The sequence below is a fragment of the Aotus nancymaae genome, unplaced genomic scaffold (genome assembly GCF_030222135.1).
Source record: "Aotus nancymaae isolate 86718 unplaced genomic scaffold, 86718_ANA_hifiasm-v0.15.2.pri h1tg000008l, whole genome shotgun sequence".
NCBI lineage: Eukaryota > Metazoa > Chordata > Mammalia > Primates > Aotidae > Aotus > Aotus nancymaae.
In genome coordinates this window covers 39,229,953-39,302,041 of record NW_026988419.1, presented here as the reverse complement: position 1 = coordinate 39,302,041, position 72,089 = coordinate 39,229,953, and the positions used below count along the sequence as shown (strand labels likewise).

Below are 72,089 nucleotides of genomic sequence, written 5' to 3'. Positions count from 1 at the left end.
AATAAGACAAAAATATTTGTGTGTGTTTAGAAACAAGAAAATTGAGTACTTTTTTTACTGAAAATTAAAATTAAAGTTAAAATTGTCATTAATTTATATAATTAAAAGTAATAAAATAAAGGAAAACTTTCATATGTAAATTTTACAGAAAGAGCAAGATACGTTTTAGTGAGAAAGTTTGTAAAGAAGACATAAAAATGTGATTTTTCTTAAAAGAAAAGTAATTTTTATCTAGTTTGAAAGTTATTTAAATATTTCAAAATGAAGGACTAAAGAAAAAGTAATATAGATAAAGTTGAATGGATATAGAAAGTAAAAAAAAACAAAAGGGTAATATAAGCTAGGCACAGTGGCTAATGCCTGTAATTCTAGCATTTTAGAGGCCAAGGTAAGAAGATTGCTTGAGTCCAGGACAAGAACAGCCTGAGCAACGTAGTAAGACCCTGTCTCTATAAATAACTAATTAATAAATAAATACAAATATTGTATGATTAAACTAAGATTAAATTAATTTATTATAAGGGCTTTTAAAATCGAGCCTTGGTATCAAAAGTATACTAGTACAAAATCAAAATTAGATTTTCTATTTTAAATAAGACATATGTGGTGTGAATAAGAGATAGTAAAAGATTTACTTCACCTTCTGAGTAAATTGCAAAAAATAAAATATAAAATATAAAAAAAAGAGAGGAGAGAAAGAGAAACAGATGTTGGGTGCCTGCTGTCTATTAGGTCTTTTGATTATTTGGAAAACTGAGTCTCCTCTCTCTCAAACAGTATAGGTTTTTACTTTTTAAAGTATTTTAACACTTTGACTAAATGAATCATTACATTTAACAGTGATTTGAGATTCCGTTTTGATCAAATATTTTAAACCTTTCACATACTTGACAGACGTCCCAAAATCAAATTTCAAAATGAAAATTGAGTCTTTTTGACTTCAAAGTAAACTTTGGGATGTTCCGGGGGCTCCTAAAACAAATAAAAGAGAGATAACACATTTGTCTGATAGGTTAAAATATACTAAATTATATCTGAAACATTGTAAAATAAAAAAAAACCTTTCTGAGATATTTGTATGAATATGCTTTTAATTTGTGGTTCAAAATTGTATGAGGTTTCTAAAAATTTTGATATGTCTTGGTATATATTATGTGTCATAATTATAGTTATGCTAAATTTTTGTAGGCCACAGAAATAACCAAATTTTCTTTTCAATTGCATTGTTAACCATGGTCATTTTAAGTATAATTAATTGCTTAATTCTGATGCTTTTTTTGAAACCTCTTTACAAGCAATTATAAACCTAACATGCTGCATCTTCAAGAAGTTTCAAGGAAAGGATGGAAATGACTCTGATAAGCACAGGTTTCTGATAACCTCAATATCATACCTCTGGACTGAATAAGAATTTCTAGAAATCTATTAAAGTGAATGACTGGTTTATAAAACTGCTAGTCCAAGTAGTTCAATAAGTAGTTAAATGCCAAGGAAATACTTTATGAGATTTTCATGCTTGATCAGCCAGTACTAAAATTATTCAGATATGCATTTTCAATGACCTCCATAATCCAAGTCAAATTACCTAGGATAACCCATTTAATAGACAGTGCTATGCAGCTTAATTGGATGAAGAAATAATATTTAAGAGAATATGAATCCAACATTATTTGTGGATTTTGGGAATCCCAAATGGCCACCTGTTCCTTCCTGAATTCTTAAAATAGTCTTTAAAGCTTCTGTTATTAAAATTTCTTCATTCCATGACTCATGATGGAAAAGAAAAAATAATCTCAATTATTAAAAAAAAAGTGGTGTGAAGACTGTTCTAAAGTTACTAAAATGGTTTATAACCAATATTTGGTTTGTCAAACTCATAATTCTGAAAAGAAAAGAAAAACTTCTGGTAGATTTATGCTGTCTGATGGGCCATTTAAACATTTACAGAGGAATTTCATTCAATTGCCATTGCCAATGCATATTTTCAGGTTGTACAGAAGCTTTCTGTACACAAAGGGTGATGCTAAAATAAATGAAAGTTATTAGAAAGTGTCCCTGCCTCATGGTGCATTTCTGGAGAAATCTCAATTTGTAGAGGTACTTGTTTCACTGAACAACTTGTAAAACAGTTAAGTTATTATTGCTGCAATAACATTAGACAAAGCTATCTGCATCAACTGGATTCCAGTGGTTGAAGGTATGACAGATCGATGACAGTCAACTCTATTTCCAGTGAAAAACATAAATTCACCTTTTGAAATAATCACTGCAGTGCATATGCTGGCAATAATGGAACTTAAGATATCTCCTGTGCTCCTAAACTGGTACGACTCAATGCTACAAGGCTTTAATGTATTATGCCAAATTGTGTTTTCACCAAGTGAAGAAAGATTTTCTTGATTCATTAACTGAGGACAGTAAAACTCTTCATGATCTAGAACTCGAAGACTTAGTCTTCTGGAAATGTCTTCAGAAAAATACTTACCCCTGCCACTCACACTTCAGCAAAACTTTGGTACTTCAAACCTTGGATCCACATCTCAGACTCAAAAGAGCCTCTCCAGGCTTTTGAAACTGTACACCTGTTGGAGACCTTAAGCTAAAGCTGACCAGGGAAATTCCTCCTCCATCCTAGATATGGACAGCTTTATCAAGATGATAGATCAAGACTTTCCTATTAACATTCACCTCTCTTAATTTCTCATTACTTATGCTTGGTGGGATAATCCCATAATTGTAATTTCACAATCAGTAGTTACTGTGATTAACTTAATGTAGTGCTCCATCTGTCATGCCAAACCCATATCGTTACATTTTCTGTGGGATCTTTTAGTTTACCCAGTGGATAACTTTAGCAATATCCCTAAAGTAATCATTGTTCAAATTGTAAAAGTGGTCAGATTTATAGAGCAACTTGTTCTCACTCCTGTTTGAATTTAACCCTGTAATGGAATACAAGAAGCAGGATCAAAAAGAATATATTAAAAAAGGTTTTCACCAAAAGCACATACAGAATTTCTTGTGAGTTGTTTTATATGCCAGGGTACTCTAGTGTTCTTTAAGCCTGTAATAACTCCACATTAGACACTTGGCTAGAAACTGCTAATTTTAATGTTCTGAATAATGTATAAACAGTAGAACCCAAAAAGAAGCCTTGTGTGTACCCACAGGGCATACTTTTTTTTTTTTTTTTTGGAGATGGAGCCTTGCTCTGTCAACCAGGCAGGAGTGCAGTGGCTCAATCTCCGCTCACTGCAACCTCTGCCTCTCAGGTTCAAGCGATTCTGCCTCAGCCTCCTGAGTAGCTGGGACTACAGGTGTACACCACCACACTCGGCTAATCTATATATTTTTAGTAGAGACGAGTTTTTACCATCTTGGCCAGGCTAGTCTTGAACTCCTGACCTTGTGATTTGCATTTATGGAGGATTTTGTATTCTAACTTATAGATGGGAAATCTTATGTGTTGATGGGTAGAAGACGAAGCACTAGTGTGGGCTAGGGATTTTAATAGTGGCTTTGTTGTTCCATTATCAATCAAAAACAGAAAATTAGTCCCCTCCTCTTCACCTACATAATACGTTAAGAAGAACATTTCCAAGAGGTCTTCACCCATTTGGATTGGCATTATTTCCTAGGTCACTTTTTTCAATGACTTGGAGTAAATGTAAATGAGACAATGATTAGAAATGTATACCTAATAATAGGCTCTCTAGTAGTTTCTACTGCAAAGGCTATGTTTGCACAATGAATTTCTTTAAATTATCTTGCTCAAGTTATACGAAATAATACAATTGCTTGAGGTTACTAACTAGCTGAAAAAGAGTCTTTGCAGTTGTTGACACTTCTGGTTCACCACAGATGATAACACTGGGTATGATAAGTGTAATAGAAAATTAGTTCCTGAGAATTAATGAACAGGTGGTTTGGTTAAAATGTATAGACTTTTAATCTGGCTCACTCTTCAGTGTACTTTAGTTGGTCTGGTTCATGGGGACCTTGGCTAAAGAGCATATTTAAAATGCTTGGTATTATTCTCCTAACATAATAGTATTCTGTTTTCTCTCAGAAGTTTTGAATGTTTTCATGAAGCCATCTTTAAAATACTGAATAGTCTCTCTGACTGATGAAACAAAAACTTAAGGAAATGAGTAATTACAAGGACACTGTAACCTATGAATGATGTCTTGAGACTGGAAATACAAAATGATGATAATTGAGTAGCACAAATGCCCTAAGTTTTGATTACATCATCATGTGAGACTCTAACCAAATGAGGGGAACTGGTAAACGAAACAATGGCAGGCCATTGTTTTAGAGTTAGGTACTGCCCTAGGCCCCCAACACATGAGACCAAACCAAATGGAATCATAAATGATAAGTGCCTATCATCAAGCTGAAACTTTAAGGATGCAGATATCCCAAACAGATCAGATTATTTTTTCCCTCTGGAAAACAGAAGATTATAACATGATAAAGAAGTCTCCTTTATTTTAAGTCTTAGCAGAAAAAAAAAATTCTGAAATAACCTGATGTTAGCCAATCAGCAATCAGGTTTTTCTTAATTGTTCTATTTTCTTGTTCCCACCTTTCAAAACCCACTGTTCTGCTGTGTTCCAGTAAGATTTGAGACCAGGTGAGTCCATTTACAATGTTAGCAGAGTGATATCAATGTGTAGAGTTTTGGTCAACCTCAAAACTGAGACCAAAGGGATACTGTTGTTAAACTAAGTTTGCCCTAAAGCTGCCTTCTTTCATATTTTGAGTTTAGCCTAAAGATTTCTCTATACATAATGAACTCTGACCCAATTTGATGTGTAAATAGACTGTAACCTACTGATATGGTTTGGTTGTGACCACACCTAAATCTAATCTTGAATTACCAAGAGTCACAGGAGGGATCTGTTGGGAGGTAACTGAATCATGGGGGCAAGTCTTTCCTGTGCTGTTCTCATAGTGAATAAGTGAATAAGAGAGTGAATAAGTATCACAGATCTGGCGGTTTTAAAAACAGGAGTTTCATTACACAAGCTCTCTCTTTGCCTGCCGCTATCCACATAAGATGTTACTTGCTCCACCTGGCCTTCCGCCATTATTGTGAGGTCTCCCTAGCTTTGTGGAACTGTAAGTACTTTAAACCTCATTCTTTTGTGAATTGCCCAGTCTTAGCTATGTCTTTATCAGCAGTGAGAAAATGGACTAATACACCTATTCGTGTATTATAGCAAGTAGCTGAGTCTCAACCAATTACAGCAGTAAAACTTTAGTCAACAACAGGCAGCCAACTGTTCAAAACAGTTTCAAATAAGGCAAATGCCCAGAAGTAACCAAGCCAACTGTTTGTATACTTCACTGCCCTTTTTTTGTACATTACTTTCCTTTTCTGTCTATAAATCTTATCCAACCATGTGGCAATCCTGGAGTCATTCTGAATCTATTCAGGTTGTAGGGTCTGTCTAATTCACAAATTGTTCTTTGCTCAATTAAACTCTGTTAAATTTAAATAATCTAAAATTTATATTTTAATATAACTAATACATGGTATATATTTAAGAGCTAATATAAAATATTATTGAGGGAAATCTTACACCATCTTTAAGAATTTTATTACTACTCATAAGAAGGAAAATATTTGGCCGGGCATGGTGGTTCACACCTTTAATCCCCGCACTTTGGGAGGTCGAAGCGGGTAGATCACAAGATCAGGCTATCACAGTGAAACCCCATCTCTAATAAAAATAGAAAAAATTAGCTAGACATGGTGGCATGCACCTGTAGTCCTAGGTACTCAGGAGGCTGAGGCAGGAGAATCTCTTGAACTCAGGAGGCAGAGGTTGCAGTGAGCAAAGATCAAGCCACTGAACTCCAGCCTGAGGACAGAGAGAGACTCATTATAAAAAAAGAAGAAGAAAAGTGTTTAATGGCCAGAAAATGTTTCACAGGTCTTAAAATAATTTTACTGTAAATTTAATTAGGTATTTTTGTTTTATGCTTTAACAGTGATTGCAACATCTGCTTTATAGATGCATTACCTTTTTAATTATTGGTTTAATATTTACTAGACTGTAAGCTATGTAGTAAGAATTATTTCTTCTTTATGTTTTATTTCAGATGGCCTGATGTATTTTATATATATTTAATCCCATTTTACTTTGAAGAAGTTAAGACACAACAGATTTTGCAATTTTCTCAAATTTCTATAGCTTGGTGAATGACAAAGTCAAGATTAGAACAAAAGCAGTTTGAATCCATTTTTTTTTTTTTTTGAGACAGAGTCTTACTCTGTTGCCAGGCTGGAGTGCAGTGGCAAAATCTCTGCTCACTGTAACCTCCACCTCCTGGGTTCAAGGGATTCTTCCCCACCTCAGCCTCCCAAGTAGCTGGGACCACAGGCGCGTGCCACCATGCCCGGCTAATTTTTGTATTTTTAGTAGAGACGGGGTTTCACCATGGCCAGGATGATCTCTATCTCTCGACCTCATGATTCACCCGCCTTGGCCTCCCAAAGTGCTGGGATTACAGGCCTGAGCCACGGCGCCTGGCCCAGCAGTTTGAATTCTTAATCAAAATGCATACTGTCTCAGTGAGGTCAGGAATTATATGTGTTTTTCTTACTTTCTATATATCTTTTGTCTAAGACAGTGCCTAAAGTATTAGCCATTGATGATTAAATGACTGATGCTCTTTAAAGTGATCCAAAATATAGTTCAGATACCAAGAAATAGTCATAAGCTATTGTTTTGTTAATAGCTTTGTTAATGCCAATCTTAATACATATTTACCCTTTTAATCAAAACTAATGCATTGAAATTTAATTTCTTAAATAGCTTTTAGACATATAAAGCAGCAGAGTTTTTTGTTTGCTGAGTTAAATCCAAATTTGTCCCTGGGAAATAAAAAGAGACACAGAAGAATTTCAAGTTCAGTCTCACATTTAGCAGAGCAGTGCATATCTAGGTGTTAGAGTGAAGATATGTGGTGGAAAGGGGTCTGTTTTAAGGCCAGCTGTACCTTTGAAAGGAAATGTTAGATTTTGAAAATGTAAGCAGCATTATCAAGAGAACTCAAACAAAACTGCATTTTTTCAGATAAGCTTGTTTTCTTTCTTTAACTTTTTTTTTGTTACAAATGAGCATCTTCCTTGTATTTCTTTGGTTTTTGCAGCTACAGTAATTGACTAGGCACAATGACCTAGTCAAGAGCACTGATGTCAATTTTGGGAAGTCCAAGTTCCCCATGATTCACTAATTCATAATTTAGAGGTGAGATTTTGGGGAAATTGACTTAAAAACTATGGACCAAAGTTTATTCAGATTGTTAATCTGCCCCCAACTGAAATTGTTCCCTTCTCTGAACAAGTTTCTCCTGGATAATCACAAGTAAATAATAAATATATAAACATATATCTCTTTAAGGAGCAAACTAATAAGGAAGTTCATCTGTGGACCAAAATTTCCATTGCTAAGAATTATAATGTTCTCTTAAAAAAGCCAACAAACAAAAAACTGAATTAGACTCATACTTTCTCTATGTTTAGATACCATTTTCTATGCTATCTAACTCTTTACACCAATTACACTTATAGAGACTTTATTCAAAATTACCTAATATTTTATGTTCCCTGTAGAGCAGGCTATTTTGGGAGAAATAAGAAAGCTCAATATCAGACAGTATTTCAGTTGAGTCTAACTACTGTCAGCTTTCAGTAAAGCCTCTGGAAGTGTTTTTCTATCAGTCCTAGTAGTTGGCTATGGAATTGTTGATAGGATTTGAATAATGTCAGAAAATGTCACCATTTCCCACAAATTATTTTTCAAAACTGCTTCTGTGACTCCGGAAATCCATACAATATACTTGGACACATAACTAGCATACATATCTAGTGATTAGTCATTAAATGTTAAGTGAATAAATCAGGCTTATATTATATAAGAGGTGATGCATTAATGTAGTATTGGTTATTAACCCCTAATTTATGAGACTTTAACAGATACCTCTGTAAATATGTTACAGACCAGACTATTATGTTCTTCCTCCTGGGAAGAGGCAAATAGAGTAAAAAGACTGAAACACTGGAGTAATGGAGGTCTAACAGGTCTTTTCAAACCTAAAATATGTGTAGTAAGAGTTCATTGGCATTTAGAACAAAATATGACACCTTGGCATACTGAGTATTTTAAGCTGAAGGAAGGTGAGAAATCACAATGTAAGAAGGCCTCTGTCTGAATTTCCCCCTCCCTTTTCTCCTAAAGAGATGGATATCTTGCCCTATATCACAATGGAAAGAATGTCACATGGAACACCCAGAATAATCCAAATTAATGGGCTTCACATTTTCTCCATTTTATTATCCTAAACTGAATCATAACCTTCTGTTTTTCAATCATATTTCTTCATGATTGTCCATAAAAATACAGTTTATCCTAGGTTTTTGGGTCTTCGTTTCTGAAGTCTCCCATGCATGTCACATAAAATTTATATTAAATACATTTTTATGCTCCCATTAATCTGTCTTTGTTATGGAATGTCAGCCATGAAACTTGTTATAGAAGAAGAAATTGCTCTTTTTTTTCTCCTACAGGTTAAAATGTTCTAAAGTAAAGGAAAAAGTTTAAAAGCAAATAGGTCAATACCAAGATACATTTAGGTACTTCACAATTTGAATTTAGAATGAAATTTACCACTGACAAATGTTTCAAGATCAATTTTTAAAAAAAAATTTCCAAAAAAATCAAACTCAGTGCAAAGTGATAGGAAAATTCATAGGTAGAAGTCATTTAGTAGATTCCAAAAACAGAGAATTTTAGCAGAACCATTCAATCCAAGGCCCTGCACATATTCTATCTAAACAAAATCTGCTCTGGCATTTATCTTCCTGGGAATTGTCACCTTAAGGTAAGAAATCTGCCTACACTGAGTCCATAGTTAATGAACATTTTGTACACTTCTTAAGGTTGTATGATGCGCTCTCTCCAAAGTCACACATGGAAGATTTTAGAGGTAATCTACTGGCCTTACCACTTCACAATATTGGAAATGGCAATAAAAACCAAAATAAAATCATTAGTTATCTATTGCTTTGCAACAAATTAGCTCCAAACTTAGCAGCTGAAAACAATAAATATGTATTATATTACAGTTTCTGTAAGTCAGGAGCTCTTACATGGCATGGATTAGCTGGGTGCTTCTTAAGAACTCTTATGAAGAGCTCTTATGAAACTATGGTCAAGCTGTCAGCTGGGGTTATTGTCTTATCTGAAAGCTCAACTGGATAGGCTTCATATCCACACTCATTAATATGACATTTGCAGACCTCAAGTCCTAATTGTCCGTTGTCTGTAAACATTTGGTTTTTGCCCAATGGATCTCTTTAAAACACTGTACATAACATGCAGTTTGTTTCCCCAAGAGTGAGTGTAAGGCCGGTTGCGCCAGTGGCTCGGACACACCCCCTCCCCTCGCGGGGAGTTCGGACACGCCCCCTCCCTCGCGGGGAGTTCGGACACGCCTCCTCCCTCGCGGGGACCTCAGACACGCCTCCTCCCCTTGCCGGGAGCTCTGACACGCCTCCTCCCCTTGCCGGGAGCTCTGACACGCCTCCTCCCCTTGCCGGGAGCTTGGACACACCTCCTCCCCCCACCCCTGGAGCCCGGGAAAAAAAGCCCCATCAGGACCTCAGGACCTACCTGACACTATTTTGTCCTATCCAGGCCCCACTCTGTGCCTGCCATTTTGTCTTCTGCAGGCTCTGCCCCGTGCCTGCCATTTTGTCTCCCTGCCTACTATTTTGTCCTATCTGGGCCCCACTCCCTGCCTACTATTTTGTCCTATCTGGGCCCCACTCCCCTTCATTTTGTCCCACTTACCTTGGGCATGACCAATCAGATGCCTCCACTCCCTATAAAACCCCTTGCCTGAGAGAAGTCAGCGCGACTTCTCTGGCCCCTCCTGTCCGGACCGCAGAACCTCACCCGGGAGCCTGAATAAATTCCTTCGCATTGGATTATGTTCGTGCTGGCCTCAGTTTCTTCATTTTAAACACAGCAAGAAACCAAGAACAAACCTTACAGTGAGGAATTCAAGAAACAGAGGAAGAAAGCCTCCAAGGCAGAAGCCACAATCTTTTTTTATAACCTAATAAGGTAATTAACATCTCATAACTTCTGCCATTGTTTATTCATTAAAAATTAGTTACTAAACCCAAATCAAACCCATGCTCCTGAGGAGGGGATAATACAAGAGGCATAAAAACAAGGTGTAAATAATTAAGGACTGTCTTGCAGTCAGCCTACCATACTCACAAGTAACACAGTATGAAATACTGGGCTATTATTTAAATCATACCTTGGTTATGTGGGCTTTTATGCTTTAAACACTTAAAAAGATGAATACTATATATGGATTTTGAAAACTACTTTTGGAGTGTATATCTTCACCTTTATTTCTGCTCATTTCTAGGCTTCCTTGAAAAAGTTTTCATGTGTAAAGAGCCTGGCATACTGCGATCAGAGCATTTTATCATGACTTTCCAAAAGAAATTACTTCTAAATTATGCAAATTGTCTTAATCAACTGGATAAATATGAGCATGAACAAAACGCAAAATGTTGTTGAAAATTCATTGACATGCATGTCATCATATTCATCATTCTCATTGTTAGTAAATGGCCTGTGAAAGTCCTAGGAAAATATGAGTGTTCCCTTTCAGTTTCTGTTCTTTGTTATTTATCTGTGCTTTGTTGTTTTATCATTGTTGTTGTCAGTGAATTTGACAACAATGTGCATAAAGCTATGAAAAAATAAGTGAGTGTAATTTGGTTTGTTGACTGATAATTGTATTATATAGTTTTGCAGTTTTACTGAAAAGAGATTGACCTAATTTTCTGTTTCTTACTACTAAAATTAGAAGCAACATATGTATATACATAGACGAAAAGGAAAATAAAAGACAAACACTCTGAAAGAGTAATATTCAGAAAAAGCTACTTTTACAATCAGGAAAAAATATAGTGAAAAGACAAAAACAGGGAAAATATTATTTTGGTCTTATAAACTGTATAAAAATAATTATTGAAACTGAAAAAGAGGCTATGCTTAGTTTTATTCATTTTTATCCCTAAATCAACAAGAGTGTGAAGTTCTTGAGAGCAGTATTCAAAAACGTTATTTGTGGAATGCACTCCCTCTCATCTTAGTGTTTTATACAAAAATATGCCTTCAAATGATAATTAATTCTAACATGTATTTTTAAATGCCCTCTCTTATGCATCTAAATATATTTCTGAGAGAAATTGGAAGGTAATTTCATCTCTACTTCTGGCTAAATTTACCCAGCGCTTAGAGTTCTTTTACTGAAACCTCTGAATGTCTGTTTTCATTCACTTTTAAGGGTTTGATTATTATCTACATACTACTCTATGAAAAACTATATGTATTATAACTTTTTTGAAAAGAAAGCTGATTTCTGGTACTTTTATTTTAAATAATAATTTTATACAAAAGCCTTTTACTTATATGAAAATATTTTATACTAAAATCCCAAAATGTTAATAAATGTATACTTCTCACAAAATAAAATATCCAAATATTTGGTCATTTTTCATGGAGACTATTTCACAACTTGTTCTTATCTTTCTATAATTCCTATCTAATTACTTCATACCATAAGGGTAAGGTTAATATGTTCTGAATAGCCACAGGGAAACAGATCCCAATCAAGACTTTGATGTTTTAAAAGTTTGCATACATTCTTGCTTCTGAAAGAGGATTCTAACTGCATAGAGAATTCTAATCGCTGTAGCCTGATATAATATAATATGACAAAAATATTCCTACATATGGTAGCCATGACAGAAATGAATAAATACAAAATTAAGAGGCAAAACTTGGAACAAAGAGAGGGTAAGAATGAGGCTAGAAAGGATTTATTAATTACTCTGTGGTTTCTATATGGCTGGCTTTAAAATCATGTTCCTTCTACCAGGGTCGTGCACTTACATAACAAAATCATTTCTCCTTTTGGCAAAGCTTTGAAATGGGTGTCTCATGAAGTAGCCATCATGTGACACTATCATATCTTATGTATTACACAGACTGACAGTATATTCAGGAATAGGGCCTTTGTTCAGCAAATTTTGCTCAGATCTCAGCACTGTGTGAATTACCTGTGCATCTGAAAATTATTAACATTGTTTCCTACTTCTTGGGAGTGTGTTCTTTATATGGTTTTTGACAAAGTATTTGCCCTTAGAATAGTCTTTTCTTTCCTAGTTTGAGAGTTACATTGAGTATTTTAATTACTAAAATATTAAAGCAAATAACAAAGCTGATGCGATTTTAAGTCAACTTTGTATATAAATTATATCCATGCACATAGTTATATTCTCTCTCTGAAACTGTACCGGATAATGCAATCATTTATAAAGTGAAAAAATGGCAATGCAAGGTGAAAATAATAGTGGTAAAGTTATAGAGCAGAATTTATGAAATACTGCATGCTTGAAAGGGTTCATGAGTACATGTTTTCTGTGAACAATCAATTTGGATTTTAAAATTAAAAAATGAATCTGAAGAGGCATGATAAAAACTGTTACTGACTCATTTGCCCAGAAATTTGCAATTATTCAACAGGATTTATCCAGTGCTTCCTATTTTGCTGGGTTATGCTAAGCTGGCTCGAGAAAAAAGAAAGTGTTCTTAAGCTTTTGAGATAAAGAGCCAATCAATATTGTTTTTCTCTTAGAACAATTCCCAACTTTATAGACAAGTAACGTGGGACTTTTAGCAACTAGAGGTTATCTTTTCTAAGACCTCTGTAGCAGAGAAATGGAACCTGGGATAGTAACAAATTTCACAGTGGTTTCGAGATTCTGGCATTAGTTTCTTTGAGCTAGGCCACTGGCCCATAGTTTCCCTGCTGGAACCAATGGGATTATGGAAAGGGTCATGCTTAATCATTGCAGCATGTTCTTGCCCAACTCTTATGTGCCCACTAACCACTCAGCTAAGAAACTAGGAATTAAACTACCCAAATATTCAATCTGCAAAGCAATGACTTATTACCAGGGATGCAGCCGATCAAGTAGAGGGTAGCAGCCCTAACCACCTGTAGCATCCCATGAACAAGGACCGTATTGATCTCAACACGGCACTGACATTTTTGACATCTTCTCTGATGGTGTAGATGGCTGGCTGAAGTTGTGATGGGAATGACTGTTCAGAATTTATGTTCAGACTTTTCTTGGGCCTTTAAATCCAGTAGTGTGTTTGAAGAAGAATGCAAAGATTTGAATGGGGTCTCATAGCATTATTTGAATATGAAAGATGTGATTGTGGCACCATGTATTTATAGCCTTTCCACTCTCCCTGACTCAGAAATGGCCTTCATTCCACTTACCACTAAGGGCAAGGCAGGTTTGCTACATCAGAACCAGGGACTCACATTTGACTGATGTTTTTACATTTAGGCCTAACCCACTTTAAGTGGGGAAATGTTTTGGATCAACTATTGCTTTATATTGCTTTGCTAACACCAAGCAAAATGCTGAAGACTGCTAATGAGCATTTTTAAATCAAGTTTCTTAATTCAATATATTAAAAACTAAATATTTCTAAATTTCTCATGATTGCACTTGCTTGAGGCTGGTACAGCTTTGTTGTTTTGAAGTATGCCTGACCTGAATTCTAAGTAATGACTCCACAAGACAGATTGCTTAATCTGGCAAATTTTCATCTTTATTTGGAGTTAATTTTTTATATGGATGATATAAGAATTAAATGAGATAATGTATGTAAAGTGCTTAGCACAATGACCTGCATTTAGTAAATGGTCATTATGTTTTGTTTGATCATAAATGATAATTGAAAGAGAGTATTTAGGAAATATCTCTGGACATATTCACTTTTAGAATAAATAATATAAATTTTGATATGTGTGTGCAGAAAAAGCCTACACCTGGTACTTTCACTCTAAGACGTTCTCTTGGCAAGCTGAAGAAAGTAGTTACCAGTTTTTGCTATGGAAAGCTGGCAAGCCTGAGAGTGTATTTGGTCAAATGTGGTGCCTGATTGTCTGTGCCCTCTGTGAGTGAAGGCACACAGAAGAGCATTTTTCACTTCTCCAAACTTCAGAAAGCTCTGACTGGGCTGTCGAAACGGTCTTTAATAAAAAGGAAAGTGGCAGGATTGTGTACAAGTAGCCTAATAGAGCATTTTATCTTACAGCACTGAAAATGTTTCACAGTAAATCCTTTCTCATCATGTAACAACAAACCTATGTAGCTCCCTGTAGTTCAGCAAAAAGAAGCTAAATAACAGGCTTCTTTTTGAAAGTATAGGTTGTATCTGGTAGGGTTTTCAGCCTATAGGAAGCTCACCTTTGATCTAACAAAACAGACTTGCTTGGAAATATTTTGAGATTTTCTCATGCAATTATCTGAAGAAATTATTTCTTATTAATGTCATGTATCTTGGGACAAAATGACTTTATAGGCTGTTAAACCTTTACTCTGCACAATATGCATAATTGGCATATGCTTTTTAAACGTTTTATTCCTAGAGCTAAGATTTACAAAACTACAATCTTGGTTAGAAGCAAACTTGTTTTGTTTTAAGACCATGGGCAGTACAGCTATTTGGGGTACATTAATTGTAAATATTTAATAGTAAAATATAAATTATGAGATAATAGAAAAATATACATATAAAAGTGCAAAGCTAAGATTAGGAGGTAAAAATTATTATTTTCTCATTGAAAAACAAGAAATGCAAAGGAGTCTACACTCTAGGAGAAAAAAAGGCTTATCAGCTTCTCTTTTATTTCCTCCTACTTTATGTTTCTATCCATATCTAAAGGCATTAAAAATAAGGTGAAAGAATTCACTTTTAGAATAACCTAGCTGCTAGTACCAATAATATTAAACTAAAGCTGGGAGCAGTGACTCATGCCTGTAATCCCAATGCTTTGCGGAGGGCAAGGCAGTAGGAGTGCTTGAGCCCAGGAATTTGAGGCTACAGGGAGCTATGACCATACCACCTCCAACCTGGGTGAAAGAGCGAGAACTTGTCTCTGAAAAAGTTAATTAAAAATATATTAAGCTGCTATATTCCCTTTAATTATGCACTTCATGTAAGATACTATTTTTCAATTGAAAACTGGAAGTCCTATATAAAAAAAAAATTACCTGTCAAGGATGTCAGGCACACCTATCACAGTCAGAATTTGGTTAGATAGCCAGCAGCCAGTTATACATTCAGCAGCTACTGTTGTGCCTGCAACTCTCATTTTTATTGGTATTATCATGTATCTGATATGATGTCCTTACCTTTTTCTCTGGCTGTATTTCCACTTCTTTTCACAAAATCTTCTCAAGTCTCTCTAGTTATCAATCCTTTCTTCCTATCATTCTTAAATAGTTACCTATACTAATTGTCACAATTTGACAACTTGGTGTTCACTATTTAATCTGATGCAGTGTTAATTCAGTTTCACTAATTAGCACATTAGTATTGTAGTCACTGAGATTTTCCAGAATTTCACATTTGATAATGAACTACTCCCATCCTTGAAAATTATTTTTGCCATGCTTCTCAATTTCTTCATATCTGATTCCATTGGCCATTTATACTCTATTTTTTTTTGTCTTAAATGAGTATCAGAGTTCTAAATTCAGGGTTGCTGTCTGACATAAATTTCAGGGGAAGACACATTGAATAAATCCTTTAAAGCTGAAAGACCTGGGACTACCCAGAATGTTGTTGGTTAGTTGTTAATTCCTGGGTTTGCCTGTTGATTAAACATTGTGCTGATTAGAGGTAGTCAGCCATGCACATGAGGTGCCTGTTTTGAGATTATGGCATTGAGGTGCTTCTGCTGAGTATTTGATGTGCCTGTCTTGGAATTAGGTTGCTTAGTCATGTCTGCACTAATGTCAGCAGGTTGTAGCAGGGTTTTGTCATGCTAAGTCATTCTTCTCAGGTAATGTTGTCTATTCCTATGAGTTTAATAAGACACCGTTTTGAATCTATTGTATCTATGAATGACAGATTATCAGTTTCTATGAAGTACAGATCAGAAGTTCTTACTTCCACCAATAAACTTCTATCAGAAATTCCCAGAAGATAAAAAGACACTAACATATCCCAAATTAAGCTAATATTGTATGCTTTCAACTCACTTTTTTGAAGTCATAATGGCTAAATCACACAATCATTTCTTTAAAAAATTACTTTTATTGAGTCATATTTTACATACGTTATAAAGGCCTATTTTATATCTATCAGTTTGGACAAGATACACAATTTGGCCTAACTGCTACCACACATAGAGTATGCAATATTTTTATCACTAAAATATTTTTCTAGCCACCTGCACATACAGCCCTACTCTCCTCAGATCCCATGCAAACATTGATCTTCTTTTTCACTATGTATTAGATTCCTTTATTTAAAACTTCATACAAATGGAATCATAAACTATGTGCTGTTTTGCACCCATCATCTTTTGAAATCTATGTTGTGGTAGCTATCAGTAGTTCTTCCATTTAGTGTTGAGTAATTTTATTGTACAGATACACTAAAATATGTTTATTCATTCACCTATTAAATGGAAAAATAGCAAATAATAAATAAAGGTGTTGTGAAGGTTCCTGTATGAGTCTTAGTGTAGATACCTATATGTTTTCATTTCTTTTGGATCAATGCCTAGGAGTGAATTGGTGAATCGATTTCTGCTCAAAGGTATGTTTAACTTTATAAAAACTGACAAAGTGTTTTCCAAAGAGGTCTTATCACTTAACTTGCTGCTAGCTATTTGTGAGAATCTCAATTACTCCACATCTTAACTTGTACATGATGTTATCAATCTTTTAAATTTTAGCTTTTCTAGTTGGTACATAATAGCATCTTACTGTGGCTTTAATTTGTATTTCACAGATGACTAACAATGGTGAATTTATTTTAATTGCTATATGTTCACACATCATTCTTGTGGATAGTCTTTTCAATATTGTTTGCCCAATTTTGTCATTCTATTATTAAGATATAAAATTGCAATATGTTCAGATATAATTATCTTTTCATAGATTATTTTTTAAACTTACTGAACTTTATCATTTTAAAAATTATGGTCTGTGTTTTTATGTCGAGTCTAAACACACCGTGTTTAGGCTACTTTTTTTTCTTAATTTATGTTGTTTTTAACTTTTAGTACAATGTTGAAGAGGTATGGTAAGGAAGGACAGATCTGCCTTGCCTCTGATTTTAGGGGGAGAGCATTCTGTCTTTTGTCATTAATTATGTTTACTATAGGTATTTTGAAGTTTTTTTTTTTTTTTTGTCTTGAGGAAGTTACCCTCCATTTTCAGTTTACTGAGAGTTTTATCATGAATCAGTGTAGGATTTGATCACATGATTTATCTCCATCAATTGATATTATCATATGTTTTCTTCTGTAGCATGTTCATGATGATTGGGTTATGACCCTTTAACCAGATTTCATAATCACTTGGTCTACTCTATAATTCTCTTTATATATTATTGGACTCATTTACTAATATTTTGTTAAGGATATTTGCATCTATGTTAATGAGAGATAGTGGTCTGTTGTTTTTCTTTCTTACCATGATTTAATCTGATTTTAGTATTAGAGTAATGCCATCCCTTTAAAATGAATTAGGAAGTATTTCCTGTATTTTCAAAACTGTTTCTTTCTTTGGAGGATGTTAAGTAGTTATCAAAACATATAGAACTTCACAGCCTAAAGACTGAACTTTAAAATATGCAACTTAAAAAAAATTAGTGTACATGAGGATCACAGAAAAGAAGGCAGACTCTGACAAGAGATTCTAATTGTATTAAGAATGTATAAAATAGTTTCATGGAGTTTAGGGAGGGGCAAAATGTGAAAAATTAAGTAACTTTAGATATGAAGGGAGTCTGTTATGACTAAAATCAAAAGAAATTATACATAAGTAATGTGTACTTAGGTTTTCTCACAAGGTTTTGTGATAAATCTGACACTTCTATAAATGTATACTGGAATTGAATAATTAATTAAATGTATAATGAATTTCAGACCTTGGTATTTCACTGTTGGTGTGGAAATTCAAAGATCATAAAAGTGAAGGGGCTAGAATGATCATAAATGTGAAGAGGCAATAGAGTAAGAACAGGTGTTAAGAACTCATGTTTAACTTAATATAGATACACATGGCTACATACATTGTGTATGTATATTATATATATAGCCATATCTATCTATATATTAATGTATGTGTGTGTGTGTGTGTGTGTATATATATATATACACACAAGCTACTATATATGTATCTGTTTTTTTTTTTTTTTTTTTGAGACGGAGTTTTGCTCTTGTTACCCAGGCTGGAGTGCAATGGCGCGATCTCGGCTCACCACAACCTCCGCCTCCTGGGTTCAGGCAATTCTCCTGCCTCAGCCTCCTGAGTAGCTGGGATTACAGGCACACGCCACCACGCCCCGCTAATTTTTGTATTTTTAGTAGAGACGGGGTTTCACCATGTTGACCAGGATGGTCTCGATCTCTTGACCTCGTGATCCACCCGCCTCGGCCTCCCAAAGTGCTGGGATTACAGGCGTGAGCCACCGTGCCCGGCCTGCTTTTTTTTTTTTTTTTTTTTTTGGCAAATAAAGGAGGTAGAAAAATGTTTATTAGCATGTTCAAGGTAGTCAAGATTTTAACAAACATATTAATCCTCACAACAACCCTGTGAGGTAGGTAAGTCGTTGTTTCATGATAAACTAGTATTCCAAATAAAGTGCAATTCCGGAAAGAATAAATCTGCATTAGAAATAATTTTGTTTATAACACCATTTATGTTTACTCTAATATTTGTGTTTTTGTATACTTCAATTCATGCAATCAGGTGTCCCCAGAAAGGTTTACTCTAAATTAAATCCTATTCAGTTATACTTGGGAAACTAGTTAAATAAATCTTGGGGTAAAATTCTTTCTGTAAATCAGTTTGATATATAAAAAAGAATTTTCATAGTATTTGCTAAAGTGAGGCATTCTCAATGTTTCACCCATATTCATTCATTCTTGGGTAAGTTTTCTGAACATGGCACCAAGCGTTTTAGCAATTCAGTGGATGGCAGTGATCTGTGCCGTCATGTAGAAGTTTCCAAATATATTGCAACTAATCTCAAAATGTAAACACTAAAATAAGTGGTGATAAATTTCAAAAAGTATTTTCCCTTGAAAATCTTTATTTTTCCTGTAAGTTGTAAAAAGAGTGATCTTAAGGTCTTTATAAAGAAACATAATGTACTCATAACTATAAAATCCTAATGATTTGTATTGCAAATCAAAGCTTCATGCTATCAATCACTACGTATAAGGAAGCCAGCAGATATCACTCCAAAAATTTAAGTATTCTTTTCTCTGTGTCAATATATAACTTCACTAGGAAAAGAAATACTTTCAGGCACCCATTTCCTCTTAAATATATATTTAAAGTGCATTTCTATTGTTAGTCCAACACTAGTGAACATCCAGTTGCCTAATACCATTTACAGTTGTTTTATCTGCAAAATATATTAGAACATTTCAAATTACATTTAAGATAAACATTTAGGATAATTATATAATCTGTTTGTAATAACTTGAATTAATCTTGGAAACTTAGCTATCACTTAAAATCCACTGGTGGTTTTATAATACTTTAGGAAGTAGTTAAAGTAATTTGCCATTATAAAGAAACAGGTTAAGCTCAAAAAAAATTCTCATACTTTTTAAAAAGATTGCTGCAGGGATATTGGGCAAATCAAATTAATAAACTAAGCCATCCATAAATTGTACATTCAAATCCATACTAGAACAAATAGTGCACTTTGGATTATAGTGAGGTAGGGCAAAGAAATATAGTTAGCTATATTTCGAACTATTAAATTATATAAACTGAAATACTGACTTTTGCCTAGGTTTTACTTGGATATCCAAGAAGAAAAATTTCAAATTCAGATGACAAAATATTTCTTGAATTCAAGGACAGAATTGTAAAAATCTTTGAGGTACATATAAATAAAAAATACAAAGGCCACAAGATATATTTTATTTCAACATAAAATATGCTCATATAAAAATAACTCAGGAAATATAAAATAAAGAAATACAAACATTTTTTCATAGATCCTCTATATAAAACATTTACCTGGGGTTAAACACTGAAAATACACCTCTGAAACTGTATAGTTGAACTGTTTCCTTGGATACCAAGAACACACAAAATAAGCCCTTCATCTGGGGGAGCATGGGCAGGAGGGAAAACAACTTTTAGCATCAGTCTATATTTATTTCTCTGTTGCTAGAATATAAACCAATGATGACAAGAGAAGAAACTCTGGGGGTTTATTTAACAAAATTAAATTCACATTTCTGAGCCCATCATAGTGCATCCAATGTCCATCAATCTGGAAAGCTGCAGAATAATGATGTTCCTCTGTTAAATAATGTGGCACCTTCTAATAAATACTTGTGATCAGACAAATCCAAGTAATAGGGTACATATGCCAGATCTTCAGATTTCCAATGCTGCATATTTAAGACAACAAAAGGGGGTGCCCCATGGCAGAAAATTCCTTGGGAAAATTCTCTTAAGCCACCACACCCATGCCCTTCACACAATTCAATCTTGGAACAGAATAACTCATCCACAGCCAGTCTTATCAAGTTTCCATGTGGAATTTCTTGAGGAGGATTTATATTAATTGTGTGCTGCTGATCTTCCTGCACTCGAGTTGGGCATCGCCAGTTGGAACAGTAACTCTCTTGAAAGGTAGACATGAGATTTTCAAGATTTTTTGTAAAATTATAATGCTCATTCCCAAACAAATCAATTATTAATGAAGCTTTATGAACTTCAGATTTGTATTACTGTTTTTCCATCTTGTCCCAAATCCAAAGTAGCTTCACAGTTGTAAAACTATAGGTGTCCATTAAATAAAGAAAACAGTCTACAAACTCTCTACCAAAATGAAGAGAGAGTTCTCTGGGGAAATTTTCATTTTCATTAAGAATGACATATAATAACATCAAGAATCCATCTATGGTGCAGGTATTTTTCAGTCTTATTTCAACATAGAGTGGTGTACAGGATACTGCTTTGCGGCCAGCTTTTATAGTAAAAACACCCCCCCCGCAAGGAAGAACAAGGAGCCACGGCAGCTCCAGCGCCCAGGCCCAATCCCAGTGGACTCACGGAGCCAGGACAGCGGGACACGTCGCTTCTTATTACGGAGGAAGATTAGGCATGACCTCCAACCCCCTCCCCTAAACCCCCATTTCCAGCCACCTGACAGTGCTTCTGCCATATCTCTGTTTTTTCTGTCAGCTGAAGTGTCCTAAAAAATGACACTCCAGTGGCAAGAAGAGCACCTAAAATGCATATCTTCCTTTCTAATACCAATTTCCAATAAAAGGAACCAGGGCTTTTTGGAGAAATGAATGCTTTTAGAACTATGACATGAAATATATTAGATGAACCTGAAATATCTCATAGTACTAGGAAATACAGACTTGCTTAAAAACAAGAATAACAAGATAAACCAAATGTGCAAAAACAAACAAAAATTCCATATGGGATAGATATGTCAAAGGGACACATAGTAACCAACTAAATGAGTTTTTCCAATACCCAAATCTGTGATAATTGGAGAAATACCATAAATATGGTACTGCCAGACTATAACTCAAAGTATAAAATAAATATTAATGAATGCATATATACATAAATAAATAATAAAATTAATAAGTGGACTAGAGGAGGCAAATCTTTCATGCAGAAGAATCCAAAATAAATTATGGAATTTTCTTCATGCTGAAGAAGGCCAGCACAGCTCTGCACCTCTTAAGTGTGGGATACACCTAGTGATGTTCCCCTAAAGAGTAGAGTATGGAAAGGGAAAGAAACAAGAGTAACCTGAAACTGGAAAAATCTGAGAAACATTATTTAACTCAGATATTCAAGACTAACATTAACAGTCATGTTAATGTTGAATCCTGTTGAATAAAATATGTATCCTTGAAATTATGTGACAAAACGGCATTTTAATGCTGTCTTTCCTCCCCCAAATGTATAATTCCAGTTTATTCATTAAAAATTAAGTAAATTCCAATAAAAAAAATTCCTACAATATACCTGACCAATACACCTTAAAACAAATGCACCGTAAACAAGGAAAGTCTGGGAAATGGACTCAGCCAACAGTAACATAAAATCACATGACAACTAAATATAACGTGCTAATCTGGGTGAGATTGTGGAACATAAAAAGGACAAAACTAAGGTAATGTGAATAGACTATGAACTTTAGTAAATAATATTATATCAATATTGCTTCATCACATGACAAATATCCTATATTAATATAATATGTAATAATAGAGGACACTGATTATAGGGGTATATGCAAGTACTGTCTGCAATATCTTCTAAATTTTTTGTTTAATAACAAAAAATAACATGAGATTTCTTGACTGTTTTTAAGACAAATTGAATCAACATGAATCAATATACAATAGTGAATTACATTTGTATAGCAGTGAGTATAATAGTGATAGTGAATAATACATGTTAAATGCTATAAATACATTTACTGCTTGTTATCAACATGATTAATTCTTAAGGCATCAATGTATACTTTCTACATTTAATTTCATTTTCCTCTGAAGACTACAGTATTACTGGACTAAAGCTTTATTAAGTGCCTCAGGTAAGCTTAGCATACAGAGTTGTTTCTGCAAGTTAATTAAAAAGAAATTAAAAATAAAGTTTTATTTAACATTTTGTTAAAATTAATCACTATCCATAATCAAAATATAACTTGCTGAAATAATTAAAAATTGAGGCTTTAAAGATAGCTACAAATAAATCTGTCTTTTTAGATATAATGCAAATGCTTTTTATGAAGGTATAAATATGACATGATTTTATTATTTCATTTACATATAAACTTATAGACTATATATTCCTTCTAAAAATCACCACAGGATTCTGAATATATATATATATATATATATATATATATATATATATATATATATATATAAGTTTTTTGAATGATCAGGCCACACTTTGAATAATTATTGGCATTTTGCAATTAGTAGACTATTTTTCTTACAAACCAGTAAAAGCTAAATTCTAAGTCTCAAAATTCAAGTAATCTATTTAAGAGTACACATTTTCATTTCCAATTGTAGATATTGCATAAAACAGAAAAAAAGTTTAGTTAATTTTTAAATGTATTGTTATTGTATTGCATTAGCTTATAATAGCTGCAATATAAAATACCATAAACTGGGTAGCTTAAACATCAGATATTTATTTCCAAAGTTCTGGAGAAGATTCACAGTCAAAATATTGACTGGTTTCTTCTGAGGCCTCCCTCTCTCCTTGGCCAACACATAGCCAGATCCTCTCTGTGTCCTCTCTTGGCCTTTTGTCTGTGGACACATTCCTGATGTCTCTTCCTCTTCTTATAAGGATATCAGTAACATTAAATTAGGGCCCACCCTTATGCATTCATGTTAACATAATTACATAAGTCTTTAAAGACCTTATCTTCAAAGATAGTCATGTTAGGGGTTTGGGTTTCAACATATGAATTTGGGTATGGGGGACACATGCCTGTAACAGTTCACAAAAATAAAAGTATGATCACATTATAAATTAAATTTACTTCCAATAATTTATTATAGAAAAAAATGAATAATTTAAATTTTATTTTTAAGATTTTAGATTTCCTTGTGTTTTAAGTGTTCAATCACACATATACTGTTTTATAAGCAAAGCAAAGTGTTTTTTATTCATTAAACCGTTTTACTTCTCTAGCACCTTCCTAAGGTTTTTTACCTCTTTTCCTTTTGTTCCATAATATACATGGTTTAAGACAAAAATACAGATATTTTACCAGCTCTATATGTTTTGTTTTAATTAGGGAATGCTTAGTTTTTAGAAATATGCTATGGAGTATTAAAAGAAACCATAGTTTTGGATTCAAAACTAAAATGGATCAGTCAACTAGGCCTTTATGGTCACAGACAATGCAATTTAACATCATCAACAACATGCTTTTTTCCTCTTTTTCCTGCAGTTTTGGCTACATATACTTTGAATGTATCGGCATGTGCCAACAATTTTGTAATATTATTTTAGAAACAGAAGCTAGAAATTAATACATATTTCTTCCAGTGCAATTGACATTTGTTTTTAAATAATTATTATTCATACTTTAGAAGAGTTTCTTTTAACTTAAAACTCATTATTGTAAATCTTAAGCAACTTGTTGAGGTTGTGGCAAAATTTTAGGAAACCTTTATTGTTATTTTTCATATATGTATGAACAGCACTCTGTGTATTTCAAAACTTTTTGCATAGTAACTGAAATCTTTTGGGCATTGGCAACTCTCTTTAATCCTTGAATTAAGTTTGTCTTTGAATTTTCATTATAGGTTGAACTACTATGATTTCATATTATGTTTACGGAGGTTAGTATCTTGGATCAAAACAACAAGAAACAAATACTTTCCAATGTTCACATATGATGAAATATTTTATGAAAAGATGTATTTTGCCTTTAGCAAGTGATTGCTTTTGGTATGATATGAAAGTTACTTTATCATAATTTCCTTCCAAAAGTCAAAATAGCTCCTATTTATTTTATTGTTAATTTTATCACTTTATTTCATATTTTTCCATTATATTTTACTTAAATTTTTTTGCCAGATCTTTAATAAATAAATGTAAAAGTGAATGAGTAGGCTACCATTCATATAAATACGAATAAGAATTCTTCAATGTCTTTCATTTTATTGAAATAGACTAAATGTCTTGCCAAATTGCTCTTAAAATTCTTTGAACTTAGAGTCTTGAATGCTTTGCATTTCATTTAAATTTGAGTTTCTCTTCCAATCTTTAAAAATGTAACTTAGAGTCTTTAAAATGTTACTTTATGCATATTGTAAGATTTGGAGAGCTTTATAACATGCAAACTATATCATTACATTTACTCATTAAAAAATCAACTTCAAGTGTGTCTAAAATACTCCATCTACCACTGAACTGAAAATAACACATAATTATTTCAAAATACCAAAGTAGTCAACAACTTAAGGAGCTGTGCATTTTTTTCAACAAGATTAAAGAAATGAGCTGTGCACAGCACATATTATGCATAAATAAGGTTTTAAAAGCACATCTGCTCTTCTACAAGACCTTTAAAAACAGCTTTGTTGTCTTGTGACTGGCAGTGAATATTGTTCAAAAGCAGGTTACAGTAATTGGGAACTTGTTTAACTTAGTGGAATCAAATCACAGACAGAATATTCTCTAATAAAAGTTTTAGAGTTATTTCTTATAATAGGGCACAGTAGTTGCCGACTAATTAGTATTTTGTATAAATGGGCTTTTTATTGCTTATTTTATTTGTTATATCAATTATCTTGTGAGCATTTGCCATTATTTTGATTAACTCTTTAGTACATTTTGGATCCAGGAATCACCTTTTGAAAAAAATTTAGCAGTTTTGCAAATGTTCATATCACAATGCACCAGACCTAGCCTTTACAAGCATATCTCAGAGATAGGCCTTCAGTTCCAGACCGCTACAATAGAACAAGCACCACAATAAAGCAAGTCACACATCTTTTAGTTTACCAGTGCATATAGAAGTTATATACAATTATATAACTCACAGTCATATATACTGTTCTGTAGCTTAAGTATGCAATGGCATTATGTCTAAAATAATTGTACATCTTAATTAAAAAATACGTTATTGCTAAAAAATGCTAATGATCATTAGAGACTTCACTGGGTTGTAATCTTTTTGTTGGTGGTGGGTCTTTCCTTCTTGCTGACAGCTGCTGACTAATCAGGGTTGTGATTGCTAAAGCCTGAGATGGCTCTGGCAATTTCTTAAAATAAGACAATAATGAATTTTCCCACACCAGTCGATTCTTTCATTAAAGCTTTCTTGGTAGCATGTGATGCGTTTTGGTAGCATTATACTCACAGCACTGTTGCTTTCAAAATTTGAGTCAATCTTCTCAAACCCTGTTATTGCTTTATTAGCTAAGTTTATGAAATATTCTAAGTGTTTTGTTGTTGTTTCAAGAATGTTCATAAAATCTTCACTTGGAGTAGATTTCACTTGAAGAAACCATTTTATTTGCTCATTCAAAAGAAGCAATTTCTTATTTATTGATGTTTTCTCCTGAGATTGTAGAAATTCAGTTACATCTTCAGGCTCCACTTCTATTTCTAGTTCTCTTGCTATTTCTACCCCATCTGTAGCCCTTTTTTCCACTGAAGTCTTGAACCCCCTCAAAGTCATCCATGAAGGCTAGAATCAACTTCTTCCAAACTCTGTTGATGTTGCTATTTTGACCTCTTCTTACATGTAGTAGGACTTAATGCACTAAGATTAATTAGGGGATCAGATCATATTTGTCCTTCTTGGCTATTTTAAAGACATTAAGGTGCCGTTGAAAAATTTGAGCAAAGGAACAACATGTTCCGACTTACACTTTAAAAGTATAATTGTGGTCTGTAGGAATAAAATTAAACTGTTGAAGAATTTAAAATACCTTATTACATTCCAGAAAAAAAAAAAAAGCTTTTTGAAGAAATACAGCAAAATTCAGCCACTAAAAACAAAAATTCCAATGTCTAGCTTTCAGTAAAAAGTCACTAGATACACAAAGAAGCAGAAAAACATAAGATATTTTGGAAATGTTTTGCAAAATTAAACATACGCTTTCCATACAATCAAGGAATGCCACTCCTATGTACTTACTTAAAAGGAATTTAAATGTTATATATATATACAAATCCTGTGTTCAAACATTTATGCTAGATTTATTATCTCCAAAAACTGGGGATATAAAAACCTCTGACCTGTTTTTATAATACCACTTCTGGCACCAAATATCTGTGTGTGTGTGTGTGTGTGTGTGTGTGTGTGTGTGTGTGTGTAGGTGTGTTTCCCATGCCAAACAGTTCTCTAATATTAGCTGGGTATTTTATAATTAAATTTAATTTGGACACAATCTACTTGGAGTTAGTCTCAGATTCCACAAGTTATCCACTCATTCCCACATACTGCCCAATTCAAATGCCAGTCACAATACCTGGGTCTCCATTACTTCTGACTAGCTGTAAATTTAAAGTTTCCATGGGCCCCTCCTCTGGTTCAATAATTTGCTGGTATGGCTCACTAAACTCAGGAAAACAAAAAAAACAAACAAAAAAAACCCTTCACTTATTTTTACCTTTTTTTTTTTTAATTAAGAAAAGAATACAACTCAAGAACAGCCAAATCGAAGAGATGCACAGAGCAGGAAATAAGAGAAAGGGGTACAGAGAGCTTCCATGCTCTCTTTGGACACTTCATTCTTCTAAAACCTAGATATGTTCACCAACTCAGATGCTTTCTAAATCCCTTCATTTAGTTTTTTTTTTGCTCTAATTACATAAGAATAGTTGATTCAGTAACAGGTCGTTAGTGATTAACTCAATATTCAGTACTCTTTTCTCACCACGAGTCCAGGGATGGGGCTGAAAGTTAGAATCCTCTAATCCCATCGTTTCTTCTCCTGGCAAACAGCCCCCATTCTGAAGCTATGAAGGTACCACCAAGAGTCATTTTATCAGCCAAAATGAGGTATGATTGAAAGGAGTTTATCATGAGCAACAGAAGATGATTCTCACTTTCATTTCTAAGAAAACTACAAGTATTTTGGGAGCTTTGGGTCAGGAAATCAGAACAAAGACAAAATATTTATCTCATAATTTCTTTACAACTTCTTCTAAGAATTGTAAAATATCACAATGATATTTATATTATGAATAGATAAATGAATTATGCCATTCATACAACAATATACTATTCAGTGATTGATACCATGAAGTCCAGATACATACAACAATGTACCTTAATCTCAGAGCAATTATTAAGTGGTAGTAGTCAAACTTAAATGGGCTAGATACACACATATAAGATTTTGAGATACACAATAACATAGGGATGGAAAACAAATACATAATTGCCAGATCCTGGAGTAAAAGTAGTTGACTACAGAATGTAATGAAACAACATTCTAAAAGGGATACAGCTGTTACACATCTTGATTTGGGTGGTGATTATGACTTCACTGTTCTGTCAAAAATGTTAATTACAACAATAAAAAGAGAATATTATTTGACGTAATGTACACCTAAAAAATTTTAAAGAGGCAATATTATGTAAAACTTGAGATAAGTCCTTCAATAAAATGAACAAGATACTTGAAAAAATACAAACTATCAAAGATATCCCAAAAAGAGACAACAAAAGGAACTTTATATCTACTATTGAAACTGTACTTACATGAAGAAAATTTAAAACTAAAATAGGGAAACCTAGTAGATGATGAACTGTATCATGCATATAGATTTAAAATTCAACCATAAAGAATAAAATTTCCCTATCTATCTATCTATCATCTCTCTCTCTCTTTCTGTCTATCATCTATATACCAATTATAATAAACTTCCAACATTGCTTTTTATGGTAACTGATAAAATAATTCTAAAAGGAAAAACAAACAGCAAGGATAAGAACTATGCTCATTAAAAAATGCAAGAAAACACTTTCTCTTTCACTCATTTCCTATATAAAAGATGTGTAATTGTTCATGAATAGAAAAATAAAACAGAACAGAGAACAAAATGCAAGCAAATTGAGATATATGCAACTATGACATATAAAAAATGGAAATAGAACTCTGGATAAATGAGTTTTTACATTGCTATAAAGAAATACCTGAGACTGACTAATTTATAAAGCAAAGAAGTTTAATTGACTCACAGTTCCACGCGGCTTGGGAACCTCAGGCAATTTACAATCATGGAAGAAGAGGAAGCAGGAGTCTTCTTCATAAGGCAGCAAGAAAGGTAAGTGCAAATAAGAGAATGCTGGACACTTAAAAAATCATCAGCTCTCATGAGAACTCACTCACTGTCATGCGTACAACATGGGAAAAACCACCCCCATGTCCAATCACCGCCCTCTCTGCAGACATGGGATTACAGGTCCCTCCCTTGACACATGGGGATTACAATTCAAGATGAGGTTTGAGTGGAGACACAGAGCCAAACCGTATCAGGAGTGTTTAATAAATTTATAAATATTTTTATCTTCATAATATTTAAAAATAGCATTTAGTCTCTTTCATACACTACACAGAAATATTTTCTTTTTAAAATGAAGGCTTAAATATTAACAGCAAAACTTCAGAATGATAAAGAGTCTTTTAAACAAGATGCAAAACACATAAATCAATAATTTAAAAATAAATAAGTTTGACAGGAACTAAATTTAAAATGCCAGTTTATCAAAAATTCCCAAAAGAAAATGAGCAGACAATCCCTAACCTGGAGAAATAAGTAGAGAATAAAAATCAAGTTGATTATTGGTTAATATCCTTAAATTTTAAAGAACGCCTAAATTAAAAATATAGAAATCCATGATTATAATGATCAAATGCATATCCAGGAATTTCTGGGAAAGAAGAAAGGTTGGACAATAAACATAAACAATAGCAAAAAAGGTCAATCATATTAGTGATCACTGAAATAAAAAATAAAAACAAAATATTTTATCTTAACAAATTGGTCAAAATTTTGAATGTCATATTATCAAGTTTGATGAGGATGTAAAACAGCAAGATATATTATAGAAGGTTGAATCTCATTTCTAGGTATTTACCTTAGATAACTTTTACACAAACTCAATGAATAATTTTAACTACATTCATAGCAACATTGACTATAAGAGTAAAAACTATAGAAATTTCCTAATTGAATATAATATCTTATAGGATAATCATATAATAAAATACTCTGCACTTGTGAAATTTGAAAACTACAATTATATGGATTGATATAAATGAATTCCAAAAAATATATAGTGTAGTACAAAAGAAAGGTATCAAAAAAAAAATAATAGAAACAACATAATGTAATTTATACACCTTTGAAAATTTCTAAAACAAAAATTAAGTGTGGAATTCTTTATAATAAAGCCATAAATGTTTTGAAAACAAAGTATCATAGTATTATAGTAGTGGCAAAGTAGCATTTAACTGTAATATGAAAGACATAGGTAGTATTTTCTAAAAAGCTAGTTTTTAGATTCTTGTTTATTATTAACTTTATAACTTATGTATCTTAAATCTAAAATTTTATATGAATTAAATATTTTAAATAATAAATTCTAAAATTAACTGACATATTTGTATACAAATAATGCAGGTTTTGCTCATTCGTAGTTATTTAGCTACATAGACAACAGTTGGGGTTGCTTACTTGACTTAACTCTTTACAGAATTGAGTAGAACTTGGAATGTATAAATATGAGTAAATATGTTAAAGTAATCAAAGAAAGCATGCACATTCATTTAATCACATAACAAATGTATTTTTTATTTGACAGTGATTTTCATTAATGGCAACTTGAGAATGCTGCAGAAATCGCACAACTGCTTTTTGCAAATGAATTTGCTACCAAAACTAATAAAAAATTAAAAATAAATAAATGAAAACTTTAAAAATGAAGAAATGAAAAATTAAAAAATATGTAAGTTTGTAAAACTGGATGTAATCTTATATATAAATATACACTTTTCTATTTTTAACCTAGAATTTTATTGCTTTCAATTCTTTGCAACTTAATGTTCTAGTTCAAGGCAGTTTAGAGTTTGAAGTTAAAGTATCATGACACATGTATTGAACATAAACGACCTATAGTTATGCAACAATTTTTAGATGAAAGTTACTACATAGATCCCACAATCAAAAGGAAGGAATTATACAACAGCAAAAACACTAGGAAGAATAGATCTTTATAGGGTACTGGAAAGATCCATTCAATTGGGAAGTTTTTATATATTTCAGACCAATAAATTTAACAACTTAGAAATAAGCACAAAATCCTTGAAAACCTCCAAATGCTTTATATATATTAAAAAATTAATTTTGTGGGCCAGTTGCAATGGTTCATGCCTATAATCTCAGGACTTTGGGAGATTGAGGCAGGAGGGTCACTTGAGGTCAGGTGTTTGAGACCAGGTCAACACATTTACGAAAGTTAGCTGGTTCTAGCTAGTCAGGAGGATCACTTGGGCCCAAGAGTCCTAGTTACTCAGAAGGCTGAGGTAGGAGGATTGCTTGAGTTCAGAAGTTTCAGGCTGCAATGAGCTGTGATTGAACCACTGCACTCCAGACAGGGTGAGAGTGAGATCTTATCTCTAAAAGAAATAAAAGAAAAAAAGGAAAGAAAGAAAACAATTGCAATTCTAATTTTTCTCAAGGGATATTTTAGTCTTAGATGACTTCACTGGTGAATTTTGTCAGACATTCAAAGATGAAATACTATAAGCTTTGTGCAAATTCTTTGCAGGTAGAGGCCAGCATATCCATTATATCAAAACCATACACAACATTGCAAGGAAAGAAAAAAAACATTTTTTATTAACAGTGTTTCAAAATTCCTTAAGAGAATCATAACAAAATTAAATCAATAGTACATTGTACGAGTTTTAGCTTTCTCTTTGAAAGATTGATAAGTGAGTGTGCAGAAATAAACTGGCAAGAGACAAATTAACAGGAGAGAGGGCATACAAAATGTATTAATTTTCAAGTGCACAGGAGTCATGCAAAGTATAAAACTCAAAGAAGGGCCCGATGGTTGAAGCTTAAATATTCTATTCATAGGGGAAAGGAAAATGAGGGAGGTAGGCAATTTTAGCAAAGGAGTAAATTATTTTTAGGGGAGATGAATGAGAAAAGAACAGAGTATAGCCTGGGATTAAGTTCCTCTGGTCTCAAGGTGTAGAGTTAACTCGAGTATTCTATCCTGTAAATTAATCTTCTCTGTTTGATGAGAGTATGGGAGGTGGCCTGGGATAATTGCATTCCTTCTGGATGAATGTACCTTATTTGCAAAGGGATGAGAGACTTGTGTGCTGGGAGCAAGGGAGGGTGCTTGGTTCTTCCTTAGGTAAAATCACTCAGCATGCCAAAGCACTACACTTTGGAGCATTATTTTTTGAGTCCCAACAATATCATTAAATATTATTTATGTCACTAACACAAAGTTGCTTCAATGTATTTAAAAATCAGTCAATAGAGGAAGAGACAGATCTTCCTTACAGAAGCATTCTGAACAATTCATGAGTCCCCTAGTCCCCAAGGAGGTGGAATATAACCCTCATATCTTCCGTATGAGCTGCACTTAATGCCTTCTTTGTAAAGTGTAAAATACGTAAAGGGGAGCAAATAGATAACTTTTCAGTGGAGAAATATAACTAAACTACCTTAGCCAGACAATCATCATCAAGATCCCAGCATCTATACTGCCAATTATGTTGGTGGTATGTACCCTTGAAATTACAGGATGAAAATAATAACTAACCTATGTGGTATTCCTTCTCAAAACTCTTACTCTGGCCAAAACAAGAGAAAAACATTGGCACATTCCAATTAAGGTGATTTTACAAAATGCCTGTCAAGTATATTTCAAAACTGTTAACATCATTATAAACAGAAGTCTGATAAACTATTCCAGCAAAAAGAAGCTGAAGAAGACATGACAACTAAATGCAGAATGGTATTCTAGATGGGATCCTGTTACATAAAATCATATTAAAAGTGTGCTTAGGATGTCCAAAATGAGGGAGTAGAGGCAATTTGGCATCAGTCTCCCTAACAGGAAACCAAAACAGTATCAAGATTGTAACCAGAAATATCACAGAATTATAATTTGACACTGGGAAAATCTGAGGGACCACAAAGAAGTGAGAAATCACTAGCAAAAGGTAAGAGAAATGGACCTCTCTAATCAGAATAAGCCTCCCCACGTTTGCCAGGTCCAGCGCAGGAAAGTTCTCCCTGATCTCATGGTTTCTACACTAGAAAAAGTAAGATCAAGGTGGAAAGTCAGGTTTCCCAACATCTTGGGTTCTTCCACAGGAAAACCATCTCTGACTTACCACATGGGAAGCACTGCAAGTGTCTGCAGGTTAAAACTTCTGAGGGTAGCTAGGGACAAATCGTGGAAGTGAGGCTAGAATCTGCCATTGTGTAAAACTTGGTGAACTGCTTTGCATCTCAAGTAAAGGAAATACCGAATCACAGTGGCCATTCTGCAGCACACTGCAGGGGTTGTGCTGCATGGGTCCTCTGGGCACAAAGCCCTGGCCAACCTTTCCACACAGCTGGAATGTTCCCATTGGGATCCCCCATCCCATCTGGGACAACAATGTTTCAAACCTAATTTAGGGATTTGGCAAATCTGCACTAAGGATGCCATCTAGCACCAAAAAGGAAAAACAGGAAAGTATGACGTCCCCAAATGAACAAAACGAAAGCCGGTGACTGATCCTGATGAAATGGTAATGTGTGAGCTCTCAGAACAATAATTCAAAATAACATTTTGAGAAAACTCAGAAAACTGTGAGATAATACAACAAATAAATTTAGAAATTTCTCAGAGAAATTTAATAAAGTGATTTAAAAATAAAATTAATCAAACATAAATCCTGGAGTTGAGAAATGCAGTAGTCAAACTGAAAGTGCATTGGAGGGATGGCTCTCAACAGCAGAAGAAAATAATCTGCAGTTTGAAGACTGATTATTTAACAAATACAGTTGTAGAAGAAAAACGTAAAAGAATGAAAATGAACAAAGAATGCTTACAAGATCTAGAGTACAGCTTCAAAAAACAAATATATGCTATTGATGTTCAAGAGACTGTTAAAAAAATCAAGGATTAAAGAAGTTATTGAAACAAATAATAACGAAAAACATTCCAAATACATAAAAAGATCTAAATATCCAGGTACAGGAAGGTCAAAGATCATCAGAGAAATTCATTTCAAGTAAGACTACTTCCAGGCATAAAATAATCAAACTCTCAAAAGTTAAGGACAAATGAAAGATCCTAAAAGCAGCAAGAGAAAGAAAATAAATGAAATATAAAGGAGATTCAATTCATTTGGCAATAGACTTCTCCATGGAAACTATACAAGCCATGGGGGAGTAGAGATAACATATTCAAAGTGCCGAAGAAGAAAAAAAAATCTGCTGCCCTAGAATATTGTGTTCAGCAAAACTCTCTTTGAAACATGGTGTAGAGATACTTTCCCAAACAAATAAACAAACAAACAAAAGCTGAGGGAACTCATCACCACTAGACTTCTCTTACAAGTAATGAAAAAAGGAGTTATTTAATGTAAAACAAATAGATGCTAATTTGCAACAAGAAAATATCTGAAGGTATGAAACTCACCAGTAAAAGTAAGTAGAGGTAAATTCAGAATACTTTAATAGTGTATTTATGGTATACAAACCACTTATATATTTAATATGAATAATAAAGAAACAAACATATCACGTATCATAATAGCAACAATTTGTTATGAGATAGGATGTACAAAAAGACAGCACAAAGTCAAAATTAGGAGCAGAAGAAGTTAAAGCATGACATTTTTTACTTTTCTCTGTTGTATCTTTTTATGATCAAAAGTTAAGCTGTCATCAGTTTAAAATAACTTTTCAAAATATTAAGTTTTTTTTTTTTTTTTGGAAACCTCATGGTAACCAAAAAGCAAAAAGCTAAAATAGATACACTAAAAATAGAAAGAGAATTTAAAACATACTACCAGAAAAAATTACTTAACTGCAAAGGAAGATATATAATAAAATAAAAAAGAAAGGGTAGTTACAAAACAATCAATTGAGTGTGAGTAGACTAATTCTCCAGTAAAAAGAAATTATGTCTTAATGGATGAAAAACAAGACCCCAAGTATATAGTTCTTTTCTTGTTTTTCATCCATTCAGAGTTTCCTACAAGAAACTTAACTTTTCCTATAAAGATACACATAGACTGAAAGTGAAAGGCTGGAAAAAGATACTCCATGCAAATAGAAACCAAAAAAGATCAAAATGAGCAATACTTATATGAGATAAAACAGATTTCAGGTTGGGTGCAGTGGTTCATGCCTGAAATCCCAGCACTTTGGGAGGCCAAGGTGGGTAGATCACGAGGTCAGGAGATAAAGACCGTCTTGCCTAACACAGTGAAACCCCATCTCTACTAAAAATACAAAAAAAAAAAAAAGCTAGGTGTGGTGGCACAGGCCTGTAGTCCTGGCTACTCATGAGACTGAGGCAGTAGAATGACTTGAACCCAGGAGGTGGAGTTTGCAATGAGTTGAGATCACACCACTGCACTACATACAGCCTGGGCCACAGAAAGAGGTTCCATCTCAAAAAACAAAACAAAACAAAATAAACAAAAAGTAAAAACAAACTTCAAGTCAAATCTGGAAAAAGAGACAGGTTATTTTATAGTGATAAAGGGGTCAACTCAGCAAGAGGACATTAACAATTGTTATAAACATGTATATACACACATATGTAAAGCAAATATTAACAGATCTGAAGGGAGAGATAGAATGCAATACAATAATAGTAGTGGACTTAAACACTCCACTTTCATCGATGAACAAATCATCAGACAGAAAATCAACAAATAAATATTAGAATTTAACTTCACTCTAGACCAAATGGATCTAACTGACCTTTGCAAAATGCATTATTCAATTGCTATAGAATATAGATTATTCTCATAAGCATATAGAACATTCTCCAAGATAGAAGATATGTTAGTCTACAAAACAAGTTTCAACAAATTCCAAAAAGTCAAAATCATATTAAATATCTTTTATTACCACAATGAAATAAATGTACAATTAAATAATGCGATTAACTTTGTAAACTATGTAATTACATGAAAATTAAACAAGGTGCTCCTCAACAATCAATGGGCCAATGAAGAAATTAAGAGGGAAATTTGAAAAGTCCTCAAAACAGATAAAAATGAAAATGCCACATACCCCAAAGCAATGCTAATAGGACAGATTATAGCAATAAATGCTTACATCAAAAAAATAGAAAGACTTCAAATAAACTACCCAATGATGCACCTTAAAAAACTAGAAATGCAAAAAAAGTAACCCAAATTAGTAGAAGGAAAGAAATAATATCAGAGCAGAAATACAGAAAATAAGGACTTAAAATAATAAACTATCAAGAAAACCAAAAGTTAGTTTTTTGAAAAGATAAATAAAATTGACAAACCTTTAACTAGTTTAAGAAAAAAGAGAGAAGGCCCAAATAAAATCATGGATGAAAAAGTAGACATTATATCTAGTATAACAGAAATACAAAGAATTACTGGAGAATATTGCCAGCAACTATATATCAACAAATAGAAAAACCCAGAAGAAATGAACAAATTCCTGAACACACACAATCTAACAGACTGAAACAAGAAGAAATACAAAGTCTCAACAGACCAATAACAAGAAACAAGATAATAACAAGTCTCTCACCAATGAAAAGCCTGAGACCTGGATCTGATAGCTTCACTGATGAAATTTAAGAAGTAATACCAATTCTACTAAAACAATTTCAAAAAAAAAGAAAAATTAAGAAAGGAAAACTTCTAAACTTACTATATAAGACCAGCATTATCTTTATACAAAAATTAGACAATGACATAATTAAAAAACAAAACTCCAGGACAACATTTTTGGTGAACATAAATGGAAAAATCTTCAAAAAAGAAAATACTAGCAAACCAAATTTGACAGCACATAAAAAAGACAATACACAATGGTCAAGCAAGATTTATCCCAGGGAGGCAAGGATGATTCAATATACACAAATAAATAAATGTAATACATCACATTAACAAAATGAAAGACAAAAACTGTATGACCATATTAATACATGTGAAAAAGCATTCTATAAAATTCAATATCTGTTCATGATAAAAACTCTCAACAAACTGGGTATGGAAGAAAAATACCTCATAACAAGGCCATATAAGGCAAAACTCAGCCAGTACCATATTCAATAGAGAAAAATAGAAAGTTCTCTAAAATCTAGAACAAGAAAAGGATGCCCATTTTCACTGCTGTTATTTAACATTGTATCAAAAGCCCTAACCAGATAAACTGGGCAAGAGAAAAAAAAGTAAAGGCATTTAAATTGGAAAGAAATAAGTCAAATTGATGTTGTTTGCAAATGACATCTTCTTTTGTTTAGCAGTTATTTTAAATTTGGAGTACATGTGCATGTTTGTTATATAGGTAAACTTGTGTCATGGGGTTTTTTGTAAAGATTATTTTGTCACCCAGGTACCTATTGGTTATTTTTCTTGATACCTAGTACCTATTGGTTATTTTTCCTGATCCTCTCTCTCCTCCCTCCCTTCACCCTATGATAAACCACAGTATGTGGATATGATATTATATTTAGAAAAACTTAAAGCTTCCACCAAAAAGGTGTCAGAACAGAAAAACTAAGCCACTAAACTTGCAGGATATAAAATCAGCATACAAATATTACCATTAGAAGTAACAGTACCCTGTTAGAAGTAATAATAATATTTGTATGCTGATTTTATATCCTGCAAGATTGTTCATGGATTGTTCAAATATTACTGCTACTTCTAACAAGTTTCAAATATTGTTCACTGATTGTTCAAATATATTCTAACAGTAATATTTGAACAATCCGTGAACAATCTGAAAAAGGATTAAAGGCACAATTTCATTTGTACTAGTTACAAAAAAAAGACATAAGAAAAAAATGTAATCAAAGAAGTAAAAGCCCTCAACAATAAAAACTATAAAACACTGATGAAAGAAGGTGAAAAAGACATGAAACATGGAAAGATATCTCATGTTCATGGATTGGAATAATTAATTTTGTTAAAATGTCCATTCTTAACCCAATGCAATCTACAGGTTCAATGCAGTCTGTATCAAAATACCAATGACATTCTTTACAGAAGTAGAAAAAAAATTTTTAAATTTGTATGGAACCACAAAAGACCCTGAATAGCCAAAACAATCCAGAGCATAAAGAACAAAGCAGGGGCATCATGCAACCTGATTTCAAAGTACAGTTGACCCTTGAACAACACAAGTTTGAACTTTTCAGGTTCATTTATATCTGAATTTTCTTCTGCTGCTGCCACCTGTAAGACAGCAAGACCAACTATTCTGATTTTTCTTCCTTTTTCTCTCCTTACTCAATGCAAATACAATGAGAATACTTTTATGATGATCCACTTTCACTTAAGGAATAGTAACTATATTTTGTCTTTCTTATGAATCTTAATATTTTCTTTTCTTTACATTAGCTTATTGAAAGAATGTAATATATGATACATAATATATATGCTAATACATTATGTTATTAGTAAGGCTTCTAGTCAATAGTAGGCTATTACTAGTTTTGTTTTTGGGAAGTCAAAAATATAATAATTTTCAAATGTGTGAGAGTTGGCAGTTCTAACTCCCTGTGTTGTTCAAGATTCAACTATAACTACAAAGGTATAGTAACCAATGTGGTATGGCACTGACATGAAAATAGATACACAGACCAAAGAAACAAAATAAAGAACTCAGAAATGGATCGGTATATTTACAGCCAACTCATTTTTGACAAAGGTACCAATAATATATATTGGGGAAGGGACAGTCTCTTTAAGGGTATTGACTAGATATCCTTATGCAGAACAATTAAACTAGACTCTTATCTTTCCCTATGCACAAAAATCAAATGAATAGATAAAAGATTTAAATGTAAGACCCCAAACTATGAAACTACTGGAGGAAATCATTAGGAAAATGCTTCAGGACATCGACTGGTCTGAGCAAAGATTTTTGTGGTAAAACCTCAAAAAGCACAGGCAACAAAAGTGAAAGTAGACAAATGGGATTATACTAAGCTAATCGAACTTATGCAAAGCAAACAATAAACAGAATGAAGAAACAACCTACAGAATAGGAGAAAATATTTGCAAACTATCTGACAAGAAATCAATAATCAGAACATATAAGGACCTCATACAACTCAATAGCAATCCCCCCAAAAAAATCTGATTTAAAAATGAGCAAATGATCTGAACAGACATCTCTCAAAAGAAGACCTACAATTGGTCAACAGGTATTTCTGTGTATGTAATCAACTAGAGACTCAGAAGTAGATTTGCACACATGGTAAAGAAAAATTAGATAAAAGTATCAAAATAGTTTAATGAAAAAACATTTTCTGACAAATGATGCTGGAAATACTGGGTAAATGTAGGAATCAAAAATGAATTCAATCCCATTATAATTTGAGATGAAAAATAGACCAAGTGGTATGGTTATAACCATATAACTTCTAGTATAAACACAGGAAACTATAATTGTAATTCTGTGGAAAGCAAACATTTATTAGAACCAAATAAGTAATGTCATAGATGAAATAATGCCCCCATGAAGATGCATATGCTCTAATTCCATGAGACTATGGGCATGTCACTTTACATGCTCATACACTTTCCATGTCACTTCTTACAGCGTAGAAAGAAGACTTTTCAGATGTGATTAAGAATCCTGAGATGGAAAGAATGCTGAATTTTCAGGCTAGAACCAATATATTCAAAAGGGTTCTTATATGAGGGATAGAAGAGGGGTGGACTCAAAGTAGATGTGACAAAAGAAGAAAGGTTAGAGTAATTAAAGGAAGGGGCATGAGTTACTGAATGCAGACAACCTTTTCAAATTGGAAAAGGAAACACAATGGATTTCCTTACAGAGCCTCCAGAAGGAGAGCAGTCCAGCAAACACATTTTCATTATTCTGACTTCCAGAAATGTAAAATAATAAATTACTGTTATTTTAAGCTACAAAATTTCTACCAATTGGTTATAGCAGCAATAGGAAACTAAAGCAAGTCTATTAAAAATACAAATGTATAAATTTCACATAAAAAATCACTTATGCTCCTCCAAAGACATCAATAAAAAAGTGAATAGGTAAGAGGCTCAGACAGGAAATATATAATTAAACACACACACACAGAGAAAGAGGGAGATAGGAAGGGTTGCTAGTACTTATAACAATACATGGTGTTACAAAGTAATGAAATACTAACACATGGGGAATATGAATTAATCTCAAAACCATTGTATGAGTGGAAGGCATCAGACACAAATAGCACATAGTTTAGATTTTCACTCATAAGTTTTAAGAACAGAGGCGGAAGTAATATGTGTGTGTCTCTGTATGTAGGGGATGTGTATGTGTTTATAAAATCAGACAACTCTTTTTCAGAACATAAAATAACTCCTATAATCTGATAATAAAAACAATAAAAATGTGAATACTATATAAAAGAAGATGTATAATGAGCATTGTATATGATAATGCTTTCAGCATTATTCATAAACAGAAAAATACAACTTTAAAACTATGTCATACAAAGTTGATCTATCACCACAAACTCACAAGGGCCACTAAAATAAAAAACTGATACTACCAAGTGTTGATAAAAATATGGAGCTACTGGAACTATAAGTCATTGCTGGTGTAAGTATAACCAGGCTGGGCGCAGCGGCTCACGCCTGTAATCCCAGCACTTTGGGAAACCAAGGTGGGTGGATCATGAAGCCAGGAGTTCAAGACTAGCATGGCTGACATGGTGAAACTCTGTCTCTACTAAAAATATGAAAATTAGCTAGGCACAGTGGCAGGTGCCTGTAATCCCAGCTACATGAGAGGCTGGGGCAGAAGAATTGCTTGAACCTGGGTGGGAGATGTTGCAGTGAGCTGAGATTGTGCAACTGCACTCCAGCCTGCGCAATAGAGTGAGACTCCATCTCAAAAAAAAAAAAAAGTACAACCAAAGGAGACCCAGGATGAGTAGCTTCTATCTGCCCTCAGGTCATCTTGTTGTCTGCCTGAGTCTAGCTGTGTCCAGGTTTTTATGGGCTTCAGATGGGAGAAAGTGCATGCTGATTGGTTCCATGGGTGGCCATGGGCAGCTGAAAAAGCACCATAAGTTCTCATTCTGATCTGCAGAACAGGCATCCCAGCCCCCATGCTTCAGGCCATCCCTGACTTGAAGGTAGGGCCTCACTGGGGAACCACTCCTTTCCCCACTGGAGCCTGTTTGCTTCCTGCCACCATCCACTTGCCACATAAGGCAGCCCAGGCTGTTTGTGCCAAGGGGTGCCTGCAGGCCCGCATGGAGCTTCCCTCACCCTTGCTCGGCCTCCCTTCTGTGCTCATAGATGCCCCTAGTCCAAAGGGGCCCAAGGCTGCAGGGGCCTGTTATGTCAGCACTGCCCCAAGTGTACACATACCCAGCCAGGTTGTAACCATGCCTGGGCTCAGCCTCAACTTTGCTCCAAAATTAGAGTGGGCACCAAGGAGCCAGGAGAGGCCAGGCAGCAGAAGCAGGCACTTCTCAGTCTGGGGGAAGGAGGGCTTCCCAGATTCCTGAGAACATAGGGATGGCCAGGTCCATAACCTTGGCTAGCAGGCTACAGCTACACCTGGGAAAGTGTAGCTCCCACTCCTCCAACTCAGACATACAGCCCGGTGGCACCTCCCCCTCTGCAACTGGCATCATAGCAGCAGCTGCTCCAGATGGGTGGCTTCTGCCATGAGTTTCATAGAATCCAGTTAGGAAAATGTCTGGCATCATTTTCCAGACCCGCCTTGGGATCATAGGCATGGATGTGGTATCAGTGCCACTTGCTTATTTTCTTATTGGCCTCCTCAATGTACTTCATACCTTTCTCCTCCCATATGGCCTTACTGCGAAAGTTAGTGTGGCAGCCTGCACCATTTCAGTTCCCAGGAATGGGCTTCAGATGAAAGGTTGCTGCTCTCACCTCAAAGTCTTCACATACATGATGCAAGATGAAACGGCCCACCTGGAGATGATCTCCCATGCTGATTCCTTCATAGGGTCCGATTTGGAATTCCCACTGGGCAGGCATGACATCAACATTAGTCCTTGCAATCTTGACTCCAGCATACAAGCAGGCTTCGTAATGAGCCTCCAAGATGTTCCTGCTATAGGCTTTGTCTGCTCCTACAATACAGTGATATGGACCCTGATGTCACAAAAAGTCATTGAAAGGCCAACCAAAGGGCTGCCCATCTGTCTCCCTGAGGGTATATTTATGCTCTATGCCAAACCAGAGGTGCTAGTTGCTCACCATGTCCATTATCCATTACAGATATACTTGAAAACTTCAAAGAAGACCAGCGTGTTATGTGCTGGTTGCTCACCATGTCCATTATCCATTTACAGATATGCCTCAAATTGGTCTCTGTAGGCTTTCGATTGTACTTGAAAACTTCACAGAAGACCAGCTTGTTATGGTCCTTGTGGAAAGGGTCCTGAAACATGGCAGCAGGCATAAGATACACGTCACTGTTGGAGCTTTCAGACTATAAAGTACTAGAGCCATCAAAATTCCACTCAGGCAACTCTTTCACACACTTGGGCTCACTGTCTAGGGTATGGGTCTCTCAGCACAGTCCTTCTCCAGTAACACTGATCCAGATACACATGGCCTGGACTTTCTCACCCTGAGACAGGGACATGTACACCTGCTTGATGCAGGAACTTGCTGAGGGGTTCATGATGGACAGGTGTTCTGTGGGCTGAGTTGGTGGGTAAAGGTAGGCCTAGAGCAGGTGGGTAAAGATGGGGAGGGAAAAGAGAGGCCTGCTGTGATGCTCAGACCTCCACTCTTCCAGGCTTGGCTCTACCCCCATAGATTAAAAGTCATCTCGGGGCCAGGCGCGGTGGCTCACGCCTGTAATCCCAGCACTTTGGGAGGCCGAGGCGGGTGGATCACGAGGTCAAGAGATCGAGACCATCCCGGTCAACATGGTGAAACCCCATCTCTACTAAAAATACAAAAAATTAGCTGGGCACGGTGGCGCGTGCCTGTAATCCCAACTACTCAGGAGGCTGAGGCAGGAGAATTGCCTGAACCCAGGAGGCGGAGGTTGCGGTGAGCCGAGATCGTGCCATTGAACTCCAGCCTGGGTAACAAGAGTGAAACTCCATCTCAAAAAAAAAAAAAAAAAGTCATCTCTAGATCACTTATTATAGCCAGTATGATGTAAATGTTATGTAAACACTTGTTATACTGCTTTGTTTAGGGAATAATGACAAGAAAAATAATCTGCACATGTTCAATACAGACACATTATTTTTCCCAAATCTTTTTTACTCTTGGTTGGTTAAATCCAAGGATGCCAAACCCATGGACAGGAAGAGTTGATGGTGTTTACAAGAATCCACAGTGTTACAAAGTAAGGAAATGCTAACACATGTGGCAACCTGGATTAAACTCAAAAGTATTATATAAGTGAAAGGAATCAGACATAAATGGTACACAGTTTAGGTAGTCACTCATAAATTTTAAGAAAAGTGGCAGAAGTAACATGGCGTGATAGAAATCAGAGCACTGTTTGCCTCTAGGGTGTGGAAAATTGACCCTAAAGGAACATAAGAAAATTTTCAGAGGTTGATAAAAATGTTCTCTGAGGAGTGGGCTTAATAGGTGTGTTCCTTAGTCAAAACACACTTAAGTGAACTTATAATTCATGAGTTTACCTTATTTTAAAACAGAAAATAGTATTTACTTCTTAGAAAAGTGTTTCTGGAGTTGGTTACGTTAAAAGAGAGAAGTAATGTTTTTCATTATCAACCTTGTATTACTCTTACTTTTAAAATATCAAATATTTTTTCATTTTAAAAACTAAGCAATGTATGAAGTGTAATAACAAAGTAAATTAAGCAAAAAGAAGAAATTTTCAGTGGTAGATATGGTGATCCTTTAAATAAGCTTTAAACAGACGTGATTGATTTTAAAATTATAATGTCTTACCGTTTTGTTTTCCTGAGTATTGACCATTGCCCTGGCTTATCCTACTTTCACTACTTAAAGGAACATTAAAATGTGTTACAGATGGAATACAAAAATAAATACCTAAGCACTGTTTGTTGACATTCAAGTTGGATTATGCACAAAACAATATCTTTGAAAGTCTGGTTATTATCTTAAGAATGGATTTTCCAAATTCTTTATTCTCCTATACCATATCAATAAATGTACTTAAGAGGACTCCAGTAATTCAGGTTTCCTGTGGCAGGAGAGGACACAAGATTCACCTGTGTCAGCTAAGCAAAAAGAATAAAGAGTGGAAGCAAAGTCAGTTGATTTCTCAGCTTGAAGGTATTAGGGGAAAGGAAGAGAGACAAGTATCTATTTTGAGTCCTGATTTCTCACTTTTTGGAAAAGAGGATGATGCATTGGATATGTAAAATAATTTTTGGGGGCAAAAAGATGAGTTGTTGGCCCTGCTATCCATTTAGGACCTGAAAAGAGATCCCTCCCTTTACAACCAAGAATACTCTGTGGTTTGGTAACAACAATTTTATAGCACAGCATTGTAACCAGCTGTCCCAGGTTCTTGGTCTCACTTGCCCAAGGAATGAGGAAAAGGTCCCGGCAGCGCGGTAAGCTTACTTACTGTTCATAGAAATATCAGGGACCCAAAGAATTTAGCAGAAAGCGATTTATTTGGCAGAGAGAGAGAAAGAGAGAGCTCCCACACCACCCTGGGAGGGGAATCCGAAGGGGATATCTGTATTGGTAGAAAGGGAAACACAGCCCCTACATTGTTGTGGGAGGTAAGGGGCTGTGGGGTTCTAACTTTGAAGTTATTCCTGCCCCATTCACGTTTTTGTCCAATGACAGGAGTTCTTTCAAACGTCCTCTGGGTGATTGATCTTCGATTCTGATGCCGGATTGGTTGTCCGGCCGAGAACAGAGGCCTTTCCTTCTAGAGCTTTTCGTGGGCTTTTTTTAACAAACGAGCACACCTGGAGTTTTACCTAGCCCGCACGGGAAAGTTAGGTAAGGAACTCTTCAGGTTCCTGGACGGGGAAGTGGATGGAGGCACAACGCTGGGAAGTACTTGCCTTTGAAACCACGCCCCTTGCGGACCCGTGAAGACAGTTTTTTTCTTTAATACAGTCCCTCAGCGTGATCAGGCAAAATAAGGCTGTAAAGTCTAACTCTTTGAGCTGCTTATGATTCTTTTGTGGCATAGAGATTGTAACTCTTGATAAAGAGAGTCAGAAAGGATCAACAACAAAGTACAACGTGAGACTGACTTACGAGGTGAAGAAAAAAACTATCGAAATGACTAAGGATTTTTATCCCAATGAGAGACTGTTTGAGAAAAGAACAGTTATTAAATTATTATTTTAAAGAATTGCATGACCCAACATTGTTTTTCTCCGTGCTAACTATTGGATGAATGAGAGGGCGGAAAGAAGACCAAGTAAGTTATAAAAAACTCTTGTTCTTAATAAGTCTCCCAAACATTGGTGTTTTAGTGGAAGTAAATTCTGCACACTTAAACCCTCATTTAGCCTCATTTTCCACTGCTTGATATTTAACATATATAACCATTTTGTTTTAACCTTTTAGTTTGTTTATATTTCTTCTGCTCTTTATTCCTTTCTTCTCTGGTAATCTGACTTTGTTCATTTACTCATCTCTAGAGTCTCCTAACAAATTATGAAGAATAAAAGAGGATAAGTTAATGTTTTCAATATTGGCAAAGAAAGAACTTGAAAGTAATAACTTACATGTGATTTTATTTTGTCTTTTATACACTATTTGTGGATGAAAATTTGAGTAACATTTCAAGCCGTTAAGGCACAATTTAACAACATTAAGAAGGTGCCTGGGTGTTAATATGTGCCCATAGTAAGGGAAGTGACTAGCTTGCCTGACTCTTTATATTTTCTAGCTCTTTAATGACACCCAGAAGGCTGTATGAACGGCTGGATTGTAAATAAGTCTTCTCTATGCCTTTCTTGTCCTGAAAGTTCATTTCATTTTATCACTGAAAAAAATGTTTAATTGCCTGGATATAACAGTTTATTTATTCATTCACCTACTAAAGGACATCTTGTTTTGGTTGCTTCCAAGTTTTGACAATTATGAATTAAGCTGTTATAAATATCTGTGTGCGGGTTTTCCGTCTATACACATTTTCATCTCATTTGGGTGAATATCAAGATATATTGCTGGATCATATGATACGAGTATCTTTTGTTTTCAAAAAATGTCCAACTTCTAAAGTGGAAATTTTACTTCTAACGAGGCTGTAGCATTTTGCATTCCCACAAACAATGACTGAGAGTTCCTGTTGCTTCACATCTTTGTCAGAATTTGGTGGTATCAATATTTTATATTTTTGCCATTCTAATAGATGCGTAATGACATTTCGTTTTATTTCAACATGCAATTCCTTAATGACATGGTGTGGAACATCTTTTCATATGCGTATTTGCCATCCATATATCATCTTTGGTGAGGTGACTGTTCAGATATTTTGCTCAATAACCTTTTCATAGGTAATCACACAACAAAGCTCAGCCAGCATTTATTAGGAGAAAAATTGTTATCCCAGAGGTTTATATTAGCATGAATTTTATCACTTCATGACAAATACATTTATTGTGAAGGAAAAAAAAGTCTTTTTAAAAGAAAATTTGAAGCTATCTTGTTTTTGGCATATTAAAATACTGCAATAAACTCTTTGGAGTGAAAATGGTAATTTATGAGGAGGCGAAGATCAAGCATCTTAAGTGATAAAAGATGAGCAGCTCTCGTCTCTCCCAGATTATGTTCACAAAGGAAAATGTGAAAGAGTCAGTTTCACACTGAATTGCTTTAAAAGATAAAATTTTTGATGCAATATTAAAAAAAATAAGTTTTGACAAAAAATATAGATTTAAGAAGACGATAAACTCATAAAGACTGAGTCAGTACTGGAGTTTTTCTGTGGGGTACAGCGATCACAGTTCAGTTTAATGCCAAAACATAACATTTTAAAATAATTTATTAGCTTTATTAATGTCATTTCAATAAATGCCTAAAAAGGCAATAATTATCTGGGTCCTGTACTGTAAGATAATAAACAGAAATCAGATCATGCTGTTTGAATTGGGACTGAAAGAGAAAATGGTGGACAGATAAGCCTAAAATAGGGAAATACTTAGTGAGACTTTCTAACGTTATAATACGGTGTCATAAGACATAATTTAGTTGATAAAACTTATTCAAAAACTAGATTTTTTTTTTTTTTGATATGTAGATGTAAGCTACATTTTCTTTTCTTTTCTTTCTTTTTTTTTTTTAAGATAGAGTTTCGCTCTTGTTACCCAGGCTGGAGTGCAATGGCGCGATCTCGGCTCACCGCAACCCCCGCCTCCTGGGTTCAGGCAATTCTCCTGCCTCAGCCTCCTGAGTAGCTGGGATTACAGGCACGCGCCACCATGCCCAGCTAATTTTTTGTATTTTTAGTAGAGATGGGGTTTCACCATGTTGACCAGGATGGTCTTGATCTCTTGACCTCGTGATCCACCCACCTCAGCCTCCCAAAGTGCTGGGATTACAGGCGTGAGCCACCGCACCCGACCCGTAAGCTACATTTTCCCCAAATACTTAGCTCTATCAGTTTTCCAGCTACATTACAAAACCAGATATTCCCCTCAATATTTGATAGTTACCTTCTTCTTATCTATAATTTTAAAAACTGTGATATTTTAATGCACTCATATATGACAAATATATATAGTATTTTATAATAAAATAGGCATGTCCCTTAAAACAATATGCCACAATATTCTATTTTAACTTTCTTCTTTGTAAAACTATGATTAGAGATAAAATACTATGTTGTGTTATTTTAAAAATCTTTTGACTCCATATATTGTACCTTATTTTCTTATTTAAACTATGCTTGTGAAGGAAATAAAAAATATTTTACTCCAAAATATATATATAAATTTCACTGACATATTTTGGGATGACTGTTCAGAGAGCCAGCAAACAGATAGAGCCCTGTAAAGCTGTCTCTTGTTGGGGAGATTTACAACTGTAGAAAATCTACATTGAGACAGCCAGGCCTTCCCTTGTTCAGATTTGGAAAAGATTCATTGCGATTCTGATACCTCTAAAAGTGTAATAGAAATATTTGTCGTTTTTTCTCTCTAAAATTATTACCTGTGAGGGTTCACATTCATAACAAGACCACTTTTACTAGTCTAGTCTCTTCTTCTGTCTCGTCTGTAACCTGTCTTGCCATTATAACCTCATTTACCACCATAATCTGGTTTTGGTCATGCTCTGAGCTCCTATTCTTTCTGCAACTTCAAGATAGAATGCAAGTTTCTACACACCATGTGGGGGAGCAGTAAATCTCTCTGTGATTTTTCCCCTTTACACATTAATCATTTATATGCCTTTTCTCCAATAGATACGGCTTTTCTGAAACAAATATGGCTTCTGTGAGTTAACTTTTCAACAAAACTTAAGAGAGAAAAATAAAACATTTATTTTGGGATATACAATTGGTTATGTAAAAATTCTTGCCCAAAGTAAAATCTTTTGTGTAGGCATACTTCAGAGACATTCCAGGTTCAGTTCCAGACCACAACAATAAAGCAAATATTGAAATAAAGTGAGTCACACTAATTTTTTGGTTTCTCAGTGCATATAAAAGCTATGTTTACACTATACTTTATTCTAAGTGTGTAATAATGTTATGTCTATATAATGTATATATCATAGAGAAAAAGTTCTTCGTTGCTGAAGCATGCTAACAATCATCTGTGTCTTCATTGGGTTGTAATCTTTTTGCTGGTAGATAGTCTTGACTCAATTTTGATGGCTGCAGACAAATTAGGGTGGTGGTTGCTGAAGACTGAGGTGGACTTGGCAATTTCTTAAAATAAAACAATAAAGTTTGCTACATCATTGATTCTTCCTTTCACAAAAGATTTCTATCTAGTGTTGGATGCTGTTTGATAGCATTTTGCTTACAGTAGAGCTCTTAAAAGAAATTGGAGACAATTCCCTCAAAACCTGCTATTCCTATATCAACTAAGTTTATGAAATATTCTAAATATTTTGGAATTTCAACAGTATTTACAGCATCTACATTTGAATTAGATTCCATAACAAATCACTTTCTTTATTCATCCATAAGAAGCCAATGTTATCTCTCAAATGCTATCATGAGATTGCAGAAATTTAGTCATATCTTCAGGATCCATTTCTAATTATATGTCTCTTACTATTTCTACCATGTATGCAGTTACTTCCTCCACTGAAAGGAGATTTGAACCACTCAAAGTCACCCATGAATATTGGAATCAATGTCTTTCAAACTCCTGCTAATGCTGGTATTTTAACCTCTTCTCATAAATTACAAATGTTTTTATAGTATCTAGAATAGGAATCCTTTCCAGAAGGTTTTTAATTTACTATGCCCAGATTCATCAGAAGAATTACTATCTATGACAGCTATAGGTTTAAGAAATGTATTGCTTAAGTAATAAGACTTGAAAGTCCATATTATTCCTTGATCTGTGGGTCACAGAATAAAAATGAATGTTGTATTAGCAGGTATGAAAACAACATTAATCTCCTTGTACATCTCCATTAGAACTCTTGGGTGACTAGCTGCATTGCCAATGATGAGCAATATTTTTAAATCTTTTTTTTTTTCTGAGCAGTAGATCTTAATTGTGGACTTAAAATATTCAGTAATTTATTTGATAAACAGGTTCTATTTGCTATGTTTTATTTCTATTGCAATTACTTTTGAAGTCTTTGTCATGAAATCTTCATTAGGGCCAATGTGCAAGATGGTATTTCTAGATTTTTTTCTAGGGTTTCTAGAGTTTAAAATTTTACATTTTAGACATTAATCCATCTTTAGTTAATTTTTGTATATGGCGAAAGGGAGGAGTCCAGTTTTGATCTTCTGCATATGGCTAGCCCGTTATCCCAGCACCATTTATTGAATAGAGAGTATATTACCCATTGCTTGTTATTGTTCACTCTGTCACAAATCAGATGGTCGTAGGAGTATAGTATCATTTATGGGTTCCCTAACTTGTTCCATTTGTCTATGTGTCTGTTTTTGTACCAGTAACATGCTATTTTGGTTTCTGTAGCCTTGTAGTGTAGTTTGAAGTCAGATAATGTGATGCCTCTGACTTTGTTCTTTTTGCTTATGATTACTTTGGCAATTCAGGTTCTTCTTTGAATCCATATGGATTTTAGAATTTTTTTCTAATTCTGTGAAAAATGTCATTGTTAATTTGACAGGAATGACATGGAATTTGTAAATTGATTTGAGCAGTATGGCTATTTTAACATTATTTATTCTTCCTATCCATGAGCATGGAATATTTTCCCATTTGTTGTATCATCTAGGATTGCTTTCAGTAGTGTTTGCAATTCTTATTGTAGAGATCTTTCAACTCCCTGGTTAGCTGTATCCCTAAGTAGTGTGTGTGTGTGTGTGTGTGTGTGTGTGTGTGTGTCTATTATGAATAGGATTATGCTCTTGATTTGGTTCTCAGCTTAGACATTGTTGGTGTACACAAATGCTACTGATTGGAATATGCTGATTTTGTATCCCAAAACTTTGCTAAAGTTCTTTTTCAGTTCTGGGAGATTTTGAGTGATGATTATTGGGTTTTCTAGGTATAAAATTATATAGTCCTTGAAGAGAGACAATTTGACTTCCTCTCTTCCTGGGGGATGTCTTTTATTTCTTTCTCTTCCCTATTTCACCTGGCTAAGATTTTCAGCACTATGTTAAATAGAAGCAGTGAGAAAAAGCATCCTTGTCTATTCCAGTTCTCAAGGGGAATGCTTCTATATTTTGCCCATTCAGTCTGATGTTGACTGTGTTTGTCATAAATGGCTCTTATTTTGATGTATATTCCTTCAATGACTAGTTGGATGGGGGTTTTAACATGAATGAATGTAGAATTTTGTCAAAATATTTTCTGTGTCTGTTGAGATGATCATGTGGTTTTTGGTTTTAGTTCTGTATTTAAGATCAATCACATTTATTGATTTGCATATGTTGAACCATGCTTGCATCCCAGGAATTAAGCCTCCTTGACTGTAGTGAATTAGCTTTTTGATGTGCTGCTGGATTGAGTTAGCTTTTACTTTATTGAGAATTTTTGCATGTATGTTCATCAGAATACTGGGCTGAGTTATTCTTTTTATTGTGTATCTTCTAAGTTTTTGTATCAGAATAATCCTGGCTTCATAGAATGAGGTAGGGAGGAGTCCCTCTGCCTAATGTCTTAGAATAGTTTCAGTAGTAATAATACTAGCTCTTCTTTATATGTCTAATAAAATTTGGCTGATCCAGAGCTTTTTCCAGTTAGTAGACTTTTTATTACTGATTGAATTTTGGAACTCATTATTGGTATGTTAAGCATTTCATTTTCTTCTTGATTCTATCTCTGAACATTGTATGTTCCAGGATTTTTTCATTTCTTCTAGTTTTTCCAGTTTGTGTGTCTACAGGTGTTCATAACAGTCTCTGAGGGTTGGGAATTTCTGTAGTTTCAGTGATAATGTCGCCTTTGTCATTTGTGATTGTGTTTGTTTGGCTATTCTTTCCTTTTTTCTCTATTAGTGTAGCTAGTGTTATATCTTCTTTATTTATTTTTTCAATTGACCAACTCCTGAATTTGTTGATCTTTTGCAGGTTTTATCGTGCCTCAATTTCATTCAGTTCAGTTCTGATTTGGATTCTTTTCTTTTCCTAGCTTTGGGGTTGGTTTGCTCTTGTTTATCTAGTTCCTGTAGGTTGGATATTAGATTGTTAATTTGAGATTTTTCTAACTTTTTGTTGTGGTATGTTGTGTCTTAGTTTTCATTAATTTCAATAATTTCTTGATTTCTGTTTTAATTTTGAATTTCTTGATTTCTTCCTTAATTTCATTGTTCACCCAGAAGTCATTCCAGATTGGTTGTTTGATTTACATGTAAATGTATCGTTTTGAGATATCATGTTGGTATTAATTTTTATTTTTATTGTGCTATGGTTTGAGTGTGCGCCTAGTATTATTTATTTATTTTTTAACTTGCTGTGGATTGTTTTATGGTCAAATTTGTGGTTGATTTTAGAGTAAGTGGCATGTGCAGATGAGAAAAATACTTATTCTGTTGTTTTTGGGCAGAGAGCTCTGTAGATGTCTGTTAGGCCCATTTGGTCTTGTGTCAAGTTCAGGTCCCAAATATCTTTGTTAGTTTTCTGCCTGAATGATCTGTCTCATACTGATAGTGGTGTGTGTAAGCTTCTCACTATTATTGTGTGAAAATCAAAGTCTCTTTTTAGAAACTTGCATTATGAATCTGAGTGCTTGTTTGTTGAGTTCATATATATTTAGGATAGTTATGCCTTCTGGTTGAGTTTAACCCTTTACCCATATGTAATACCCTTCTTTGCCATTTTTGATTATTGTTGGTTTAAAGCCTGTTTTTTCTGATATTAGAATAACAACCCCTGATTTTTTTCCATTATCTATTTGCTTGGCATATTTTTCTCCATCTCTTTACTTTGAGCCTATGGGTATCATTGGATGTGAAATAAGTCTTTTGAAGATAGCATACAGGGAGCCTTGACTCTTTACTCAGCTTGCCACTTTGTGCCATTTAAGTGGGATGTTTGGCCTATTTATATTTAAGGTTAATATTGATATGTGTTGATTTGATTATGTCATCATGTTGTCAGCTATTTGTTATGCAGACTTGATTGTGTAGTCACCTTACAGTGTCAGTGGTCTATGTAATTAATTTTTTTTGTGTGGTTACCAGTAATGGTCTTTTGTTACCAGGCTCAACACTCCATTAAGGACCTCTTATAAGGCAGATTTGCTGGTAATGAATTCCCTTAGTATTTGCTTTTCTGAAATTTATTTATTCTTCCCTTATGAAGCTTAGTTTTGCTGAAGATGAAATTCTTATTTGAAATTTATTTTCTTTAAGAATGCTGAAAATAGGTCCCCAATATCTTCTGGTTTGTCAGCTTCTGCTCAAAGGTCCACTCTTAGCCTAATGGGGTTTCCTTTGTAGGTGACCTGCCCCTTCTCTTTTGCTGTCTTTAATAATTTTTCTTTCATGTTGACGTTGGAGAATATAATGACTATAAGTATTGTGGATGGTCATCTTGTATAGTACCATAGAGAGGTTCTCTGTATTTCTTATATTTCAATAAAGATGTCTAGTAAGGTTTGGAAAAATTTTGTGGATAATATTCTCAAATATGTTTTCCAAGCTGCTTGCTTTCTTTCTCTCTCAGGGATGTCAATAAATTGTAGATTTAGTCTCTTTATGTAATCCCATATTTCTCAGAGGTCTTCTTCATTTTTACTTATTTTTTCTTTTCTTTTTTTTTTTCTTTTTTCTTTTTTTGAGATGGAGTTTCGCTCTTGTTACCCAGGCTGGAGTGCAATAGTGTGATCTCGGCTCACCGCAACCTCCACCTCCTGGGTTCAGGCAATTCTCCTGCCGCAGCCTCCCGAGTAGCTGGGATTACAGGCACGTGCCACCATGCCCAGCTAATTTTTTGTATTTTTAGTAGAGACGGGATTTCACCATGTTGACCAGGATGATCTCGATCTCTTGACCTCGTGATCCACCTGCCTCGGCCTCCCAAAGTGCTGGGATTACAAGCGTGAGCCACCGCGCCCAGCCACTTATTTTTTCTATACATTTATTGGTCTGAGTTAATTTGAATAACTGGTCTTTGAACTCTGAGATTCTTTCCTCAGCTTAATCTATTTCACTGTTAATACCTCTGAATGTATTTTAAAATTCTTGTAGTACATTTTTCATCTTCCTTAGTTCAGCTGATTCTTTCTTAAAATGGCTACTTTGTCTCTCAGCTCTTGCATTGTTTTATTAGATTCCTTAGATTCCTTGCACTGGGTTTCGTCTTTCTCCTGAAACTTAATGATCTTCATTCCTAACCAGATTCTAATTTATATGTCTGTCATTTCAGCCATTTCAGCCTTTTCATGAGTCCTTGCTGGGGCACTAGTACCATTGTTTGGAGGTAAGATGACACTCTGGCTGTTTGAGTTTCCAGAATTTTTGCACTGATTCTTTCTCACTTGTGTGAGCTGATATTCCTTTAGTCTGTGAAGTTGCTATTACTTTGATGGTTTTTAAAAATATATTTTATATTACTCTATGACCTTAAGAGTTTGACTGTGGTATAATAGAGGTTTAGCTGACTCACTTCATTTCTGAAAGATTGCATGGGTCAAAGGCTCAGTTTAGAACTTCTGGCCTGCCTGCTCTAACCCTGGGGAGCTGGTACCTGGTCCACTGCTTTGTTCTATGGCTCCTCTAGGTTAAACAGCTGCTCTTCTGGAGGGACGTAGGTGCTCCAAGTCTACTGGCTATAACACTCTTACAGGGGGTTCTGGCCAAAATGCCAATGTGGTGACAGTGGGGTCTGTGCTCACACAAGGTGCCAGCAGCAGCAACAGCACAGCAGAGTGCATGTGGGGCAGTGGGCCAGGTTGTCAGTAGAGAGAGATGGAGTGTCAATGTATGCATGGTGGCAGGGGCATCAGCACTGTGAGGTGTATGCATGTGCCAGTGTGGGTAAGGTAGTGGTGTTCCCACAAGGGCAGGTTGCTGATGGGGTTGGCAATTCAGCAGGGTACACATGTGCTGATAAAGCAGTGGAGGGCTACAGGCAAATGCACATGCAGCAAAGCAGTGGGGGGAGGCTCCAGTGGGAGAGGCTGTGGGTGGGTGTGTGCACTTGATGGGGAAACCATCTGCTGGAGCTTTCTGAAGGTATGGCACAGTCTTCCAGCAAAAGAGCTGTAACAGCCGCTGCCAGAAAGCATCCTGTTTGGGCATCCAAGGGTACACTGCAAACAGACCAGCCAGACAGGAACCCCAAGAGAGTCTGGCAGACAAGGGGGCATTTATACCAGACTACTCCTATACCATGGTCAAGATAGCCCTGCTCTGTCCAGATGTAACAGTAAACAAAGTCTAATGCCATCTAGAGGAGAATGATGAGCCCTGGGGTATCCATGTCCCTGGCTATGCTTCATGACAGCCATTCCTGTGCCAAATCCTCTGAGCTCTGCATAGGCTGCAGACCTTTCCCTGTGACCTCTCCAAAAATCACTCCCTGTCAGTTTAAGTGTCTGTGGGTGTTGTGGAGCCTCCTCCAGCCAATTCCAGCAGTCAGTGGCAAGATTTGGCCACTCCTGACCTATTTATCTCACTCCTTCCCAGCTTCCCCCATCTTCAGCCAAGAGTCTGCATCATGCCTCTGTCCACGCTCAAGACCTTTCTTTTAAATATCTGTTCACAGTATGCCAGTCTTCTTGATGGTCTGGTCTCTTGGTAGAAGATGCATTTTCTGGCTGCAACTAGTCAGCTATCTCAGTTCCCAAGATCATGCTGTTTCACCTTCAATGAAAATTTGTTGTTTCATCTAGCCTTTTTCATCAACGATTTTAGCTAAATCTTCTGGATAACTTGCTACAGCTTCTACATCAGTACTTGCAGTTTCATATTGCACTTCTACATTATGAATATGGCTTTTTTTCTTAAATATCATGAACCAAGCTCTGCTAGCTTCAAACTTTTCTTCTGTAGCTTTTTTACTTCTCACCCTTTGTAGAATTAAAGAGAATTAGGTTCGTACTCTGGATTAGGCTTTGACTTAAGGGAATGTTCTGATTTTAACTTTCTCTATGTTAGCTATAAGACTGCTTCACTTTCTTATTATTTGTGTGTTCACTGGAGTAGTACTTTTAATTTTCTTTAATAACTTTTCCTTTGCATGCACAACTTGGCTAAGTGGTACAAGAGGCCTAGTCTTTAATCTATTTTGGATTTTAACATGTCTTTCTCACAATGTTTTGTCACATATATCTTTTGATTTAAAGTGAGAGACATGTGACTCTTCACTTGAATAATTAGAGACCATTGTATGACTATTAACTGGCCTAATTTTAATATTGTTGTGTCTCAGGGAATAAGAAAGCCTGAGGAGAGGGAGAGAGACAGAAAAATGATTGTTCCATGGAAGAGTCAACACACTACAATATTTATTAATATAGTTTGCTTTTATATGTTAATATGCTTTTATATGTTATATGTTAACATATACAAGCAAAATTCATAGTACCCCAAAACAACTGCAAGAGTAAGATCAAAGATCACTAACCACAGATCACCATAACAGAACATGTTGCAGTCTCCTTACTCCTTAATTCAGCTAGGTTTGAGTTCTTGTCCCACAACCAAGAAGAATAAGGCACAGGGACACCAGAGAGTGAGAAAGGAAAGTAGGGTTTATTAAGTGACAGAAAAGCTCTCAGTAGTGAGAGTAGTCCTGAAGATGGTTACCAGATACTTGGCTGAGTTCTGAGTCTTTTATGTGTCAAAGACAAGGAAATCTGTGAGTTTCACCCTAAGGAGAGAGATAACATTCCCCCCAGTGGGTGTTGCATCTGCACATGCCTGGGGTTGCCCATAGCTACTCCTTCTTAGTTATTACCCTTGAGTGCCTAAGTGAAACTCACAGCAGTTGGGCAGGGCTAAAACCACAATGCTAATATCATATTAATGATATTATAGTTATATGAAGTTAATGACATTTTAGTTGACTTGTTGAACCTGTGACTATGTTGGGACAGTCCCTTCTGAGCAAACATTCTGGCATTAGAGGAATGTCTTTTTCTTTTCTTTTCTTTTTTTTTTTTTGTTTGAGACAGAGTTTCGCTCTTGTTACACAGGCTGGAGTGCAATGGCTCAATCTCGGCTCACCACAACCTCTGCTTCCTGGGTTCAAGCAATTCTCCTGCCTCAGCCTCCCCAAGTAGCTGGGACTACAGGCATGTGCCACCATTCCCAGCTAATTTTTGTATTTTTAGTAGAGACGGGGTTTCACCATGTTGACCAGGATGATCTCAATCTCTTGACCTCGTGATCCATCCGCCTTAACCTCCCCAAGTGCTGGGATTATAGGCATGAGCCACCGCGCCTGGCCTTAGAGGAATTTCTTAATCACATTTCTTTCCACTAGCTTCAGGGCAGTGAGGGTGTGGTCCCATGCGTGTTGTTCCTCTGTCAAGACTCTCTCTATCTGCCTAGCCAGCCTCTAACTACCTCCTCTCTCACTATTAATAATAATACAACAGTTTGAAATATTATGAGTATATTAAAATATGAGACAGAGACATGAAGTGAGTATATGCTGTTGGAAAAATGACACTAATGGACTTGCTGGATGCAGAGTTGCCACAAGTCCACTTTATGAAAAGCACTTAGCTGTAAAGCACAATTCTGTGAAACACAACAAAATGAGGTATGTCCACACATAAAAGCTTTTTTTCTCTAATTTTTAATTTTATGTTTATTTGTTACATAATCATTTATACATATATAAGTGTTTCATCTTAGGGAGGAATACTGATTCTCATGTAAAGTCTTTGTGGGTGATTTTATCCAAATTATTTTCTTTAAAGAATTAGGAAAAAGTATCATACATAATAATTTATTGGAAATAACTAACATAAAATTCCATATATGAGTCAGTAGAAGGTGAATTTCTCAATTAAAAAAACAGAGAAGCTTAATTTTATAATTAAGAAGAACTATAATGTGTTTATAACAATATTGTACAGTCCAAAGGAGATCTAGTATAGGGTTACATTTTCTCTGCATTGTTATTGAAAATATAGGAAATTAACATGTTCCTCCATATTTCACCGGCAATATTATTGGGATATAATATACTTTTGTGTAATATGTACATTTTCCTTCATAAACCTTGAACATATTTGATTACTCCTCATCTGATTCAATCAGTCATCTTTACTTGATTCTACTAGTGATCCATCTATCTATCTTTCTCTACTTCTTTTGCTTAAGTTACAGTCCTTACTGTATGTTATCACAGTTGTAACTGCTAAAAGTGGGGTGGTAAATGTCCTCAACTATTATTATATTTGAATCTATCTGTCCCTTTTGTTCTAATAATATTTATATATTTGTGTACTTGGATGTTGGGTGCATGTATATTTAGAATTGTTTAAACCTTTTGCTGAATTGACCTATCTTTATACAATGACCTTTATTTTCATGTTTCTTAAATTTTATTTTGTCTGGTATAAGTATAGCTACTCTTGCATCCTTTTTGTTTCCATTTTCATGGAATAGCTTTTATTTTCTCCTAACTGTTAGTGTATATGTGTTTTTCTAGGTGAAGTTAATGTTTCGGTGGGCAGCATATAGTTGAATCTTAGTTTAATTTCTTTGTCTTTCTCATTTGTGTTTCTGCTATTTCAGGGAGTTTATACTATAGTGTGTTTTTGTGATGGTACATATTTTGCTTCCAGATGTAGGATTCTCTTAAACATTTATTTTAATTTTTTTAATGATGTGGTCTAACTCTTTCACCTAGGCTGGAGTGGAGTGGTATGATCACAGATCACTGCAGAATCAAACTTTTGCACTCAAGCAATCTTCCCACTTCAGCCTTCTGACTAGCTGGGATTACAGGCACCTGCCACCATGCCTGGCTTCCATAAGCATTATTTGTAGGGTCAGTCCATTCATAATAAATTCCTTCAGCACAAGTGAGCTCCAGCAGTGTCAGTGGCAGGCCAGTTTGACCACGCTCTTTGTCCTGGGTGGGACATATGGGAACTGGTGGTATTGGCAACGGTCTGGATGGAGCAGTCCCCAGGTCCCCAGGTAGGGCACATGAGGACCAGTGATGTCTGTGAGCAGGTCCTGGTTCCCTCAGGCAGATCATGTGAATATTTCCTTTATAAATAAATGCATAGTCAATGTATATGACTACAATGTGAAATTATACCTTTTGGATGTGAATTTTTAAGAAACATATGGAAATAAATTTCTTTACCCATCCATTTCTTTAGTTACACAACAAAGACCATAATTTGAAGTATGAAAATAATTGTAGACCCATAATATCTAGTTGCTTTTGGAAAAGTATAACATTGTTGTAAGGAGTATATGTAACTTGGTACCCAATAAAGTCATATAAAATAATTTGAAATATCCCAGTCACTTCTATATGAAAGCAAGTAATCTTGAACAAGTTTTCACTATTGTAGGGGCAAAATTTTTAAAATATTTTTCTTCTTAAGTTAGGAGGAGGTGAATTCCATTAGATTAATACTTTGATAAAGAGTCATAATTCACATTATTTTTGAAGTTGAGAGCTATTAATGTAGAAGGTATGTGCAAATTTGCATGAGAGTTTAGAAACTTCTTTTGAGGAAAATGGACTTGCTTTTGAATCTTGTTTTTATTTATACAATTATTAATAGAACTGTATGTGGTTTAATGATGGGATGAAGAATCACTCATAACAAAGCTCATGGAGGCCAACAAAAGATAATTTATGGTAAGGTTAGATGGGGATTAAGGTTTCTTCAGTGACAGCTAATGTCCATACAACAGGTGGCTGAAGCTTGGAGCTTCTCCTGTCCTAACTACCTTAGCAAGAATTGGACATGGGAAATAATTGCTGAGCATTTCAATATAAATCTCAGTAGTCCAAAGCACTAACAATTCTGTATTTTCAACATCATTTCCACAATATGTACATATTTTAAAGATATTTAGACAACTATTTTTACCAGTATGCTTGAGTGACTTGTTTTAAAAAATAATCTGTTTTATTCAATCAAATTAGTTTATGCCGATACATATTACAAAAGGAAAAAAAAATACTACTCAATTAACCAATAATGCAATAATAGATGTCTTCAAACAGGTAATAGAAGTATTTCACTGTATGGCTAATTCTAATCTAAACAACAATTCACTATTAGATAAACAATATTGCTGATAAAATGGAGTATCTGAGAGTTAAAGAAAATATCAGGAGGGAGAGATCCAAGATGGCTGATCACTAGCAGCTCGGGCTCATAGCTCCCAGTGAAAGTGCAGAGAACGAGAGGACGCCACACTTGCAGGCGAATATTTGTTGCTCATGAACCAAGAGATTCCCAGTGGAGGAGCCCACAGGTCACCAGGGTGACTCTTGTGGCTGGTGCGGTGGTTTTGCTGGTGCCTTAGCATGGCAGTTCTTGGTGCAGAATCCGGAGATTCCCAGGCAGAAAAACACCATCAATCTTAACACCACTGTTTTGGCCTGTGCCGTGGATTGCTTAGATTTTGGCACTGGGAATCAACAAGTTAGACGTCCACTCAGAGACCTAGTAAAAAAGTCGGTAATTACAAAGATGACAGAGGGATAAATATATAATGAAGGGAAGAAACCAGCCTAAAAAGGCAGAGAATACTCAAAATCAGAATGTCTCTCCCTCTACAGGGGATCGCAATTCCTCATCAGTAACAGAACAAGGCTTAATGGAGAATGAGTGTGTTCCAATAACAGAAGCAGGTTTCAAAAGGTGGGTGATAAGAAACTTCTGTGAATTAAAAGAACTTGTTCTAACCCAATGCAAAGAAACTAAGAACCTTGAAAAAAGGTTTGATGAAATGTTAATGAGAATGGACAATTTAGAGAGGAATATAAGTGAATTGATGGAGCTGAAAAACACAACACGAGAACTTCATGAAGTATGCACAAGTTTAAACAGTCGAATTGATCAAGCAGAAGAAAGGATATCAGAAGTCGAGGACCAGCTCAGTAAAATGAAACGAGAAGACAAGATTGGAGAAAAAAGGATAAAAAGGAATGAGCAAAGTTTCCAGGAAATATGGGACTATGTGAAAAGACCTAATTTACATTTGATATGTGTACCTGAATGTGATGAAGAGAATGAATCCAAGTTGGAAAATACTCCTCAGGATATCATTCAGGAAAACTTTCCCAACCTAGCAAGGCAGGGTAATATTCAACTCCAGGTAATACAGAGAACACCACAAAGATATTCTTCAAGAAGACCAACCCCAAGGCACATAATCACCAGATTTATTAGGGTTGAAATGAAGGAGAAAATACTAAGGGCAGCCAGAGAGAAAGGTCAGGTTACCCATAAAGGGAAACCAATCGGACTTACAGCAGATCTCTCAGCAGAAACCCTACAAGCCAGAAAAGAGTGGGGACCAATATTTAACATCCTTAAAGAAAAGAACTTTCAACCCAGAATTTCCTATCCAGCCAAGCTAAGCTTTATAATTGAAGGAAAAATTAAATCTTTTGAGAACAAACAAGTACTTAGAGAGTTCACCACCACCAGGCCTGCTTTACAAGAGCTTCTGAAAGAAGCACTACACATATAAAGGAACAACCAATATCAGCCTTTCCAAAAATATTCCAAAAATATATCAAAAAGTAAACAGCATTAATATGAAGAACTTACATTAACTAATGGGCAAAACAGCCAGCTAGCATCAAATGGCAGTATTAAACTTATATATATTCTAACTGGATAAAAAGCCAAAACCCATCGGTATGCTGCATCCAGACCCTTCTCACATGCAATGATACACAAAGACTCAAAACAAAGAGAAGGAGGAAGATTTACCAACCAAACAGAGAGTAAAAATAAACAAATAAACAAAAAGCAGGAGATCCAATTCTCGCCTCTGATAAAGTAGACTTTAAAGCAACAAAGATCAAAAGAGGCAAAGAAGGACATTACATAATGGCAAAAGGATCAATGTAACAAGAAGAGCTAACGATTCTATAGATCAATGAGACAGAAAATTTAACAAGGACATCCACGGCTTGAACTCAGACCCGGAACAAGTAAACTTAATAAACATTTATAGAACTCTCCACTTCAAATACACAAAACATACATTACCACCTCACACCTATTCCAAAAGTGACTACATAATTGGAAGTAAATCACTCCTCAGTAATCGCATAGCATTTCATAGGTTTAAATGAAATATTGTTTGGCTGCTTGTTTGTTATTTTCTTCCCTTATTCCTTCCTGTCTATGTCATTAAGTATAATTATCAGTATAAAAGAGGTTTTCAATACCCATTACTAAACTGCATTCTAGCCTGGGCAAGAAAGTAATACTCCCATTCTCTCTCTCTCTTTCTCTTCCTTTTTCTTCCTCTTATTCATTCTTTTTTTTTCTTTCTTTAAAAAAAAAAAAAAAAGGAAGGCAAACAAGTGGCATTAGGATCATCAGCTAACCCAGTGGTTTTTGAAGTGTGATCCTGAGGTCAGTGGCATAGGTATGTCCAGGAAATACGTCAGATGTGAAAATTCTCAGGCCAACAAGCCCTTGAGGGGATTTGGACACACAATCATTTGAGAACCACTAAGCTAACTTGGGAGAAAATAAAGTCAGGTACCTTCCATACCCAAACGTGGGGCCGTGTTTGTTCTTTTGGTTTTTTTGTTAAGACAGGGTCTTGCTTTGTTTTTCAGTCTGGAGTGCAGTGGCATGATCAAAGCTCACTGTAGCCTCGAACTCCTGGGCTCAGGCGATCCTCTTGCCTCAGCCTCTGGAGTTGCTGGAACTACAGGTGTGTGGCCTAGTGCCTGGCTTCTGTAGCTGTATAATTAAACACTATGAATTTGTGCTGAAGCCTCGAATCCTAACTCGGCTCCACAGGGCTCTTCCTAACCTTCCTCTACTCCCATGAACCCTGGCCCTCATCACTATTCATATATTTACAAAATCTTTCACATCTGTAATCCACAGAAGACAATTTGAGAATTGCTGTACCCACACTGCCATTAAAAAAAAAAGAAAATATCAATGATACTGAGAGATGTAGTATCCCTAAAATAGACTTTTTTCATGTTCCTTTATTGACTGTTTTCAAGTCTACATATTTTTGTTTTTTTCTTGGCTCAGTATATCTTTAACACATAACTTAATCATCTGGGTTATAGATACCTAACAACTTAAAACCTATTAGTAGACTAGTAGTTGTTTATGGCTATTTTTAGAGAGAGAGGAGATGAACATAGCTAATAGGACAGGCAATTTTGAAGAAGTCTATAACCTTAGGTAATAAAATTTATTAAAATGCCATCAATGTTTAATATTAATGGTTCTTGAAAGATTATGTAACATGTAATACTGGCTCTTCAAGATTTCTTTGGTCTTGCCTGTGAAGTATCTTAAATGACAATAAGGTAAACTTTATTAACTCAAAATATAAAGAACAGACAGGGATTATCTGGTATATTTTATTAAAAATAAAATACTACTTACTGCATGTAGTCACCTGGAAAATTATCATTGCATTGAATTATGTGTATTTCTTAACTGCACCAGTACTAGTTTTGAAGTGTGGTATATGAACAAAAAGATGCTAAATAAATTGCATGTTTGTGGTCTCTCACAGTATAGATTTTGTTTTGTTTTGTTTTGATGTTTTTGTAACTAGACAAGGAAGAAATTATGATTGTCTTTCTAATTTGTCACATGAAAAATGTTAGAAAAAAACTCAATTTTAAACGTAGAGAAATTTAACATATTAACTACCATACTGCTTGTTAGAAAAACATAAAATTAGATTTTTTTTCTGTTTTCAAAGGGTTTCTAAATACTGTCATTCAAACTCATACATGAATTTACCATATGCATTTAAGATTCATGACTTAGATATTTCAAAGTTTTGGTGAAGAATCAGAGTAGATTGCTCATTTCACAAAACTCCAACTCCTAAGGTAAAGTGGTTGATCAGATAAGATGAAAATTCATTCTATTTTTTACCCTAGGGGGAAGTAGCTAGCCACTGAGAGACAAGAATCTTTACAGGGCTAAAATGAGAAAGTTTTTCTACTTTTTAAATAAAAGTTTAAAATTGTTAAATAAGCATGAATGAATGGTGAATAAAAATAACCTTTATTTAATCAATATTAATTCAAATTTATAATTTAAATTTAATATCTTTAAATCTACTTTAAGTCAAGTTTTTAAAAAATTCATTGTTTTGTTTAATTACTATTAATTTTTAGTGATTTTTTTTTTTACCATAGATTATAAAATTTGGGGACTTACACTTATTTTGGTAGCAATAAAAAGCCTCCTATTGCCCACTGTCTAGATGCCCATGTACAGGCTATGCCTTGAGTTACCATCCACTGGTTGCATTTTTCTACCATAATACACTGCTTTTGTGAAGAGTTCATCATTATTTTATTGAAAAAAATTAAGCAAAATACAACACATAATATTATAAAGAAATTAGTGTGGCTATCACCCTGAAGTAACAAATTTTAACCTGAAATAAACTCTGCATAAGAACATATTATAAAGTAGAATAAGATTACAGATAAAGTCAGATTTATTTGGTTATTCTCCACAGTACAATTTCCTTTTCATTAAAAACCTCCATAATTGACATGTAGTTTTCTATTTTAATGTTTAAGGTCTTTCTTTCTCTCTCTCTCTCTTTCTCTCTCTGTTTCTTTTTTTTTCTCTCTCTCTCACACACACACAGACATATTTGCAATCACGTATACATATATATGTAGCTTATGGAGACATACGAATATATGTGATATGCATTATTGATTGACAGATATACATTTGCTAGGTACATTTATACATATGTTCTATGAATGCACATATGTATGTATGCAACCATAAATAATTATTAGATCGTTTATCTTAAAAAATTATATAAATGATACCAAATTGTGAACATCACTTCTCAATTTGCCTTTTGTTTTAGAAACCTATCTAGGTTTATACATAAAGATCTAGCTGATTATTTTTAACTACCACATAATATTTTCCCACATTATTTTTCAATAATTTATTTCCTTATTAATGGAGATTTACATTAGTCACAATTTTTGAATTATTATAAATAATAATTCAGGTCCTTGCATATGTTTCCTGAAAAAGAGCATGTATTTCTGTTTCATAGTTGTCAATTTCTTTAGTACATTTTATAGATTATTCCATAAATTATAAATCCAGCTCACCAATTATGATACTTTTGAGGTTTTTTTCTTGTTCGGCTCCCAGAATGCTGTCATGCAGAAAGAGGTAGGAGATTTGTAAAATTTCTCTAAGTCTTACTTGCCCAAAATAAAAAATATGCTAAATAGATAAGATGTGTTTCTGTGTATGTGTGTGTCTGTGCATGTGTGTGGTATGTGTCCCTTTTAGTGGCATATATAAAATACTCAACACAGATGTTATTAACTCTCCCCATCTCTAGACAACAAAATTATTTTCAGAAAAATCCTATAGTAATAGGTAATAAACACTTTATTCATTATTTTAAAAACCATTATTAAAAAAGAATAGAGTTCACTTTTAAAATTATAATTTAGTATTCATGTACAGATTAAAATTTCCACATACCAAAAAACTAACTGTACAGTCGATGCTCTATTTCAACAGTCTCAAATTTTAAATGCAATAACTTCAAGTAACCACATACTATGACAGCATCTTAGTAACTCATGTTCTATTGTTTCATATTTATAATCAGTCCCACTATTATTTATTCTGAAATGTCTGCGCTTCAGGAATTTAAAGAGGCACAGGGACTTGGACACCATATGCTTACAAATTCGCAACCACTTTAAGTTTAATCTCAAAGCACAAATATTTTGCTGAGTTTGTATGTGTTGTGGTAAATGGTATACTTGAGAGTTCTTATAATTAAGTTTTATGTAGAATAAATTATATGTCGAATTACATCATGAAATGTACTAATTTGGCACTTGCGTATGTATTCACAAAAAATAACAGCAGCCACAAAGATTGTTTAGAATTTAGAAAAATGAAACATATTTTAGAGAAGTATTCTATGACTAACATTGTTTAGAATTCCTGACTCATAATCATGATAAAATGATAATAAAATGTAGGCCATCTTTTGATGAGTTTATCATGATTTTAAAATGTATAGACTATATAACTCATTTTTTTTTCTCTCCAGACACAATGCTTACACCCAATCATATTATTTTGATTGAGGATTTATAGGTGTTCTCCTGGTCAAAAAGCCTGCTAGGTTGTATAAATTGGTACAAGATTGAATACATCAAATTGTTCAGACCTGCCACCCCGTGGTGCCTAACCCCTATACCCTCCTTAGTAAGACCTATGAACATAAATGGTTCTGTGTGGTGGATCTAAAAGATGTATTCTGGGCATATCTCCTAGATTTCAGGAGTAGGAATCGCTTTGTCTTTGAAGGGGAAAATCTTATAACTAGGATTTTATAAATGGGATCTTATAACAACAGTACCGCTGGACTGTGCTGCCACAAGCCTTCACAGAAGCCCTAAACTTATTTGATCAAATCTTAAAAAAAGTACTAAAGGAATTCCAACCTTCCAGGGAAACCCAGTTGTTACAATATGTAGATGATATTTTAATTTCTGGGAAGAGGAGAGCCAAGATATCAGAAACCACCATAAGCTGGCTTATTTTCCTAGGTGAAAGAGGATTGTGAGCTCTAAGAACAAATTACAGATTGTAGAAAAAAAGTTAAATAGTTAGGACACTTTATTAGTGAAGGGAAGCAAAGAATAAATCTAGAGAGAATACTGGAACTATTGAGTCTGCCTTTCCTAAATAAAACAAAGAGAGAACTCCAAAAATTTTTAGGTTTAACTGGCTACTATAGGTTATGGATTGACTCATGTGCTCAAAAGACAAAGATTATATATCTCAAGTTACTAGAAGAGGAACCTGATCCCTTACAATCGTCCCCAGAAGAAATTCAGGCAGTGAATTTCCTGCTAAAGCAGACTCTCTTTATAGCTTGCCCTGGCCCTCCAATCTTTAGAGAAACCATTCCATCTGTTTATAACAGAAGGCCAGGGTTGGGTTCTTGGGGTCCTCACTCAAACCTGGGAAGGGAAGAAGCAACCTGTTGCTTTTGTCTCCAAGCTTCTTGATCCTGTATCTCAGGGGTAGCCCAAATGTGTCACAACCCTGCTTGTAGAGGAGAGTTGAAAGCTAACCTTTGGTGGGGCCCTAATAGTAAGCACCCTACACTAGATCAGGAATATATTAAATAAAAAAGCCAAAACATGGTTAATGGATTCTCAGATTCTAAAATATTAAGCCATATTACTAGAAAAAGATGATTTCATCATAACAACAAATACTTGCCTGAATCCAGCCGATTTTTCTATGGAAAGGAGAAGAGAACAAAGAGCCATCAGGCCATAACTGCTTGGACATCATAGAATACCAAACCAAAGTCAGACCAACTTAGGAAAGCTCCACTGCATGATAGGATAAGGCTGTTTGTGGAGGGGCCATCCTGAGAGATACATGGCAAGAGACATAATGGTTATGCTGTCATTGATGGAAATAAACAATCCATATGTGAGAAAGTTAGATTACCTAATGGCTGGTCAGCCCACTGTGAATTGTATGCTCTTAACCAAGCCATAAAACTCCTTGCAGGCCAGGAAAATACCATATATACTGATTATAAATATGCCTATGAAGTGGTACATACTTTTGGGAAAATTGGAACAAAGCAGAGCCTAATAAATTGCAGGGGAAATGAATTGGTACATGGGAAACTGGTCAAACAGTTTTTAGAAAGCATCCTGCTTCCATCAGAGGTAGCCTAGTTCATGTAAATGGTCATAAGAAAGGGAACACTATAGAAGCTATAGGAAACAGGCTTGCAGATGAAGCTGCTAAGCAAGCCTCCCTGGAGGAAGAAATTAGACCATTTAGCCTGATTCCAGACATCTCTAAGGTAGTATTAAGACCCCAGTTTACCATAGAGGAGAACAAAGAATTAGACAGGATAGAGGTCACTCAAACTGAAGATGGGAAATGGGTATTTTCTGATGGGAGACAAAGCGTAAGTAAACCCCTGATGACAGAACTAATTTCTGTATTACACAAAGGAAGTCACTGGGGATCCCAGGATTTGTGTGATGCAATACTTAGGAATTAAGGTTGTATATGGATTTATACACTTACTAAACAAGCATGTGGAAGTTGTGTAACTTGTCAAATAATAAAGACAAAGGTGATTAGAAAATAGGCCACAGGAGGAAGACCTCCCAGACTAAGACAATTTCAAAGTATTCAAGTAGGCTTCATAGAAATGCCCAAAGTAGGAAGACTAAAGTATTTAATGGTGATTGTAGATCACCTTTCTGACTAGGTGGAAGTCTTTACCATTCCAACATCCCCACCAAAAATGTGGTCAAAATAATATTAAAACAGAGTGCACCTAGATTTGGCCTGGTGGAAAATACTGATTCAGACAATGAAAGCCACTTTATCTCAAGGGTGTTAAAAGGAATTATGGAAGATTTACAAATTATATGTGATTATTACAGGCCTTCACATCCCCCTTCCTCTGGAAAGGTGGAAAGAATGAATCAATCTGTCAAAAACCATATCATCAAACTAATCTTAGAAACTAAAATGCCTTGAACCAAATGTTTCCCAATAGCACTCCTTTGGATTAGGACAGCCCCAAGAAAAGACATGGGATTGTCCCCCTATAAGTTATTATATGGATTCTCACATTTTGGCAGAGCTACAAACCTCACTGCTATTGCAACCAAGGATCAATTCTTAATAAATTATATACTGGCCATGACCTCCACCCTATCATTCATTAGATTAAAAGGACTTCTGACTCAAACTCTGCCTCTTGAGTTTGTAGTACACCATTTCCAGCCTGGTGACTTGGTGCTAATTAATACTTGGAAAGAAGATGAGCTTCACTTAAACTGGGAAGGTCCCTATCAAATGCTCCTCACCATTGAGATGGCCATCTGAATAGCTTAACAGGGATAGATTCACTACACTTGAGTCAAGGGACTGATAAAAGAGACCCTGGAAGAGAGGGGAAAAGACTAGTGGAAAGTACATGGGTCACCTGAGGAACTCTTAAAGTTAATTCTGAGAAAGTTCTAAAAAGAAAGCATGGGCTGCTCCCATTTCTGGAAGTTAATATGGCTAGAATGGCCTACTGTACAGAGAGCAGAAGGTCAAAGTGGAAACTGGCAGGGGACTCCTCCCTATCCAAGATGGTAACACCCCAGATTATAAGATTTGATGCCTGCCAGGTCTTACCTTGTGGGAATTTGGAAAATCAGAGACAGCTCTCACTGGTAGATAAATATATTTGCCCTGAACCAGATACAAGTTACAGTAGGGCATCACCCTGCCCTAGCTGAGATATGTATGGTGGACTCCCTAATTTCAAGGTTTGACAGTAAACATGGTGTGGGTAACTCTGAGATGGAGACTGTTGAAGAATAAACTACATCTGTCCAAGGGCCCCCTGCCAAATAACTGCCAGAATTTAGAATGCAATCCTATACTCATCATCGACAATGTAGCTATTCTAGACCAAGAACCAAAAGTAGCATCTCGGGTATATAGATTAGGGGCAGATATCATAGGGAAAGACACCCCTAGGGTAATTTGTTCTCAAACTAATCAAGAACTCAGTCTCCCATTTGCCTGGGACTACTCCAACCCCAGACCCTAATAAACACTTTAGTCCACCAAATAATGACCCTTAAAGGGTAAAAACAATAGAGGTAGAGGATTTAAGGCAAACCTTAGAAACTTAGATATGGTACAGAGATGTGAATGCCTGGGTCGAATGGGTCAAATTTTCAGTGCAAGCCCTCAACAAGGGTAACTGCTACATGTGTGCTGGGGATGATCTTGGCACACATGGTTCCATTTCCCCTAGGATGGGATACTGAAGGAATGCATTCCATATTCGCTCTATACCAGGACAAGGATGCATGGGGAAATGAGACTTGTGAGAGTCTGTCATCACTCTTTCCCACATTGCAGAGGCCAGGTCCCAGAGCAATGACCCCTTTCTTTATAGGAAATATTAACCACTCCTCTTGCCTCTCTAAGCAGGGGGCAGAGTTCGATAAGCCTATAGGAGAACTCTTGACTTGCACCCACATTCTAAACTTAACTGGTAAGTCAGACAATAGCAATTACTCAGCTTTCCATATAGCCCAGGCTGATGTCTGGTGGTATTGTGGGAAAAGAAATCTCCATAAGCTGTTACTGTCCAATTGGACCAGGACTTGTGCTCTAGTCCAATTGGCCATTCCCTTCACCCTGTCATTTAATAACATATATGAAAATACACATGGTCATAAAAACCCAGGAGGTTTGTCATATTCTTTTGATTCCAATATATATGTTGACTCGATAGGAGACCCTAGGGTAGTGCCTAATGTATTTAGGACTCGAAACTAAATAGTTGCTGGGTTAGAGTCAGCACTCTTCTGTTGACCAACTAGTAATAAGAATATGGATTAGCTTTATTACATCTATTATAATCAATAGAGATTTATCAGTTATACTCAGGATTCCCTCAAAAAGGTGGCTAGTCAGTTAGATGTCACCAACCAAATGGCCTAGGAAAACAGGCTTGTGCAAGACATAGTACTAGCAGAAAAAGAGGGCATATGTGTTATGCTGAGTGGAAAATGTTGTACTTTCATTCCCAGCTATACTGGTCCAGATGGGACCATCAGAAAAGCATTACAAGAACTGACAACTCTAGCCAACTAACTGGCAGAAAATGCTGAAGTTGATGACCCATTTATGGGTTGGCTAGGTTGGTTTAGAAAGTGAAAAGGCATGGTAGCTTCAATCTTTACATCCTTCATAAGTGTGGCAGGAGTCATAACCTCAGTGAGATGTTGTATTTTCCCTTGTGTGAGGGAACTAGCACAAAGATTAATTGAAACAGCTGTTAATAAACAAATGCCCATGAATACCAGCAAAATAACCTGTTACTATTAGAAACCAAATTAAATTCATTCTCCTATGACAAAGAAAGTAAACTACTTCCAGAGCAATTCAAATACCAAAAGGGGTTAGATGAAAAATCAGACCAAAGGAAGTAAGTAGAAAAGAGGAGGGATTTATGAGAAAACATTTTAAATGATCCATTTTCAAGGTAGGATATATCCAAGTACTGGCAGCCAGCCTGCAGATGTGACAAACCGCATGGCTCACGCACCTAGAAAGTTATGAGTAGTGAACAGAATGTAGAGGAGGGGGTCAGCCCATAAAAGAGAATTAAGTTTTGTTATTGGGAAATCAAAACATAAGTGGGGAAGGGGACTGGAATATAACCCTGTAAGGGAGATAATAAAACTTAGGTGATGCCCAGGAAGATTGTAATCCCATAGTAGTCAACAATAAGGAACTGAGGAGGGAATTGTGTGCTAGGAGATAAATTACCTGTTGTAACTCCCCGAGGTGTGCATGCCTACCAGACACTCTGTCTTTCAAGACTGCCATGAAAAGTCTTGCTTCCACTGTTTTTCATGTCTTCAAGTCCATTATTTGGGTTCGAATGGGTGAATGTGTTTCTCATACAAATCTACAGAGAAAATAATATAACTTGGTCATTAAATTGGAAAACCCAAAAATTCACTTAAGTTTCTTGACCTAAAAACCTGTGGACCACACATAGACCACAGTATATTCCACAAAAGAAAAATTAGTATGTAGGATACATTGGCAAATAAGGAACTGACTCCTTTTGGCAGCTGCGTAAAATCACCATGTTTCTTCATAATCCACTGAACCATTGTGACCTAAAATTAGAAGACAGTTATCGATCTCTTAGTGTAAAACATAAATTAAAATTTCCAAAGAAACATAAGTTAAGACAAACATGAGTTTAAAAATTTATTCATCTCGGATGACTATAGCTAACAGTAAAGTAGTGATTATTAAAAGTAATTAAAAGAATGTCCCCAGAAAGAAATGATAAATGTATGAGGTGAAGGATTACTAACCATGCTTATTAGATAATTATATTTTATATATGTATAAAAACATCAAATTATACTCAATAAATAAGTACAATGACAATGATCAATTTATAAAAATAAGAAGGTATACTAGAGAGTTCGCTTCTCTCACTGTTCATATATACAAAGGAAGTGCCAGGTGAGTACATAGCCAGGAGGTGGCCATCTGCAAGCCAGGAAGGGAGCCCTCATAAAAACTCAACCATACTGGCACCTTAATGTTGGATTGTCCAGCCTATGAAACTATGAAAAATATATTACAGTTGTTTAACTTATTCAGTCTAAGGCATTTTGTTATGGCAGCCTGAGTTGGTTAAGACATGTATTTTAGTACAATAACAATTAGATTTAAAAATCATGAAAATAACATGCAAAGGATTTTAAGTATAAAATAGCACCAAAATGCAATTTAGGAAAAGAATGTATTAATCTAATGGGTAGAGAAATAAATTACATATACATTACATATATAAAATAAAATATATGATGTATTCATATATATGCACATACA

The 72,089-nt window shown here is 34.9% G+C and overlaps 2 pseudogenes; both read right to left on the bottom strand.

Moving 5' to 3' along the window:
- Nucleotides 1-20,295: 20,295 nt before the first annotated feature.
- On the bottom strand, nt 20,296-41,627 carry LOC105718366 (uncharacterized protein C14orf28-like; annotated as a pseudogene).
- A 186-nt stretch (nt 41,628-41,813) lies between these two features.
- Nucleotides 41,814-42,577, bottom strand: LOC105718367 (glutamine synthetase-like; annotated as a pseudogene).
- Between the last annotated feature and the right edge of the window lie 29,512 nt (nt 42,578-72,089).